We start from the raw sequence: 68,649 nt of genomic DNA on the forward strand, positions 1-68,649 counted from the left end.
TGATGACCTAGGGAGGTAAATGTGGCTCTATGGCTCCAAGCAAGAATCTGGTGCTAGTTGACAAGACAGGTAGTGTGTATATGTGTATCATGCTCAGCACTGCAGTAACACTGATGTGGTGGTGGTGTGTTAGTGTGTGCTGTGCTGATACGAGTGGATCAGACACAGCAGTGCTGCTGGAGTTTTTAAACACTGTGTCCACTCCCTGTCCACTCTATTAGACACTCCTACCTTATCAGTCTACCTTGTAGATGTAAAGTCAGAGACGATAGCTCATCTGCTGCTGCACAGTTTGTGTTGGTCATCCTCTAGTCCTTCGTCAGTAGTCATAGGACGCTGCCCACAGGACACTGTTGGATGGATATTTTTGGTTGGTGGTCTATGCTCAGTCCAGCAGTGACACTGAGGTGTTTAAAAACTCCAGCAGCACTGCTGTGTCTGCTCTACTCTTACCAGCGCAACACACACTAACACACCACCACCACCACATCAGTGTTACTGCAGTGATAAGAATGATCCACCACCCAAATAGTACCTGCTCTGGGAGGGTCCATGGGGGTCCTGACCACTAAAGAACAGGGTAAAAGGGGGCTAACAAAGTATCAGAGAAACAGATGGACTACAGTCTGTAACTGTAGAACCACAAATTGCACCTATATAGTAAGTGGAGCTAATAAAAATGGTCAGTGAGCGTAGAAACAAGGAGGGTTATGATGTTATGTTTCATTGGTGTAGCTTGTATTTTGGCTAGCGTACAGTTCGCTGGTATTAATAGGAGCATTTATTTGCTTGTGTTTGACATTTTCTGACATTCTGAATGAATTTGTGACAGTAAATATCCTCTCTGAAGAACAACATTCAGGATATGAAGATGTGGATGAGGAGCTTCTCTCAGGTAAGAGGATCAGATCATGTGAGTTTTATACTCTGTTCAACTTGAATATTAGAATTGTCATTGTAAAAATATTCAAATCATCGTATTCATTCTTTAGCCAGGACTTCCAGGCTTGTATAGATTGTTGATTTCTCTTCTGTGAGCTGATTAAATCAGACACTCTCGCATTAATGTCTTCAAAATGTTGTGCAGGCTGATGACATTCATGCACAAGATTTGAAACATGCATGTTTCCATCTCCTGAAGTTTGAACATATCACAGTTACTGCTTCAGAAATTAACTTCTGCAGGAGTGTCAGGCTGATGGAGTGACATGGAAACTAACTTTCTTTTTTCTTTTCCAGCAAAGGCTGTGAATGAGGAAAAAGCTGAATATTATGATGATGCCTCCACCCGTAGCCTGAAAAGTGGGTGCCTTTTATAGAGATCCCTTCATTCAAGACTTTATGAAAAGATTAATGAACACTTTGTGAAATATGTTTTGTGTTTGATTTAGGTGAGGCGGGAACTAGAGACACTCCAGATACCTATGATGATGTCATTTCTGCTGGACACACAACAACTAGAGAAGCAAGTGTGTTCCTGTTTTGTAATTCTTGCATCACTTGTCTGTGCTACAAAAAAGCAGCTTTGGTTTGGTTTGAGTAGAAAAAAAGAAATGTTGGTATAATGACTGATAGAGTAGGATTAATCTCTCTCTGCTAAAGAGTCACAACTAAGTGGAGACATCTGCTTAGTCACATACACAATAAAGCATTTAACACTCTTCTCCATGCATGTCCTATTATACTGTGCTAACAGTGAGTTGCAGAGGAAACTGCTCCTTCCCTTCTCTGTATGGTTGCACTCAGACTCAGAATCCATCCATCCATCCATCCATCCATCCATCCATCCATCCATCCATCCATCCATCCATCCATTATCTTCCGCTTCTCCGGGGTTCGGGTCGCGGGGGCAGCATCCTAAGCAATGAAGCCCAGACCTCCCTTTCCCCAGCCACTTCCACCAGCTCTCCAAGGGGGATTCCAAGGCGCTCCCAGGCCAGCTGGGCGATATAGTCACGCCAGCATGTCCTGGGTCTTCCCCGGGGTCTCCTCCCAGGTGGACTTGCCTGTGACACCTCCCGAGGCTGGCTCCTCTCGACGTGAAGAAGCAGCGGCTCTACTCCGAGTCCCTCCTGGATGACTGAACTTCTCACCCTATCTCTAAGGGAGAGTCCCTTGTACCATCACTCGTGAACAAGACCCCGAGATACTTGAACTCCTCCACTTGAGGCAAGAGCCTATCCCTGACCCAGAGAGGGCTCTCCACCCTTTTCCGCCTGAGAACCATGGTCTCGGATTTAGAGGTACTGATTCTCATCCCGGCCGCTTCACACTCGGATGCAAACCGATCCAGCGAAAGCTGAAGTTCGCGGCCTGATGTCCCCAATAGGACCACATCATCTGCAAACAGCAGCGATGTGACCCTGAGGTCACCAAACCAGACACTCTCCATCCCCTGACTGCGCCTAGAAATTCTATCCATAAAAATTATGAATAGAATCGGTGACAAAGGGCAGCCCTGATGGAGTCCAACTCTCACTCGGAACGAGTCTGACTTACTGCCTGCTATGCGAACCAAACTCCAGCTTTGTTTTTACAGGGCCTGAATGGCTCATAGCAAAGAGCCATGTACCCCGTACTCCCGAAGCACCTCCCACAGAATACCCCGGGGAACACAGTCGAATGCCTTCCCCAGATCCACAAAGCACATGTGGACTGGTTGGGCAAACTCCCATGAACCCTCCAGAATCCTGGAGAGGGTGAAGAGTTGGTCCAGTGTTCCACGACCAGGGCGGAACCCGCACTGCTCCTCCTGGATCCGAGGTTCGACTATAAGCCGGACTCTCTTCTCCAGTACCCCTGCATAGACCTTACCAGGGAGGCTGAGGAGTGTGATTCCCCTGTAGCTGGAACACACCCTCCGGTCCCCTCTTTTAAAAAGAGGCATCACCACCCCAGTCTGCCAATCCAGTGGCACCGCAATGTCCACGCAATGTTGAAAAGGCGTGTCAGCCAAGAGAGCCCCACAACATCCAGAGCCTTGAGGAACTCAGGGCGGATCTCATCCACCCCTGGAGCCTTGCCAACAAGGAGCTTTTTAACTACCTTAGCCACTTCGGCCTCAGTAATGGACAAGCCTATTCCCATGTCCCCAGACTCAGCCTCCTCACTGGAGAACGTGTCGGTGGGATTGAGAAGGTCCTCAAACTATTCCTTCCACCGCCCAATGACGTCTTCAGTCGAAGTCAGCAGCACACCATCTCCCCTATATACAGTGCTAGTGGCACACTGCTTTCCCCTTCTGAGTCGCCTGACGGTTTGCCAGAATCTTTTCAGAGCCGACTTAAAGTCACTTTCCAAGGCCTCACCAAACTCCTCCCATACACGGGTTTTTGCCTTGGCGACGACTGAAGCCGCAGATCGCTTGGCCTGTCGATACCTGCCAGCTGCCGCTGGTGTCCCACAGGCCAACCAGGCCTGGTAGGACTCCTTCTTCAGCTTGACGGCATCTCTCACCTGGGGTGTCCACCACCGGGTTCGAGGATTACCGCCCCGACAGGCACCAACTACCTTACGGCCACAGCTACAGTCAGCCACTTTAACAATGGAGGAACGGAACATGGCCCATTCTGAGTCAATGTCCCCCACCTCCCCCGATATCTGGTCAAAGTTCTGACGGAGTGTGAGTTGAAGATCAATCTGATAGGTTCTTCTGCCAGACTGTCCCAGCAAACCCTCACTATACGTTTGGGCTTGCCTGGTCTGACTGGTATCTTCCCCACCACCTGATCCAACTCCCCACCAGGTAGTGATCAGTTGACAGCTCAGCTCCCTCTCTTTACCCGAGTGTCCAAAACACATGGCTGCAATCCGATGACATGACTACAAAGTCAATCATTGAACTGCGGCCTAGGGTGTCCTGGTACCATGTGCACTTATGGACATCCTTGTGTTCAAACATGGTGTTCGTGATGGACAGACTGGTGGTTTGCACAGAAGTCCAAAAAACTGAACAACTACTCGGGTTCAGATCAGAGAGGCCATTCCTCCCAATCACACCCCTCCAGGTCTCACTGTCATTGCCCACGTGAGCGTTGAAGTCCCCAGTAGGACAATAGAGTCTCCAGGAGGAGCACTTTCAAGCACCCTTCCCAAGGACTCTAAGAAGGCTGGGTACTCTGAACTGCTGTTCGGTGCATAAGCACAGACAGCAGTCAGGACCCGTTCCCCAACCCGAAGGCGTAGGGAAGCTACCCTCTCGTCCACCGGAGAAAACCCCAACATACAGGCACTGAGTCGAGGGGCTATGAGAAAGCCCACACCTGCCCGCCGCCTCTCACCATGGGCAACTCCAGAAAAGAATAAAGTCCAGCCCCTCTCAAAGAGATTGGACCCAGAGCCCAAGCTGTGTGTTGAGGTGAGCCCGACTATATCTAGCCGGTATCTCTCAACCTCGCGCACCAACTCAGGCTCCTTCCCCGCCAGTGAGGTAACGTTCCAAGTTCCAAAAGCCAGTTTCAGCAACCGAGGATCAGAATGCCAAGGCCCCACGCCTTCGGACACTGCCCCGATCCACAACGCACCGAACCCCTACTACTGCCCCTCCCATTGGTGGTGGGTCGATGGGAGGGGGGACTCATGTAACTCCTTCGGGCTGGGCCCGGCCGGGCACCATGAGTAAATGCCCGGCCACCAGATGCTCGCTGGCGAGCCCCTCCCCCAGGCCTGGCTCCAGGGTGGGACCCGGTAACCCTGTTCCGGGCAGGGTAGACTCAGAATCATGTGACAGAACTATAAAAATTAAGCTTAGTGGCACTAAAACTGACATTTTTACAGAGAACAAGGTGGAGCTCTATGATGACGCCGTTCCTGCTGGAAAGAATCTACAGGTTACAGCAGGTTTGTTCCTCTAAAAATTGAAAATTCATGTGAACATGTCGTGAACCAGCATCTGTTCAATAATAAAACCATATTTATTCTTCATCGTATCATAATCTTTCCACACATGCCTGTGCAGTGTACAAACCAGAGAACTATGATGATGTCATCACTCCTGGACAGGATTTTGGAGATTCAGCAGGTGAGTCTCCTTTCTACTTTATTGAGGGGTAAACAGGTTTTTTTTCTTTCTCTCACACGTCATTGTGCAGTGCTGTTAGATAAACATGGATTTGCATCACTGTAACGTTTACATACGTGATGAACGGTGCTGCAGTGATGCATATATGGAGTGATACGCCTGTGTTTAAGATGTTTGTCACTTACTGAAGAACGTTTACTTTCAGGCTATGATGATGTGGAGGTGTCTGAGAAAGAGGCACAGATCATCTGACAGAGACCCAAATAATGCGTCTACTCAGGAAATGACATTCGAGCTTCTTAAAATCAGCCAAAGTTTGAACAACAACAAATTATTTTATATTCTACTTGAAGATGTTTGTATTCTTGTGACTGTGCTATTTTTTACTCAGGAAGAAGCAAAATGTTCTCTTTAACTAATTGCATTCTAAGCCACTTTGCTTTCTTTTCAAAAAAAAAGGAAATTTAAAAACTACAAAGAAAAACTGCTTAAATACATACATTAGCTTTAATTTCATGGCCTGTGAATGTTATTTACATTTCATTTCTTGCTCTATTCATTTGCTTTGCTGCTCTTTGTAGCTGCTCATCAGTGAGGCTACAAATTCTGTATTATGCAAATGTTTATTCAGTTCAGTCCTGATTATATAGAGTAATAAGTAAATGAACAGCTCTTCATGTTTCACTGTAAAGAGCAGAGACAGATGAAGGTGTTTTAGGTTGGAGATGCTGAATCATTTTAGCAGCACATAAGTGATAAATATCATGATGTCATCATCAATAGTGTTTTTTTTTTTCTCATTCATTAGAATTTTCTGGGGGAATGACATGATACAGCCTACATACATGATACAGTACTCCTATAACCAGCACAGCAATCACAGCTGACCTGCTGTCTCAGCAAATGAGCTGAGCACTGACCAGTCAGACTGCTGATTAGAGGAGTAAAGCAGTTTGTGTTGCAGCCGTAGTCAAACTACATGTCAACATCTAGAGAGATTATTACAATTTTAGAAAATATCCATGGGACCGGGATAATTGTTAGCTGGAAATTTAAAGATTTAATACCATATTATTTTATTGCTTATATTTTATGGGCACAGAATATTTTAAAGTGGTCTTTTTGTTGTTGTTTTTTTTTCTCCTGAAATCTGGAGGTGCTGGATCCCACTCAGCACTCCTCCTTCCCCCATCCTTGCTTCAGAGTATATTTTGCCTGATTAACATTTCAATCATTGATGTGAAATGAAAATAAAAGCTGATATTTTGCTGTAGATCATGTTTATAAGGATACATGACAATCACACGCTTTCAAGGCAGCTCATATAAACTTATATACACATTTAGAAAGGCTTATTTCAATAAGCAGTTACTGGCATTAAGGCAGCTTTTCTCAGATTCACTGTCAAATTGACATGATGCCTTTGTGAAATGACAGATGTTATGACAGCTGACTTTTTAGTAGGATTGTGTCTATTTTACAGTTTATGTCCTGTTTGTAATAGTGTCCACTTCACATGCAAAATAAAATAATACACTGGACATTTTAATCCTGTGAAAATTTCAAACCCATTTTGTTGCCAGAAATGACACAAAATGGGCCGAAACTGTTCTACATCAAGGTAGATTCTTTATTGATTATTGAATATTGTGTATGGAAAAGTAACGTCTTATAGCACCACCGTCAGGAGAGAAAGGAAAGATGTGACTCCATGAAGCTGCAGTTTAAGTGACAGAATGTTAAAAAAACTAGATCACAAACTGCTCATTTACTTAAGAGCCAAACAGGATAAAATGTACATAACTCATGCTAGATTTCCACAATTACTAATCATAACATCTTATATCAGCACAGAGAAGCTCACTCTACTTATAAAGGGCAGAGAAAATATACAGAACTCTGTCATTACAGAGCATCAGTGTCAAAACCCTCAGATATAAGCATAATAGAATAGATTTTCATTCAGTGTTCACACAGTGTCAAAGCGTCTTTGGAGCAGTGCTCACTTTTGTTTTGCAAGCAGCCTCACTTGTGAAGCGTGTAACTTACCACAAATACACTGAGCTACAAAGTCAGTTTGTTTAACATGCTGTGATTTCACCCTAGAAACCTGTTACTTTATGAGAACTGCAGCTTACTGGAATAAGATTTTATAACCGTTCACATAAGTTTATGTCAGCTGTCATAAAAGGCTTAAAATGTTAAGATATTTTTAAAAATAAATATATAATTTAATTATTGAAAATGATTTTCATTCTAAATTAATACATCATATGGTCATTGCTGAGACTGAATTGTGTTAAAAGGTTAAATTTATTATAGCTGAACAGAGTTAGTGATTTTTAATTAAACAGTAAATGTGATTCCAAACTAGAAAGTGTTCTACAAAGTAAATATGCCAGGGTGGAGTCCTCTTCTTCACCATGACTGTCACAAACAGTGGTGTAATATGCAGAACTTTATAGCAACTCTGATAATAAAGTGTGATTTTTGTCATAAATGTTTGTCTTTTTTTTATCTCTGTATAAAAAAGTTAGAAAAACTAGTTTTTAATAAATTGTTTTAAACTGGAAAAAGATGGAGACTTTGAGAGGAAATACAGCTGAAATCCTACACTGACAAGCTCTTCATATTACTGATTAAACAGTTATTGATAGCAAAGAAAGCATTTACAAATTCTTTAACTCTTTAACTGCCCCAGTGTACGTCATGCTTGACGAGTGGCCTCAGCTGCGTTACATTAGACTTGCAGCTTCAATTTTCAGGTAAGTCGGTATTCAGGAGCAAGCAGTTTGTTACAATTCATAGAGCTGGAGATGGATATAAAAAGATATCAAAGCATTTTGTCATACCAGTAGCAATTTATAAAGACCATAATCCAGAAATGGAAGAAACATTGACACATTTAAACTCCACCAGAAACTGGACGACCAAGCAAACACTCCTGCTTTGTGTTAAATAAAATGTTCAACCACATCAACCTTTTGTAGGTAAGATTGGACGCTCCACATTGAAGATGCTGTGCTTAACCATCCAAGACCCAAAACCCACTACTCTCTATTAATAGGCTGCCCCTCTCTGTGTACCCCTGCATAACAATGATCAAATGTAAAACTGCAGACTGACTGTCAATCCATCTGTAAAGAACTGGTGTTGAATCTGTCGTCTCATCACTGCCACCTGATAACAAACAGCATCTCACTGATGAAGTCATTTTGACAATTTCCACTCAGAATTCCCAAAAATCAACAACCTCCTAAAATACATCCCCCAGAGCGCATCCACTGCATCCCCAAACCACAGTAATGCCTTAAATCAGTGTTTCTCAGCTCTGGTCCTGGAGGCGTACTGGCCTGCACATTTAGTGTTTACCCTGCACCCAACACACCAGATCCAACTGATCAGCTCTTTTACAGCTCTTTATAGAATTAAAGTGGCTACGTTAAATGAGGAAAAGCATTAATATATGCAGGGCAGTGAGCCTCCAGAGCCAGATATGAGAAGCCCTGCCTTAGTTGACTCAGACATACCTATAAAACTGTGTTCTGCCCTCCACTAGAGTCTCCTTCTTCCTTTAATCTGCTTTAATGGTCCTTCTCTCTCCTCTGCATCAACAGTGTGATACACTTTACTGTAATAACATGAAGCTAAAGGCCTATATCACAGCATATTTATATCACTGTGGTAATTCTGTATGTGATGTGGTAAATATGTGATCAGCTGATAAGAATCTGTTTGGCAGCTGAAGCTGTTCATCCTTTGAAGTTCTTGGTTTAGTGGAGGAGCAGGAAGCTGTGGATCAGCAGGTGTGTGTAGAGGAGCAGGAGAGAGAGAGAGAGCTGGGGATGTGGTGAAGAGGGAGAGGGGGCTAGAGAAGAGAGTCAAGTTGAGTGGTCTGTATTTATCTTTATGTATCCTTATACACAAGTACATAAATATTAAATATACAGAAATTGAGAATTTCATAGCATATATATATCCATATATACACTGATCAGCCATAACATTATGACCACCTCCTTGTTTCTACACTCATTGTCCATTTTATCAGCTACTCTTACTATATAGGTGCACTTTGTAGTCCATTGGTTTCTCTTCATGCTTTGTTAGCCCCCTTTTACCCTGTTCTTCAGTCGTCAGGACCCCCATGGATCCTCACAGAGCAGGTGCTAATTGGGTGGTGGATCATTCTTGGCACTGCAGTAACACTGACATTGTGGTGGTGTGTTAGTGTGTGTTGCGCTGGTCTGAGTGGATCAGACACAGCAGTGCTGCTGGAGTTTTTATGTTATATTACAAATGAATGTTGCTGCTGTCTGAAGAAAACCTAATATCTCCTTTTTTACATTTTTTGGTTTTTGACATAATTTGAAAACACCTGTTACCCTTTACATTGTGTGTAAATTTCTTGATGAATGAAATAAAAGAAAAGATGCCAAATGGCTTGGGAAAATCTCTGATTCCACTGACTCACATTAAGAGTAAAGCAGATTCTTTCTTCTTCTGTAAAGTTACGATTTTGGAGATACGACGTTTTCACCCAACAACAGCGATAAACAGCAGTTTGGACTGAACTTCTTCAACTAATAATGACACTCCGCATGTACGTATGTGTGTGTGTGTGTGTGTGTGTGAGCTGGTTATCAGTGTGTGGATCAGCTCTCTGCAGGTGCAGCATTAATGCTGTATTACACTGGAGTGTAAATTAGATATTTTTTTCTTTTTATTTTAGATTTTAAAGCTGTTTGTGAGCTTATGAAAGTGTGTTAAACTGAACACAGCTTTCACAAGCTCACAAACAGATCATACCTAAAATATGAGCATTTCATATCATCACCAGGGACATAAATGTAAAAATTCTGCCTCCAAACAAAATCTTTAGTAAGTATCAGTTGAGAAATAATGAAAAAAATAGCTGCTAATAGTATTTCAATACATACTGCAAGGAATTTTAATAAAAGTGTTCCCAGCTTTCCTATTTAGAAAACCAGCAAAGCAGAAGACAATCATAGATTTGTGTTCTGCTGATTTTCCTGACAGAAATGCTGTGTTACCCAAGTGGTCTTCTGCTGAGCAATGGAATAGAGACATAAGTTAAGCAGTTAAGTTATATTTCAACTATGAAATATATGAATTATTAAAATCATACAGAGTTTTAGTTGTTACCACTTAGAACAACATAAAAGCTCACAATTTATCCTTTAACTAAATATGACACTGATTCCCATCACAGTCTTGAAACTCTCAAAATATGTGATGTGAACACTGCATATTAGAAATGAAACAAAGAGCAAAAATATGTATTTCCTCAAAATAAAAACAGCTATTTTGCCACTCATGCCTCTTGAAATTGCTGTGTGAATGAGATAATTTAGGAAAAAGATATTAAACTGTCTTAAAAAAATCTAAATCTGTGCTAAACATATCAGAACATCCTTGCTTACAGGAACTCTTAAGCTAAGTTAACTTATGAACTTAGAGAGCGTATATTCCTGTTTCCTGCTCTGGGCACAAGCATTTTAGAACCCAGATGGAAGGGCCAAAAAATATTTAAATCAATATTCATTTAATCTCTAATGTATTAGTAATATATTCCATGTAGTCATTATTGCATTTCTTATATATATATATATATATATATATATATATATATATATATATATATATATATGTAAACCAATACCAATACCAACCAAAGTAAAACCAATACCTTTGTCAAATATTTATTATCAAAATGAATTATTGAAAAGGTGCATGATCTAGTTATAATCATCTGAGGGGTTGTAATCTCCCATGAAAGTAAACGAAGACATCAGTAAATGAATGATATCCGTAATAATTGTGCATTTCATGTGCTCTTTTTTCCTGATGTTAGAAGTCAGGCTGGTTGGTGGCTCTGGTGGAGAGTGGAGGTTCTTCATGGAGAGACCTGGTCCACAGTGTGTGATGCTGACTTTGACCAGCAGGATGCAGAGGTTGTGTATCGAGAGCTGGGCTGTGGGCTTCCTGTGGAGGTGCTGGGAGGAGCTGCTTTTGGCAGAGGGGAGGGTCAGATGTGGTCAGAGGAGCTTCAGTGTAGAGGCAACGAATCTCAGATTCACTTCTGTCCAACATCATCTTCACTCAAACACAACTGCTCTCATGACAATGACGTGGGACTGGTGTGTGCTGGTAAGAAATTCAAATATACTTGTTATTTTCTTTATCCTTCCATAATTATTTAACGGTCTTTCACCGCCCTTAAATGTAATTTTAGCTCCCCCCTCCTCCACCCCTAGTAAATGTACATCACTAGTCCCTATCATCTATAGTTTACTCTCATTCACAATATTCTGTAATAGCAGGGAGAGGAGCTGCTGCTGGTGTTGCTCTAATGCAGCACTGCCTCTGCTTTACTAACAGAGATTGATAAACATCACATTCAGCCAATCATATCTGACCTCATACATTGTAAGCCAGTCATATCAGAGCTGGGGGAGGGGCTCTGTTTATGTACTACAAAGTATCCGGTAGCTGAGCTGAAGACAGGATTTTGGCTAAAAGGTCACTAAAATAGACATGATAACACTACCTTATTAAAACACTGTGAATACAACCACTTACACTATGGATTTGGTGGCAAATCATGGTCAGTACAGCTGGATATCTTTTTTCATTTGGTTGCTTAACTCTATCTAGCTAACTTTAGTTAATTTGGGTTTGCGTGAGGTAAAGAAAAGAGGCTAGGCTAACTAACATTAACTAACTTGCTGACAAGCCAACTAGTTTAACCTCATAGAGTCTCTAGTGTAACATCACTTCATAGTAAGGGTGTGAAACAGTGAGGGTGGCAAAGAGCAAAAAGAAGGTTGCTCCCTAATGCTTTCACTCCAGTCCTGCTTAGGTGGGTTATCCTTTTCAAGTCATACTGAGCAAAATTAGAAAAGCTAAGGAAGTCGTGTTTTGTTAGTTGTGATGCCAACCTAAAAGAAGTAAATGACCAGAATGCACCCAACACCTATTTTGAAATAAACATACCAAAAGGACAACAGATTCTTTCTTCAGCAGCAGAGAACTAGTACAAATAAATAGATTGTTTTGGTTATAATGAATTATGAGTAGTACAGTTGTTCAAGGTTGTGACAGAAGGATAGCAGCAAGAGTGAAAGGGAAGGTTTACAAGACAGTAGTGCGTCCTGCTATGATGTATGGTTTGGAGACTGTGGCTCTGTCTAAAAGACAGGAGGCTGAGCTGGAGGTGGCGGAGATGAAGATGCTGAGATTTTCGTTGGGAGTGACAAGGCTGGACAAGATTAGAAATGAGCAGATCAGAGGGACAGTGAAGGTGGAGCAGTTTGGAGATAAAGCCAGAGAGGCCAGGTTGAGATGGTTTGGACATGTGTTGAGGAGGAATAGTGGATATATTGGGCAAAGAATGTTGGAGATGTAGCTGCCGGGTAGAAGGAGAAGAGGTAGACCTCAGAGAAGGTTTATGGATGTAGTGAAGGTGGATATGGAGATGGTTGGTGTGAAAGTAGAGGAGGCAATGGATAGGGCAAGATGGAGGCAGATGATCCGCTGTGGCGACCTCTAAAGGGAGCAGCCGAAAGAAGAATTATCTTTACAAAAAATTAAGTTTATAGGGTAAAACATCAAATGTTGCATTTTTGTACCATTTTCGATTAACCTCTTACATGGCCTGGGCCTTCTTGTGAGCTCAAAGTTTGCACTTTACATACTTCTATAACCTAAGAATAATAAAGGCTTTAGAAATCCAAGAGCTTTCATATTAGCCAATTCCTCATCTCTGTGATGGTAAATAAGATTTGGTTTTAGTTTGTGTTCCCCAGAAAAGTTCTTGTTGTTTGATTTTTTGTGAACCTTTACATATTTACAAATATATTAGAACAAATTGAATAGGTTTGAATTTTCGTGTGAGTCTTTCTTTCCCTTTACTGGTAAAGTATTGATAGCCAGTTGTGGATGTTTAAGTTACACATACCCATTTTAGCAGTTAGAACTCACTTCCAAGCATGTTGTGTTAAAGATGCCCTTACCCTCCCAGAATGAAGCTATACGTGGATATCTAGATTGCTGCAGCAATTAGGCTACTTCTTTAATAATTTACCTTTTTTGTTACTGCTGAACAAAGACAGTTACACGTTGTCATGATTTACATTAAAATATCAAGCTTACTGACAATGATACTGACATTTATTCTACATTTTGATAGAGAACAAGGTGGAGATCTATGATGATGCCATGCCTAATGGAGAGAATTCACACCTTACAGCAGGTTTGTTTCTCTAAAAATAGGAAACGCATTGAGACACACTGTGAATCAGCATCAGTTCAAAAACAAAACCGCTGATATCAAAATTTGTCCATGTATGTTGGTGCAGTGTATACACCAGAAAACTATGATGATGTCATCAGTCCTGGACAGGATTTAGGAGAAGCAGCAAGTAAGTCTATGGAACTTTTATTTAGGTGGCGACACGTGACATTGCACAATACTGGAGGTTGATAGCTCAATGATGTTGCTTGTATTTAAGAAGATTGTCACTTAATGAACAACTGTAAATACAATGGCAGACTGAGGTCTTCAGCACCAAATATGGGGCAAAAATAGTTAAAATAGTTCTTGCATTAGATATTATTAGATGTATTTTAAATTAAAATTTATTTTATCTTCTTCTTCCACTTTTAGACTACAATGATGTGGTAGAGCTTCCTGAGGCAGAGGGATAGACCATTTGACAGAGACCCAAACAATGCATCTGCTGAAATGACTAAATCACGTTAAAACCTTTTGAAAGTCAACCAAAGATTAAACATTACCAAAATGTGTCTTTTCACATTTTTTTTATACTTTGCGTTATACACTCTCTCTCTCTCTCTCTCGATAGATAGATAGATAGATAGATAGATAGATAGATAGATAGATAGATAGATAGATAGACAGACAGACAGACAGACAGACAGACAAACAGATAGATAGATAGATAGATAGATAGATAGATAGATAGATAGATAGATAGACAGACAGACAGACAGACAGACAGACAGACAGACAGACAGACAGACAGATAGATAGATAGATAGATAGATAGATAGATAGATAGATAGATAGATAGTGTAAAGCTAATGCTGTGTTAGCTTTACACAAGATGTAACGGGACTGATGTCTTCCACAAAGTACCACCTTTGATCCGTCAGTCGGCAGAATATTATGCCAAAAGTTTTGCGGGTCATCTAGTTGTGAGACAAGACAAGCCTTTGAGTTCTTTTTGGTCAGCAGTGATTGTGTCTCACAACTCTCCCATGGATGCCATTTTTGCCCTGTGTCTTTCTTATTGTGAAATCATGTACATTGACCTCAACTGAGGCAAGTGATGACTGCAGTTCTTTAGATGTTCATCTGGGTTCTTGGGTGACCTCTTAGATGTGTCATTGATGCGCTTTTGGTGAAATTTTGGTAGGGCAGCCACTCCTTGAAAGGTTCACCACTGTTACAAATTTTCTCCATTTGTGAGTAAAAGCTCTCACTGTGGTTTGCTGGACTCCCAGAGCCAAAGCATTGTCTTTGTAAACCTTTCCAGACTGATAAATTTCAACAATGTTCCGCATCTGTATTAGAATTTCTATAGAACATGACATTGTCTGCTGTTTTTTGAGATCTTCTATCCTGCTTCACATTGTCAAATATTGCCACATTGAAGTGATGTTTAGATTCAACTGGCAGTAATCATGCCTGAGTGTGGCTAGTGAAATTGAATCTTATAGTCAATTAAATTTGGTTAACTGGTTGATTTACTAGCTAAGGTGGCAATTACTTTTTCACACAGGGCCAGGTAGGACAGCATTTTTCCTTCAATAAATGAAATATCATTTAAAAACAACATTTTATTTTTACTTATCTTTTGTCAAATATTAAAGTAAGTTTGATGATCACAGCACTGTACATTCAGTATTGCAAAATAATTATTCAGTTCAGTACTGATTGTGTAGCTCAGGGGTGCCCAATTTAGGTCCTGGAGGCCACCCTGAAGATTTTATCTCTAACCATAATGTAGCACAGTTGATCCAGTTATTGAAGGCCTTCAGGTGCATTTGACTAATAGAGCCAGTTGTGTTTGATCTGAACTATCCAAGGTGGTGAAACTCCAGGACCATAATTGGGCCTTTATACACTCACCTGCCACATTATTAGTTGCTTGTTAACATCCAGTAAGCAGCAGTTGTGTGGACGAAAATGCCTTGTTGCTGTTAGAGGTCAGAGGAGAATGGACAGACTGGTTAGAGATGATAGGCAACAGTAATTCAAATAACAACCAAAATCTCTGAGGAATGTTTCTAACACCTTGTTGAAAGTATGTCATGAAGAATTAAGGAAGTTCTGAAGGCAAAAGGGGGTCCAACCTTTTACTAGCAAGGCATACATAATAAAGTGGCCTGTGAGTATATGATATGGTGTAATAAGCAAATGAGCAGATATCCATATATCACTCTACAGAGCAGAGACACAGAATGTTTTAAGTTGGAAGTGTAGCATAAAAGAGATGATGTCATGCTAGATAGTGGTTGGTGTAGTGTAGTGGGTGACACCTCTGCCTTCTACACTGTGTGATTACTGTCATTAAAATATTGTTTCTGTTTTACTCTCTGTAGAGTTAGAATGTATTGTGTCTGTGCAACTTTGATGATCTTTGATGAACTTTTAAAGTGGAACAATATGGAAACGCTGAGAGAGAAAATACGGCTTAAATCATACATTGATGTACTCTTGACATTATATATGCAGCCATTACTGACAGCAAAGAATTTAGGATTTTTTTAATAATTTAAATTTTCCCAAGTTACATTAAAATTCATTTTAGTGTACCTACAGCATAAAAGTCAACATTTTATGCTGTAGGTACACTCTTAAAAAAGATGATTCTGTATAGAATCTGAAAAAGGTTCTGTGTAGCATCAAAAAGGGTGCTATGTAGAACCCTTTTATAAAAGAACCATTTAATCATGCAAGGGGTTCTTTTAGTTCTCATGGTTCAAGGCTATATGGAACCATTTCTTTATCAAAGAATGTTTGATGAATCACCTTTTTAAAGTGTGTATACAATCATTCAGTAAATAACCTCATCTATACTTGTATGGCCATAGAATTTTAGTAATGTTTTAACAGTATAATAAGTGTAGGATTGAATACTTTTACCACCACTGTTAATACAGTCAGTTAAATGAGTGTTACATTTATATAAGTGGAAATGTGCAATTCGATGAAATGTAGCGTGTTGTGATAATTCTTGTATTGATCGTTAGGCAGCTGATGTTAAACTGTATCGTCCTGTGAAGATTCCAGGTTTGGACAGACAGAGAAACCACACTCCAGAGCTAAACCATACTAAAGTCTCCTTTAATCACAATTCAGTTAATAAAATAATGGGAGAATAAAAGAAACTCAAACTTCAGATCCATGCTTGTCTTTATTTATTGTTTTTATTGCTTAGTCCAAAGGTTTTCATAGCTTCAGGTTTACATTCCAACACATGGTTCCACTGGTTTAATCAACTGACCTTGATCTTCAAACAACTGATCATGTGGGTTCCTGCTTTTGTTCCTGGTTAAAAAACATTAAATCACTTCAGCCTTTTGCAGATGAAATTGGACCCTCATTAAACACACTGTGCTTAGCCATCGAAGACCCATAACCTACTACTGAGACAGTTATAAATAGGCTACTCCACCCCCCTAAATTTATTATTATTTTTAATGAAGAACAGGTGTTGAATCTGTCGTCTCACCCCTGTCACCTGATAACAAATAACATCTCAGTGTTACAGTCCTTTCCAGCTAAAATCAACAACCTCCTGAAAAGCTATTCCTCAGAGCCTACCCACTGCATCCCTAAACCACAGAAATACCTTAAATGGCTGATACATCCCTACAAAACTCTGCTTTGTGCCCACTAGATTCTTCTCATACCTGTAATCCACTTTTTACAGCAGGAGAAACCAAAGTCTGTCTCTCTCCTCTGCACTGACATTAAAATGTAATTTACTATAATGACAAAGCTGATGGCTGCTTTATATCACAGCATATTTACAGTTGTGCAGTAATTCTGCATGTGATGTGGTAAATATGTGATCAGCTGATAAGAATCTGTTTGGCAGCTGAAGCTGTTCATCCTTTGAAGTTCTTGGTTTAGTGGAGGAGCAGGAAGCCACGTATCAGCAGGTGTGTGTAGAGGAACAGGGGAGAGAGAGAGAGGGCTGGGATGTGGTGAGGAGGGAGAGAGGAGAGTCTAATTGAGTGATCTTTATTTTGTCATTCCTCAACTCTTATACACTGGAACGTCTTGAGGTCCATGGTGCAACACGAACAGCAGAACATTACACATAACTACATACAGTGCAGATATACGGGAGGACAGTGAAACACCTACAGAATATACAATACATACACCAGATACATCAAACATACAGGACAATAAATACATGTGTATGTGTGTGTTTGTGAGTATCAATGTATGTGTACATCCATATTTGTGCATGAGTGGGTGAGTAGGTTATCTATGTGTGTGTGTGTGTGTGTGTGTGTGTGTATGTGTGTGAGACAGTGAGAGAGAGTAGGTTATCAGTTTGTGTGTGTGTATGTGTGCGTATGTGAGAGAGAGAGGGGGGGGGTGTGTGTGTGTGTGAAAGAGTAGGTTATCAGTGTGTATGTGTGTGTGAGAGAGGGTGTGTGTGTCTGTGTGTGTGAATGTGAGTAGGTTATTTGTTTGTGTGTGTGTGTGACAGTGAGAGAGAGTAGGTTATCAGTTTGTGTGTGTATGAGAGAGAGAGAGAGAGAGAGAGAGAGAGAGAGAAAAGTGTGTGTGTGTGAGTGAGTAGGTTATTTGTGTGTGTGTGTGTGTGTGTGTGAGAGAGAGAGAGTACGTTATGTGTGTGTGTGTGTGTGTGTGTGTGTGTGTGTGTGTGTGTGTGTGTGAGAGAGAGGTTAGTTGTGTGTGTGTGTGTGTGTGTGTGTGTGTGTGTGTGTGAGAGAGAGTAGGTTATGTGTGTGTGTGAGTGTGTGTGTGTGTGTGTGTGAGAGAGGTTAGTTGTGTGTGTGTGTGAGAGAGAGTAGGTTATGTGTGTGTGTGTGTGTGTGTGTGTGTGTGTATGCGTGTGTCTGTGTGTGTGTGTGAGAGGTTATTTGTGTGAGTGTGTGTGTGTGTGCTTGAGTGTGTGTTTAGATGTGTGTGTGTGTATTGAGTGTGTGTGTGTGTGTGTGTGTGTGTGTGTGTTTGAGTGTGTGTTTAGATGTGTGTGTGTATTGAGTGTAGTGTGTGTGTGTGTGTGTGTGTGTGTGTGTCTGAGCTGGTTATCAGTGTGTGTGTGTGTGTGTGTGTGTGTGAGCTGGTTATCAGTGTGTGGATCAGGTCTCTGCAGGTGCAGCATTAACGCTGTATTACACTGGAGTGTTTCCTCTCTCTGAAGTCAGTCTCCTGTATGTTGGTGTGTTTCTCACCGCACTGCTGCGAGCGTCTCTCCTAACACACACTCCTCTAGAGACGGAGGTGGAGTTCTGTTCATCAGCGCTGACGCTCTTTTGATAAATATGGAGAAAGAAAAAAACGCCTCCTCTGATTTGTCTCTGCAAATGTTTGATGATTTCCTCTCCTCTTTCTAATAAGGTCATAGTGAGTGTGATTGGCAGCTGTGGGGAGCCTCTCTCTCCCTCTCTCCCTCTCTCTCTCTGTCTCTCTCTTAGTTTCTTCAGTCTCTCTGGGGGAGTGGAGGTGAAGCTTGTTCTGCTGCTGAGTTCAACAGACTGTGTGCAGGTCAGAGGGAGATGGACAGCTGTGTGGCTCTCATTTTTCTGTCCATGATCCCACTCACCACAGCTGGTAAGCAATAATTGTCAACAAATGGAAAAATAGAAGCAATAAATAAAACTCTTAAATACACAGAATATTAATAAATACTACTCAGAGTAATAAGAACATCAAACAAGTAATTTTTTAGATTAGAATAATATTATTGTAAATGATTAATCAATATTTCCTCGGCAGTAAATTATCTCTGTAGTAGTACTAAGTTAGCAGCTGAGCATATGTGACCATAAACAACTTTTACTCCCTCTGGTATTTACATTTATTTATTTTTTTCTGTGTTTCTTTCATTCTCTCTCTGATAAACAGAAATAGTAAAGCTGGTTGATGGTGGCCGTCGCTGTGCTGGAAGAGTCGATATGTTTTACATAGGACAGTGGCTTACAGTGTGTGATGATTACTTGGATATAAGAGGTGCTGCAGTGGTGTGTAGAGAGCTGGGCTGTGGAGAGGTTTTAGATGTACTGAGTGATGCTCACTTTGGACCAGGACCAGAAACAATGTGGAGCTATACAAGGGCGTGTAACGGATCAGAGTCTACAGTGAACAAATGTGGAGCCAGAGATTTCGAAGAGAAAGAGCGTATCTGTGATACTACTGAAGGTGCTGGAATGATCTGTTCAGGTAAACTGCAATAATTCTCACATTGAAATTGAATTAATCTCTTTTCATTTGTCTTTTTTTTTATTACCTATCAAGCATCTGCATTATTTAAATCTTGGTAACACTACAATGTGGGTCCATACACAAACAAATCAAGAATGAATATAATAATTTTTTTAAATGAATAAAATGTTATGCTTTGTAACTAATTAAAAAATAGAAGTGATTACTTGTTCTCCCATTAGTAACAATGGAAAAAGGACAGTTTCAGAATTAGCGGTTCATGTGGAGTTGAAAATAATTCACAGGAGCATGTCATAAGATTGTGTGCTTTCCAATGTGGTGTGTTTTCCAAAAGATTCACAGCTAATTATTAATTAACTTCATCTTAGTAATGTTTGTTAATTAGCAGGTGTTTCCAAAAAAATGTTCCTAACTGAAAACTCTGTGAACTTTTTTTGTAAATGAATTACTAAGACACCTACTTGTCATCAGCGCTTTTCTCAGTCATTTTATATCACTGGGGTGGAACCTAAAGCAGCGGTAAACCAATGAGAGCACAGAAGAATAACAACTCACTCCTGTGATGGAATCAGATCACAGAGCAGGAGAAAACCTTCACTAAACACACAGCAGATGGATGAGAGAATGAACTGAAAGAAAATGAAAAAGCAAATAATTGACTTGGGATGCGTTTCCCAAAAGCTTCACTGAGCAACTACCATAGTTACATGATAGAGAGACTATAACTTTGAGCACTCTCTGTCCACTGTTACCACTATGGTTGCTCAGTGACGTGTAATTGCAATTACGTGAGGAATTTGACAGTGCTGAGGTGCAAGGACTGCCATTTTCACCATCTCTCGTGTGTATTCAGTTTCGCTTGCACAGTTTCTCAACCTCTTTCATGTATTAAACATGCATTACTCCTTGCGTTCCTCCACATATCTTTTGTCATGTTAGGCATTTCATAGATATAGAACATAATGCTAAATGTCATTCAAAGATTGGAATAATTGCAGTAGGAGACCCCAACTCACCAGTTCACCAAAAACCAATACATGAAAGCTCTTAATAAAATGAATAAGAACGTGTATCTCTTGCTCTGCACATGGGACCAAAATTAATTTAATATGCTTGTGATTACAATTTAACCATTTCCACAGAATGGTGCCATGTTGAATAACCATTCATAGTCATGCTGTGCTCCTTCATGCTTAAAACAATAAGTTTTCATAGACTTCTTTAGTGGGACAAGGCTGCTAAAATCTCAAACAGAAATTAAGTTGGCAGTCCTGCTGTTTCCAACGAGATTAGCATTAGTCTAGGTGGTTTTCTGTAGCGTGTGTTAGTTTTAATGAGTGAAGTAATCTAGTAAGTAAGTAACAAAGTAAAATTTATTTATACAGCACTTTTCACAGAGGTTACAAAGTGCTTTACAAAAACAAAAACACAGTGATAAACAAAGGACAAACACAAAAAACAAATACACATAGACCAAATACTACAGACCAAATACCTAAATGCCTGTTTAAAAAGATAAGTCTTTAGCCGTTTTTTAAAAGAATCGATAGCATCGGGAGACAAATGTGCAACAGTGATGTAATCTAGTCATCCAGTTTATGCATGTAGCTGCAATGCGGCATGGTCGAGGTAGCTGGCCCGAAGGTCTCGTAGCTGTGGCATAGTGCTGTTCATGCAACTGAACACCACCAGTCCAGGCAGCCACACAGCTGAAGTGTTGCGTCATCCAAGCAGCTGGCCCAGGCAGCCTCGTAGCCTTGACACAGCATCACTCAAGCGGCCAGTCCAGGCTGCATCCTAGTTATAATGTAGCATCACCCAAACTGCCAACCTAAGAAGCCTCTGAGCAACTGTTGGAAAACCACTCTTGGCCACTATGTCTGTGGTTATACTGGCAAGCTCCTCAGCCAGCAGGGGAACATTAAAACATACACACAAACAACACAAAACCAATGAAAAACCAATGCAAAGTGGCAGCCACATTGCTCCAGCATCCTTATAATGTAGCACACATGCACACTGTGTGAATTCTGTGTAATAGAAGTGTAGAAAGTATAGTACAAACTAAAGACAAACACTTGGGATTTGTTTCTGTGCAGTGCTTGATATGTTTCAGATTCAGTACTGTGTCCTCTATTTTGTCAGTTATGTCTCCTGCAACTGCTTTATGAATAAGAGAAGTGAGGAAAAATATATTACAGCTGCTCAGGTCGGCTAGAGTTAAGGGTACCTTAATTCCTATATTTAGCATCATCTACTACACAGACAGTGTTACTGTAGCTTTAATGAATGTTAGTCTCAGCCTCAGATGGAGGGATAGACAGGAGTCTACACAATATCTTGTGGTGTAAGTTAATGTATTGCATTTAAAGGTCTGTTATTTTTTTAAACCCACATCTAAGTCTGTGCTAAACCATTATACGTGTCATACCATTACTTGCAGTAACTATGGGGTGGAGGGGTATTGTATGGCCTAACTTTAATAAAAGAAATAACTAATCTATGAAAAAGTGTAAATTAACACATTCATATCAGTAATAAAAGAATGTTTTGTGTTCTCTGTTTGTCTCATTTTAGAAGTCAGGCTGGTTGGTGGTTCTCGTTGCTCTGGGAGAGTGGAGGTGCTTCATGGAGAGACCTGGTCCACAGTGTGTGACGCTGACTTTGACCAGCAGGATGCAGAGGTTGTGTGTCGAGAGCTGGGCTGTGGGCTTCCTGTGAAGGTGCTGGGAGCAGCTGCTTTTGGCAGAGGGGAGGGTCAGGTGTGGTCAGAGGAGCTTCAGTGTAGAGGCAACGAGTCTCAGATTCACTTCTGTCCAACATCATCTTCACTCAAACACAACTGCTCCCATGACAGCGATGTGGGTGTGGTGTGTGCTGGTGAGCACTGAATCTACTTGTGAGCTCTCAGAATCGAAACTAAAGGTCTTAATTTTATTTTTCCTCTGTGGTTAAACATTACATTTAACTCCCTGTGGCTCTGTGTGTATTTCATATTTTCTTCACTCAAAAAGATTTTTTATATCAGGTTATGATTTAATTTTTCATTAAATTTAAAATTTAATTAGAGGGAAGAAGCCCCCAGGGTAAGATGCTGCCCTCCTTATTTTCTCTTCTGAAGGGGCAAATCTGTTCTTAACCAAGCATGCCTATAATCTCATTCATTCTTTCAGAATTTCATCCGAATCCCTGCATTTATGTCATGTATTACTTTGGGTACTTTTTAGACTCAGTTAGCCCAAGTTTCACAGACTAAGTTGTTTATTATTATTATTATTATTATTATTATAAAAAACACAACCCTGTCTGGACTAAGCGGTTAATGATTAATGGTTAATGATGATGATGATGATGATGTTGATGATGATGATGATGATGATGATGATGATGACTAATTAATAAACAATTCTGACGTTTAGCTATTTTACTTTTATTCACCTTTTGTTGACAGAGGCCTAATAGAAGAATATTTGAAAAATGTGAAGACTAGAAATGGTTTGACATGACAATGAGACGGAGGCCTATAAAAGCGGATAAGGTCTTTTTTGTGCTCGATAAACACAATCAACTACTGTTCCAGACTGTGTATAGGATTGTTGTCGTCATCATACACCTTCGGCGGGGGGGGGTCCCACTATGTTTTTATACATATATATATATATAATTTAGTAGCCAAAATATTTGACATCTGATTTATTAATTGTAACATTGGATAAGCAGGACATGGAGCAGGATGCATATGTGTGTTAATCATAATCTATGGATAATACCAGAAGAAAAATGCACTGTGTAATTACTGGGTTACACACAAGACACAGGTAAGATACATGATGGTTAACAAGAAGGGAAAGCAGACAAAGACGAGCAGGGCAGGACCGGACGGTGCTCAGAGAGCAGCAGCAATGCAGCACTAGGTTCCATAGCACCACCTAGTGCCCCAGAGTAATAGGACTCATGGCTACTTCACTGGTGCTCTCTGGAGCACTGGCAGCAAGTCAGGGAACTCAGAATCTGGAAGGTCAGGAAAGACAGAACCAGGAGCGGACACTGGAACTATCTTTGGTATTTTCAGGTGCAGATGAAGCAGCGTTGTTATCCTCTGAACACTGGGGACCAATAAGAGACCCAATGCTACCTTGCTAGTACTCTCTGGAGCACTAAGCAGCACTGTGAACCAACAAGTCCAGCAAGTCAGGGAATTCGGAGTACAGCAGGTCAGAGGTCACAGAGACGAACAAGTCAGGCAAGTCTGTACAACAAGCCGAGGTGGAGCAGCGTTGTCAATAAAAATAAAACATTTCTTGTTTCCAAGCAATAGTAACATCAAGAATTAAACAGTCAATAACTATAGTGACCCTTTAAACACAAATTATTCAAAAATGCTCTGAACTATTCTCTGTTGTGTATGTATTGGTAACACAATAAAAGTACACTCTCATGCCAAAAAAAACAAACAAACAAAAAAAACAAACATAGGCCAAGCTCAAAATGGCAACATACTAATACTATGATGGTCTTAAAAATAAATCATTAAACAAACCGATAAAGTTATTTAGTATGGTGTAGCTTTTCCCTTTGATTATTTTAAAGACTGAAGGGTAACCCTGCAGACAGCCTTTTACAGACAGAAGAATCAACATTGCCCCATTCAGCATTTATTGCTTCAGACTTGAAAAACTTGGCCAAGCTGATTAATGTATGTGACTCAAAATTAGGAGAGTAAGAACTAAGCACTAATAAACAATTTATTGAAGTTTATAATAATGTATAATTAAGTAATAACTAATACATCATAACATTTTAATTAATGTTACTAAATAATTCACAAAAATAGGACAAATATTAGATTGGTCTTTAATGAATTAATTTAACTATCACTTAGCCATTAACTAAAGTCTCATGTTAACATTTAGGAATGGTTGAAATATTATTGGTGAACAAATGAAACACTTGATAAAGATATGTATAATTCAGTGTTGCCAACACTGCTCCTGGAATTTTCCTGCTCTATATGTTTAGGTGTTTAGTGTTCCAGATATTCAGGGCTGGACTGAAACTTGCACCTACTGGCAGTGTTCTTTTTTGGAGTGATACTATGGAAACCCACTCTTGGTTGTCTGGTTGTTTTGCATTCTTGCAAAGTTACTGTTAACCTGCAAAAGTAGTTTAAGCTAACGGCTCCAAAATGAAACACAGATGAACCCACTCAGATTTGTCTTTATTCTCTAAACTAATGCTTATGATGTCAGTTAGCCAGATGAACTTGCTTGATTGTGTAGGAAGTTGTTTAGACTTTCTCGCCAAGCTTGGACTAGCTTCCAGTGCTGATGTTTAGTGGTGTGGCCGCTGAGCCACCCTCTCATTAAACCACAGTGGCACTGACGCAACAGGGGAAGGAGCAAAGAGTTCCCTTTCTCTCTTCTGTCTTGCCCTTAACTGCAGTCAGCTGACACTGGTTTGTCATTGGCAGTGCGGGTTCAAACCACTTACTATGGGTGTAGTCTGCCCTTAATGCGAAATACTAGACATATACAGATCACAACATACATGAGCAACAAAGTTATTTCTTTCTATCCCTCTGTTGTACAGACAGTGTGAGGTTGGTGGATGGTGGCAGTCGCTGCGCTGGGAGAGTGGAGGTTCTTCATAGAGGACAGTGGGGAACAGTGTGTGATGATGGCTGGGATATGAGAGATGCTGCAGTGGTGTGTAGAGAGCTGCGCTGTGGAGAGGCTGTAGATGCATTGAGTGATGCTTACTTTGGATCAGGATCAGGCTTAATCTGGATGAATAATGTGGCCTGTAGTGGATCAGAGTCCACACTGAAGAACTGTAAATCAGCAGGATGGGGTAAACATAACTGTGATCATTCTAAAGATGCTGAAGTCGTCTGTTCAGGTATGCTCCTGTATTGTAATACATTTTTAATTGCGTTATAAGGTATTAATCATTTCTCATAAGCAGATAACTAATCCAACAGGGCAAAATAGTCTCTAAATGAGGTGTACTTGATAGTCAACTCAGAGATAACATTCATAACAATGATATATTGTTAATATTATATAATTAATTAATAATAGTTAATAATTAGTTAATAATTAATAATAATTGTTATCTAAAGAAAACTTGAGTTCTGTCTTAGCTGTTAGAAATTCTATAATACAACATATGAACACAAGGGTACAAAGAGTTTAAATATATAAAAATGCTTAAAAGAAAGATAGAGAAAGAGAAATGAAAGAGTGTAGAAAAAGAGAACAGTGTATACAGTGATATAAACAAGCTGAAGCAAGGTAATCTGAGAAACTGAAGAGAGATAGATCAAATCAAATATGCAGTATCATTAAGCTGCTTAAGTGAAAACCAAGAATAGGAAAAAATAACACCTTTTAAATGTAAAATCACAAACAACCTTGACAAACCTATATATCTGGAATTTACACCAAATTAAATTCTTCATAGTTTATAGCTTGAGACTTGCCATTATTCTACTATTGGAAGAGAAGTGGAGAGAAATTTATATTATCACTCAAAAATTTGTCCTTGGGTTCAGTTACTTTGGCCCGGCTGGGCCTGGCCTCCACTTTGTAATACTGGACAAAAAATCTACATTATGCCCATATCATACAACTGGTGTGTCCCACAACTTTGAAGATCATTCCAATGTCTCTGGCTTTTAAATTGAGACAAAACATGCCATGTTCTGTATAAAACTTACACACTTAAGAGAAAAGACCCCCTTTTAGAGTGCTTTTAAAGGAAGTCTGGTCTTGCCCCTAGGAAGGTTTCCATGTCCTCCTTATCCCTGGGGAAACCATGGTCACCTGGTTGTTGGGGGTCCAAGGCTGGAATCCAGACATAATCAGAAAGATGTTTTGTGGTTCCTACAGTGGTCGTACTTTTTGGAAAACACAGTATATATTTAAACAAATATTATGAATTTTTTTGTGCATTTTAATTAAAATACATCTTAATTACCACTTTCTCCATCTTGAAACTATTAATACTCTGTTCTCTCATAACATTTCAGGAGTCAGGCTGGTTGGTGGTTCTCACTGCTCTGGGAGAGTGGAAGTGCTACATGGAGGGACCTGGTCCACAGTGTGTGATGCTGATTTTGACCAGCAGGATGCAGAGGTTGTGTGTCGAGAGCTGGGCTGTGGGCTTCCTGTGGAGGTGCTGGCATCAGCTGCTTTTGGCAGAGGGGAGGGTCAGGTGTGGTCAGAGGAGCTTCAGTGTAGAGGCAACGAGTCTCAGATTCACTTCTGTCCAACATCATCTTCACTCAAACACAACTGCTCCCATGATAATGATGTGGGTCTGGTCTGTGCTGGTAAGAAATATATCTTTCATACTTGCGCTTGTATTCCTCCAATTCACCCCACATTTGAAACTGAAATTTATTTAGGGGTTTCATTTTCTGTATGCATCTCATTGATTCTGCATTAATATAGCAACTTTATGTATCTCTCTGCCTGTTTTCATATCACTCATTTTTCTTTCATGTATAGGCAGTGTGAGGTTGGTTGATGGGAGCAGTCGCTGTACTGGGAGAGTGGAGGTTCTTCATAGAGGACAGTGGGGAACAGTGTGTGATGATGGCTGGGATATGAGAGATGCTGCAGTGGTGTGTAGAGAGCTGCGCTGTGGAGAAGCTGTAGATGCACTGAGTGATGCTCACTTTGGACCAGGATCAGGACAAATTTGGATGGTTGACGTAGACTGTAGTGGGTCAGAGTCTACATTGAAAAAATGCCACGCAGCACTTTGGGGTAAACAAGCGTGTAATCACTCAAATGATGCTGGAGTTTTCTGCTCAGGTAAGAAGAATTATCATCATTTTCACACTCAGCAAGCCATTTAGTGGCCCCTAATGCCTTGTAGGCGGGAGCACCAGTCATCCTGGTGGAGACCACTGCCATCAGGATTTAAATGTTTCTTCATAGGATAAAGGTGATTAGCTTAGTATTGACTTGCAGTGACTCGTCTCTTTGTGGGGACAAGTGGATTCAAAGCATCCCTGCAAAATGCCCCCCACAGCTTTATAGAATTACCAGATCCCCTCACTTAGTGGCATGCACAGACTTTGGTGAGGGCAGGGGCTGAGCTGTTTCAAAAGGGCATTGGGGGGGAGGAGCACTTCTGGAACAATGCATATCAGGATATTTTCAGACTATGAAAATACAGTTATTGACAAAGTTATTGTAATATTGTTGTGTTCTTCATGCATATCGATTTTTAATTATGCAAACTTATATTCAAGTATACATTATATATTCATGTGCATTTTTCTTGTTGCAAGAACCAAGTAGCAAACCTAACCTGATGATTATTATTATTATTTTTACAAACAATTTTTTTGAATTCTTCAAATATGTAACTTGATGATCATAAAACACATTTGACGTTTATTAGTCACATTTGGAAAAAATTATTCAAATGGAGCCAAAAAAATTCAGTTTCTCTTCCTGATCGGCACTGTGCAAGATTCAGACTGCACGGTGACTGTAACCATTGCAACATAACTGATGATAGCAGGCTTTTTTAAACTATTTTTTATTGTGTTATTTTCTGGCTCAATTACTACTTAAGTGACCAAGCTGCCTGCTCTCCAGTAACAATTTTAAGTATTATTAAGGTTTTGCACAGTGGCAAATTAAATATTGAGAGCTTATCAAAAATGGCGCCATTAATTCTGAGGTCTGACTATTGAAGAGCAGGGTAACATGGGGCTAATAAAGTATGAAGAGAAACAGATGGACAGTCTGTAATTGTAGAACAAATGGTAATTGGTAAGTGGACTCTATAAAATAGACAGTGAATGCAGAAACAAGCAGGTGTACGTAATGAAGTGTCTGGTTGGTGTATATAAACACAACACCAAAAAGAGGACTGTAGATAAAATGTAGATAAAAACAGTGATTCTACTCTGAGCTAAAGCCCTGGAATAAAACTTACGTGTGCTGTCATCTGACAAATCTATCTTTCAATGTTGTTTTTTTTTTTTAATATTAGTACCTTAACCACCTCTAATTCACATCTCTAACCAGTGGCTCACGATTCACTGAATGGGCTTTAAGGAAGCTTAAAAAATAGTAAAATATTCTCTTAAAAATTTAGAGCAGCATCCCCAGTAACATCTAAATCCTGTCATTATAGCTGAGGTAGAGAAACAGTGTATCTGGCACAAGGTATATGCTGTATCAATCTATAAAAAACAGAAAAGAAGAATACATTGCATTCTTTACATTCTCCACATGTAAAGTTTTCACAGTAGGTGAATATAATATACTTTTCATCAACTATTAACAGTGCATGGCAGAACATATAAAATTCTCAAGAATAACTTGATAGCATGGCTCAAGGAAATGCAGCTTTGAGCCTAAACAGAAAAAGTACACAGCCACAAAGTATATCATTTTTTTATAATTGCTTAAGCACGATTTTGAAAACAGGGCTCATTTTGTCCAAACACTACACACAGTTCATACAGCCACATACACAAGCAGCAGAAGACCTCAGATCTTTTGCAAAATGAAACAATTCAAAACTGTACAATTTATAAACACAATTTTGTGACCGTATGGTGCACACATCATTCATACGATTTTATTCTATTTGGATCAGTTACACATTTCTGTGCTTAATATAAAACACCTTCTGATTTTCTAATGATAAAGTTCTTCATGTGAAAGTTTATACAGTCAGTTATACAGCGTGTGAGACTGTCAATGTCCCCCCATAAGGATCACACAGTTCCTCCTATACTGTTGTGTCAGAACAGCGTTTCAGAGCCTCTTCAGTCCCCTCAGACCCTTTCTTAACGGTGAGGGTGACAGCATTTATACACTGGCAGAAGATGAACCAGGTTGTGATCTGACCTTCCAATGGGAGGGAGGGGTGATGAATTATATGCCTTCTTGGTTTTGGCATCAAGCAGATCCAGTATTTTATTGTCTCTGGTGTGACGGGTTTCATACTGTGTGAAGTTTGTCAGAGTACGGGATCGAGAAATGTGGTTAAAGTCAGGCTTTATTTTTAATTACAAATTATGTTGCATATTTGATATCACATATTTTCAATACTCAAAATCAGTGTAAACTTAAAGACAGAGCTAGATATAATTCACTTTCTAATAATATTTGTCATATGTAATATAACTGTAGTGAGTGGGATTTGGGTGATTTTGGAGCTGGATCTCTGGCTGATGGATGGTCACAGGTGGATGAAATCACTCTGGATGGCAGAGTCTGATGAGTGATGTGATGTGTGAATCATGTCGCTTTTAGGTGATATTCCGAGTCAAACTACTCACTGACGCTGACGTCACAGCTCAATGATGTCATGCTTTTTGGTTAGGGGCGGGTCTTCTGAATGTCCTGATGTGTGGATCATGATTGTACTTTAAACCGTTCTGAAGTTATGAAGGCTAGAAGTGACATATCGTTTTGCAAATAATGGGCTCAGTCCTGAGGGTTAATTTTTAGCTTCCCCATCTTTGACTCTGTTTCTTTGACAGTCAGCTAACTTAATCAGAGCTGTCTTCATTGTCATGAGAAGAAAACTCTAAAGAGGAATCCTCTGTTTGACACCCAAAATGTGAAAGGGAGGGGTGCAGATTCTGTTTCTTTTAGTGTGGTTCAGCCACTATTTTTTCTCTTTCTAAAGCAATTCCACTTCAGCTTGGAGGACTGACAAGACGCACATTTATAATTTGAGCATTGCTTCACTGATTATGTTATATTTATAAAGAATTTTTTCAAACCCAATTTATTTAACATTTGCTTTAAGTCACATTCGAATTGGCAGTCAGACCAGTCATATGATCAAGTTATAATAATAGAATAAAAAGAAAATTAAACAAGTGAAAGATTAAATATATTGTCTTTGCACTGTTTTCAATTGAATAAAAGGATCAAAAAGGAAACATTACTTTCAGTTTTTAATTTTATGGATTTAATTTTATGTTGACACCTGCTTCAAGAGATATCCCTTGTACATTTGATGTATAACAAATAAAGATTCTGATTCTAAAGCATAAGCACAAGCATCAGAATCATTGAATCATTGCTTTTGACCACAATTTCCAACCCATTTGACTAATGTTTTTATCATAGATCTCAACGCAGATATGACTTTAGTTACTGTACCTTTTGACACACTAGTCAGTCTTTGTGAGTGAAGACCCTGCCATCCATGACTCCTTCAAATCCACCTAGATATTTTCTATAGATTTTTAATGATTAATAGATTATAGATTAATGATAAAGATCACCTCCATCTGCTAAGCAAGTTAAAATATGTGACAGAGCATAGTAGGATTTGAACTACTGGGGTGTCTCATAGCCTAGTGGTAGGAAAGGTGAACCAGCAACTAAAGGCACATGTTTAAATCCCAGGACTGACTAATATACTATATCTGGTCCTGCCCTTGGACAAGCCCTCCCTTTTTCCCAGGTAGATCATTAATAATAATAATAATAAATAACATTATTGCATTATAAAATGCATTGGACTGGAAGCATCTGCACTTGTTATGGTTTTTCCAATTTTCACTTACATTTTTCTTTCATTTTTTTTCTCTGTCTATATATTTCCCAGTATTTATTATTGTTTTGTTAGTTTATTACCCAAGACATTTAAGGTCCATTTAAAATGTTTACTAAATATATTTTTTTCTCAAAACTTTCATATTAGTCACCATTAATCATCACTGTAAAATGTTCTCTTTTCTCCCTTGAAATTATTTCAGGAGTGATGCTTGTTGGTGGTTCTCGCTGCTCTGGGAGAGTGGAGGTGCTTCATGGAGAGACCTGGTCCACAGTGTGTGATGCTGGCTTTGACCAGCAGGATGCAGAGGTTGTGTGTCGAGAGCTGGGCTGTGGGCTTCCTGTGGAGGTGCTGGGAGCAGCTGCTTTTGGCAGGGGGGAGGGTCAGGTGTGGTCAGAGGAGCTTCAGTGTAGAGGCAACGAATCCCAGATTCACTTCTGTACAACATCATCTTCACTCAAACACAACTGCACTCATGACCGTGATGTGGGACTGGTGTGTGCTGGTAAGAGAGCAAAGAGCGAATGTTGTCTTTTCTACAAAGATTTTTTTTAAGTGTATACATTTAAGTGTAGCAACGAGGAGCTGTCTTTCATTTTTTGTCTTGTATTCTCTCTCTCTGTGTTATACAGACAGTGTAAGGTTAGTGGATGGTGGCAGTCGTTGCGCTGGGAGAGTGGAGGTTCTTCATAGAGGACAGTGGGGAACAGTGTGTGGTGATTACTGGGATATGAGAGATGCTGCAGTGGTGTGTAGAGAGCTGCGCTGTGGAGAGGCTGTAGATGCACTGAGTGATGCTCATTTTGGACCAGGATCAGGACCAATCTGGATGGATAATGTTCACTGTAGTGGATCAGAGTCTACACTGAAAAACTGTTCATCATTAGAATCAAGTAAACATGATTGTGATCATTCCAAAGATGCTGGAGTCATCTGCTCAGGTAAACTGTATTCACATATTAGAAATAACTGACTATAAACTGATTTTAAATGAGCACATTCACATTTTCTACCTCTTAAACTTAAGCGATAACAAATGAGGAAATTCCACCTCTGCATTTAACCCATCCATGAAGTAAAACACCACATACACACTAGTGATTACACACACACTAGGGGGCAGTGAGCACAATTGCCCGGAGCAGTGGGCAGCCCTATCCCTGTTGGATTGGACTGTTGGCACTGGGGATCGAACCAGCAACCTTCCGGTCACAGGGCCAGTTCCCTAACCTCCAGCCCACAACTGCCCCGAAATGAATCACTTACAATTTACAGTGGGTTTTTTTTTTTTTTTTTTGCAGTACTGTTTGCAACAATGAGAGTAATGACTGATAAAGAAAGGTTAATTGGAAATGCTTCAGTCAGAGCTCCAGTAAACATACATTACTAAGCAGAATGTATACGACTACAAAAATAGTCTTTGTGGGCTTGTCTTTGATGCCTCCTTCCCTAAGAGAAACTCAGTATTTCTGCTGCTGTTACTGTGCACTGGTACTGCTGCTGTTACTGTGCACTGCCCCACCCAAACTCACACCCAGCAAACTACTAAATTGTGCCTACTCACTAGCAGCAGGTGTCATAGGCCCTCCTTTGTATAGATGGAGAAAGCGGCATCATTTGTGATGCTTCCTGGTTCTCAGTCAGAGACTCATACCATCAAGGACTCCACTTCCCAGAATCCTTTAGTCTGTTATGAGACTGTTCCACCCATCCAATCACAGTCACCTGAATGCTAATCACCACCACCTGTTTAGCTCTGTATATATTCCTGTCTGTTTGATTCTGACCTTTGTGAAGTATTCCCATTTTTCCGTCAGTGCATAACAAGCCCTTTATTTTCCTGATTGCTGTTCTGTGTTTTGACCTCGCTTTGTATTCTCCAGTTTACGATTCTCACTCCTGTTTTTGGATTTGTTGTTTGTCCAATTCTTCTGTGGTTTTGATCCCTGCCTGTTTATTGACTTCGTTTTTCGCTGATTCCTATGCATTCTATCCGGCTCTTCTGGTTATTGACTTGGTCTAGTGTTAACTCTGTTTATCTCCTTTCAAATAAACCCTTAATTTTTCCCTTCACGTCTCTGATTTGCAAACCCAGCGGTACATCATAGACTTTACTGCCACAGTCAGTAGTGAATCTTGGTTTATGGATATAAAATTGCTTCAAAGCTGTGGCACAACACACCTAAAATTGCACAGTGTTTTTAATTTGACTTGATGTCACCGGCCTCCCTTGGTATGCGGTCGAAGCTTTGCTGGATGTGGGAGTTGAAGATCTTTCTGTTAGGTTCCTCTGCCAGACGTTCCCAACAAACCCTAACAACTCGTTTGGGTCTGTCAGAACTCCAATAACAAAACACCACTCGGGTTCAGTTCGGGGAGGCCGTTCCTCCCAGTCACACTCTTCCAGGTCTCACTGTCATTGCCCAGGTGAGCGTTGAAGTCACCCAGCAAGATAATGGAGTTCCCACAGGGGGCACTTTCCAGTACCCCCTCCAGGGTCTCCAAGAAGGCTGGGTACTCCAAACTGCCATTCGGTGGATAAGCACAGACAACAGTCAGAGCCCGTTCCCCGACCCGAAGGCACAGAGAAATATCCCTCTTGTCCACCGGAGAAAACACCAACATACAGATGCTGAGCCAGGGAGCTATGAGTAAGCCCACTCCTGCCCGACGCCTCTCACCCTGGAAACTCCAGAATGGAATAAAGTCCAACCCCTCTCGAGAGAGTCTGTTCCAGAGCCCCTGCCATGTGTTAAGGTGAGCCCAACTATATCTAGTTGGTATCTCTCAGCCTCATACACTAGCTCGGGCTCTTTCCCTGCCAGAGAGGTCACATTCCATGTTCCAAGAGCCAGTTTCAGTAGCCGAGGATTTGAACACCAAGGCCCCCACCATTAGCGCCTATCCCACAGGTGGTGGGTCAATGGGAGAGTGGACCCATGTAGCTCTTTCGCGCTGAGCCCGGCCTGGACCCATGGGTAAAAGCCGGCCACCAGGTGCTCGCCGAGGAGCCCCTCCCCCAGGCCTGGCTCCAGGCTGAGGCCCCGGTAACCCTAATCTGGAGTAACCCTAATCTGAGGGAAACTGGGTCCTGGTAATTTTTTTCATATGGGGTTTTTGGATCACCCTTTGTCTGGCCCATCACCTAGGACCTGTTTGCCTTGGGAGACCCTACCAGGAGCTTTTGCCCCTGACAACATAACTTCTAGGATCATGTAGGCATGGAAACCTCTCCACCACGGTAAGGTGGTGAACCAAGGAGAGGCCATCTAGCTCAGTCTATGGAAATTTGTGCTCACTTAGTCAAAAAATAATTTGTGGATCAGGTACTGTTGTTGAACAAAAAAGCTTCACCCACAACTGATTTTTGAGATTTTTGGTACAAGTCCAGGTGTTTATGCCATTCCAGCTGATGATTAGCATTGTGCATAGTAATCTTAGTATGATGTGCAGTTGCTTAGCTATTGAAACCCATTTCATGAAGCTTCTGATGCACAGGTCTTGTGCTGATGTTGCTTCCAGAGGCATTTTAATCTCTGTAGTGATGCAATGCTCTGTAGTGAGTCCTTTGTGCCTCAACGCTCAGCATCCCCACTCTGTGAGTTTGCATCATGGTCTGCTGCTTCATGATAATAGCACTGACTGACTGACTGACTTGTAGCAAAAGATATTTTATGACAGTGCTGCATTTAAGGTCACTGATCTCTTCAGTGAAGCCTATTCTGCTGTCAATGTTTGTCTATGGAGATTGTATGGCTACATGTTTTTATGCACCTATCAGCAAGATGTTTGACCGAAGCACCTGAGCTGAATAAGGGGTGTCCCTGTCATTTTGGCTATAAATATGTCTATGTATATTTTTAACAAAAATTGCAAGATATGTACATGAGGAACACCAGAAAACCTGACACAAGGGGTGCTATTTCGATTGGCATTTCAAAACAAAAAAACAACTTTAACAACACTAAGTCTGGAAACAATGCAGGATGAGAAAAGCCAGCAAAATAATTTCTTAGTTTCTTTACTCCCTCACGACTTTACTATCAGCATCTGCTGCATCCAGCCTATGTTGACAGGACTCAGGTTTTGTAGAGCATCATGTGTATGGTGGTGGTTGGTGGTTGGTTAGTGTAGTGGTTAACACCTTTGCCTTCTACACTGTAGACTGGGGTTCAATCCCCAACCAGGGCAAGCACCCTACACTATGCCAATAAGGGTCCTTGGGCAAGACTCCTAACACCACCTTGGCCTACCTGTGTAAAACAATCAAATTGTAAGTCACTCTGGATAAGAGTGTCAGCCCAAGGCGTGAATGTAAACATAAATAGAAATGTGTGTGATCCCTTAGCATCATCCGCTTTATTAACAAGTCCTACCATTGTCAATAACATAGTAATGATGGCAAATATCAAAGGAAATGTAGCTGCAGTTCAAGGAAGATAGGTCCTTTTTTATTATTATTAAGCTACACAATGTGCAGGCTAATAAATATAGGCAATTTACCAGTGCTGAGGTCTAAGAAATACTGTATGCATTAACAAACTGAACTGGAACAGTCAACATCCTGGCTGCACAGTCGCATTATTATCAAGAAGGTATATAAGGGCTGGTAAAGTATCAGAGGAAGATCACACTATTTTGTAGAAGCGTTACCTTCATAAACTATATATATATATATACTATAAACTAAAAACTATATATATATATATATATATATATATATATATATATATATAGTTTAAATTGATGTTAAATTGTTTATAATATGGTTTATTTATAAATGTAATATATTAGACAGGACAGTGACAATGTTTTAAAAAAAGACAAAATCAATGATTATATTTCAGGAGTCAGGCTGGTTGGCGGTTCTCGCTGCTCTGGGAGAGTGGAGGTGCTTCATGGAGAGACCTGGTCCACAGTGTGTGATGCTAACTTTGACCAGCAGGATGCAGAGGTTGTGTGTCGAGAGCTGGGCTGTGGGCTTCCTGTGGAGGTGCTGGGAGCAGCTGCTTTTGGCGGAGGGGAGGGTCAGATGTGGTCAGAGGAGCTTCAGTGTAGAGGCAACGAATCTCGGATTCACTTCTGTCCAACATCATCTTCACTCAAACACAACTGCTCCCATGATAATGATGTGAGTGTGGTGTGTGCTGGTAAGTGATTGATTGATTGATTGATTGATTGATTGATTGATTGATTGATTGATTGATTTATTTATTTATTTTCAGTTAGTTAGAATGGTGTCACATTTTACCACATTAAACACATTTTGTGTTCAAAAATAGTTGTCTGGTGATTTCTGATTTGGTTTTGCCATTTGTATATTCATCTTTTCTCTCTTACTCTGTTTCTCACAGACAGTGTGAGGTTGGTGGATGGTGGCAGTCGCTGTGCTGGTAGAGTGGAGGTTCTTCATAGAGGACAGTGGGGAACAGTGTGTGGCTATATGTGGAATATAAGAGATGTTTCAGTGGTGTGTAGAGAGCTGAGCTGTGGGGATCCATTGAGCCTGGATGCTGCTGTAGGAGGATCAGGACCGATCTGGATGAGTCATGTGGACTGCAGTGGATCAGAGTCTACACTGAAACACTGTGGATCACTGGGATGGGGCAAACATAGCTGTACTCATCTTATAGATATCAAAATTCATTGTTCAGGTACGTTTAAATCATTTTTAATACCAAATCCTGCTACTTGCCGAAAAGCTACACAGATGCCCAAACAGCTAAATAACTAATAAACAAATGTTTCAGTCGTTAATGTGTCTTTATCCTTTAGTGTAGCTTCTGTTTTTTATTGCTTTCAGGTTTTCAAAGAAATATGCAGGAATTTTAATTGTTGTTCTTGTGAACACATTTAAAGTTCAGTCTTTGACTTTGTTTGCACTTTTTGCTTTCATCAATCCATATAGTCCTACTTACAAATTTAAATTAATAGTCCACACAACTTTATTCTGAATCTCAGGTGTCCAGTTTTGTTATTTTACTTCAATATGTATAATTATATGCTTATAAGTAATTAAATATTCATTATTTATATATTGTACTTTCGTTTTTGATTAAGTACATATTAATTAGTAATTAAGTACACAGTTCATTGATAGTTTGTCAGTTTGCATCTTATTTACTCTTTAACTATCTATTAACTACTACTTACTAAACTGCTAATAAACTGATAAGTGTGTTTACTCATAAATATGTAACATAAAAATGGTCAAGCACTTATATTTTAATCCCCTTTAATTATCTTTTATTATACTTTAATTACTTTTATCTTTAATTACACTTTCTTCCACTGTACAGTGTCGTATGAAGTTTTTGGGCTTTACTGGACACTTTCCTTCACTGCCACATATTCACTTAATGAAACTTTACCATTAATTACTGCTTTGTGTGTCCCTCTAGATGATCTTCACTACTACTCTACTAATTATAATACAAATTTGTGATTAAGAGCAGCCCATACAGATTTCACTGTGAATCACAGGGAAAAAAAAAGTTGTTAGGCCTAAAACACAGGCTGCTTATCCAAAGAATGTAAACAGTTGCCTTTATAAGCATAAAAATGAAATATCTGTACACTGACAGAAGCTATCACATTATTTTCTTATTATTTAGGATTTAACAGATTAAATGTTATTCCATAATATTTGTATATTTCCCACTTTACTTGAGGGGACACAAAACAAGTAGAGATAAATTAAGATATCAGTACCAAGTCTTAATCATGAGTCTATAGTATGAATTGTAGTGAGAATAATCTCTTTACTGAGACGGACACAAAGTGGTGATTAATTTATTACATTAAATCAGAAGATTAAATATCAGATAATTAACAAGATTAACACATAAGCACTTGTTAGTTCTCTTGCTACTTATTTATTTGAATAAACGTACATCAGTTCATTGCCAGTGTAGTAAGCAGTAGTTAATGCACAGTTAATAAGTAAATAAGCTCTGAACTATAACAAACTAAACTGATCGGTTAACTGTACACTCAATTACTAATTTCTAAGTACTAAATCAATAACTAATGCTTAATGAACAGTGAATTACTGTACAAATAATAAGTATGTATCTTATTTACATATAGTTATCAATTAATGTCTGACCTTTACTGTAAAGATTTACAGTGCATTTCTTTGTCATTGTGTTTGTAATGGCTTCTTAACAGCTGCACATTTTTTCAGACCCATAGTGTTAAATTGCCTTCTAACAGTGGAAGGATGAACATAAAATCTGAAGCAATGTAAGTGGAGTGGAGCTTGATTTTCTTTTATGTCTCAAACACAAAAGCTTTAAGTACTTTAAGTGAGGACATTTGGGATGTGGTAGAATGGAAGATTCACAGCATGAATGTGTAGCTGCAAAATCTTTAACAATTATGTGAAGCAATCATGTCAACGTGGACCAGAATCTCCCAGCACCTTGTTGAATATGTAGACATGCCACAGGTGAGTGTGTCTGGTGAGTGTGTGTGTGTGTGTGTGTGTGTGTGTGTGTGTATGCATATACATATATTCATAGTACAGTGCAAAGGTTTTAGGCACCTATGAAACTTAGATTTAAAAGGCTCTATATCTTGGCTTGGTTCCCCAAAAGCATGTTAGTATGTTAGATGATTCCTAAATGGAAGAGCAAACATCACAAAAACTCAACCACTTAACACTAGAAGTCCCAGAGAGGGGTCATTTAACATTTCTACCTCTGGAACCCAGAGATGGGTCGAATGACCTGAAGGATTTTAGCTAACATCCTATAATCACCGTCTTTTGTTCTGTAAATAAGGCCATTACTGGCGCCCCACAGGAGGTTGTTGTTTGCCATTGAGTTTAGCTATTTAGTTTCTAGTTAGTTCTATTCAGTTTATTGTATTTGATAATATAAAGATTATACATTTTGTATTTAGTTTAGTTTTATTTGAGCAAAAAAGCAAACAATTAATTATTTATTTTTTTAATTTTAAATAGAGAATTAGAAATTTTACAGCAAGGTACAGCTGTGAGTAATGACCAGAAGCATTTGTGTCAAGAGGACTGAAATTTCAGCGTGAAAAATTTAAGAACAACTCTTATTTGTTTCCATGCTTTTTATTTTTGTTATAAAAATAATACAAAAAATACAAGGAATACAACAATTCCACACATATTTACAATAGTCTGCAGTGGGGGGCTGCATGTGTGTGAGTGGCATTTCTTTGTGTGGCTAGCATTTCAGCACTCACTCAGCAGTCTTTCTGCACTGTCAGAACATACCTGGCACTGCCAGGGTATGTCCCTGGTACATTTGCCACACGTGTATTTGTAGCAGTCGACACATCTCACAGTTGCACAATTGTTCGTGCATCGATGGTTGACCTGACACTTCGCCCTTTTGCCAGGGCTGGGTGTGGAAGGTTGTTGCCGAAGCAGTTTCTCCTTGCGTGCCTTCTTCTCACTCACATGAGAGTCACCCAACTCTTTTGCAAGCTCAACCAGGAAGTCCACCCGTCTCTCCTGCACCCCAGTGCATGCCTGAAAAGCACATGTGCATTTAGTGCTGCCATGTCAATCATGTTGTAGAACACGGCGAATGGCCATCTCCGTGTTCCTGCACGCACGCTGTACTCCCGCATTTGGTCCATTATATCCACCCCTCACTTTGTGTTGTTGTATTGTGTGACCGTGTTTGGCTTCCTTTTGGTGGTATCCTCAGTCTCAACCACACTGTGCATGCTGCTGAGAATGTAGACGACCTTCTTCCATTTGGGTGCATACACTGTCAGTGTTGCACCAGTGGTTGAAAACACCTGAGTGGTGAATTCAGTGCGGTCCATCTGTCTAGCGGATTGAGGAATTTCCCGGCGACTCTTGTTGACTGTGCCGAGGATAGTGGTTTTCCGGCTAAGCAGTCATTGTGCAAGTGAGAGTGATGTAAAGAAATTGTCCGTGGTTACAGTTCTGCCCTTGTCCATGAATGGTTCCATCAGCCTCATCACTTACAGATGTACTTTGATTTCAAGTCGCAAGCCACCCAAAACTTAATACCAAACTTGTCTGGTTTTGTTGCACTGTATTGCAGAAAACAGCAGCGAGTCTTTGACGGGAAAAGCTGTTCATCAATAGTGATGTGTCGACCAGGGTTGTAGGATGCGATGCAGTTGGTGACAAATGATCTCCACACATCAGAGATTGCAGCAAACTTATCGGTCTCCGCTCGCTCACTGCGTGTGAACATGTCATCAAAGCGTAGGAGTTGCATGATGTCTTGGAAGCGGTTTCGGGCCATAGTTGCAATGATCCTTGGTTTTGCAAGGTTTGCTGACCAGCTGTCACGTAGTGATGGAACCTTGGTCACCCCCCTCAAGATAATGACTGAAATAAATGCCATTAGTTCTGGGAGATCAATGAACCAATCCACCTGCTCCGTGTGACATGCATGTTGTGTCGTCCATTCTTGAATGCTACGAAGCATGTCAAGAGTGATAAAACAGAGGAAGCTCTGAAGGCGACTCCGGACACTAGCTCTTGGCTCTCCATCTGTAGGGTACGGTTCTATTGGGGTGAAATGGAGACGTTTCCCCACTTGTTCTTCACGCCACACTGTGCCATCTTTTGCGGTCTCTGTCGGCTCACTCGCCAACCGAGCTCTCTTTTTTGGTAGAGGAGGAGTCTCCTCATCTGCAAGATAAATAATTAAAAATTAACATTTTGTTTTGGTTCTAAATAAAAAAGATAGTCAGAAAATGGAAATAGGTAATTTGAGAAATCTAACCTGAAGACAGCTCAGAGTCCGAATCCGGTTGAAGGACTATGTCTTCTCCATCTGAGTCACAAGGGTTGGTGTTACTCAGGATCCATTCCAATGCCTGTTGAGTGGTGAATCTTCTCTGCATTTTGTTTCTTGTGAACAAAATAGGTGAAGCAGTCACCTATTTATCCCCCACAGCACAAAAGGCTGTATGCAAATTTGCTAAGGTGTTAGCAACCTTATGCATGTCCCCTGCACAACAATGCAGCTGGGGGGTGGACAGACACTCAGGAGCAACTTACATTCTTTTGCTTACACCCTTTTGCAAGAGGTTGAGGTGGATCAACACAATTAATTTGTTTTCTTTTTCAAACTGTCATTTTGAACCCACTTCTTCCACATCTTTTTAAATAACTTTTGCATATTTCTTGAAACATTTTCAATGAAAGGATGCTAATTGGAGCCATCAGAGTCATCAGTTTGGACTAAGGGTCTTTTGACCCACTTTCAGGACTTCAGGGGGTAGGTTGAAATCTCTGGGACTTCTAGTGTTAAACTAATCTTAACATCAAGATTATTTTGGGTAATTGTGCCTTGGGCAGATTATTATTCTTTTTTTTTATTTGCTCAAAATTAAAACTTACAGTACAAAAACCACACACACATATTCACAGTAGCTGTACAATACATTATTATTTTATTTATGTTGATCTATTGGTCTATTGACGGAGAAGCGGCTTAGAAAATGGATGGATGGATGATCTGTTGGTTTAACCAGTTTAAAGTGTCTCCTCATAGAAACCCTGTAAAATTTGTAGTCATCATTCAACATCTGGCCAATCAGTGCTTCATCATGTTAAATCTGGTGCACTGCTAATAGAATGTAACAGATCCATGGAGGCACCAGACATCTGGAACTAAACGTTGTCCTTCAAACTAGCTCACAAACATGAATTTTGAAGAATTTGTACATACTCTAATGAAATATGGTGATTTTATAAGCAGAAATACAATTGTTGCCAAGACTAGCCACTTCATTAACTAAACCTCCTTATATTATGTACCACCACAGAGCAGGTACTATTAGGGTGGTGGATCATTCTCAGCACTGCAGTGACACTGACTTGGTGGTGGTGTGTTAGTGTTTGTTGCGCTAGTCTGAGTGGATCAGACACAGCAGTGTTGTTATAGATGTCCAGAAGCACTGGCAGACTACATATCATGATCTTCTCCACTATCCTGATTATGCACTGGAGTTTGGCTTGTTCTTGTGACATGGAGAAACCAAACAAGATGGTTATGGATGATGTGAGGATGTACCTAATGATTGTGGTTTAGAACTGGATCATCAGGCTCTGTGGCAGGTTGAATGTCTTCAGCTGTCTCAGGAAAAACATTCTCCTCTGTGCTGTCTTGGTTGTGGAGACTATATTCTTCTCACACTCTAGGTTCCTGGATTTTGCTGGTGTCCAGGAACTTGAGTGAATCCACATTGGAAATTACAGTTATTGATGATGAGTGTTGAGCCTGAGGTTCAGCACCATCTCTAGAGTCTTTTGCATGTTCACCAGGAGATGAAAGGTGCTGCAGGGAAATTCTTCACCAACGGCTGTGAGATGTAGATGTTTGAAGCATGTGGGAACAGACCAAAGTTCTAATTGAAGGTGTTTGTGAAGATTTGTACTAGTTGATCAGGGTGGATGAAGAGACCAAGTCTGGCCCTGGTGCTCACTTTTTGGTTTATTGAAAAGCCTGAAGATGTCCAGCTCATTGATAAGGAGATAAGCAGGATGCAAAGATGAGAGACCCAGGATCGGGGAGGGCAGGGGACAGGAAGGCTGATTATTGTTTTTTTCCCACTTTCCACATTTTTCAAATTCTAATCTACAGTACAACACGTCTTTAGAGAGCTGGCAGTCATTCAGGAAGCAAGAGTTTTTCTAACCTTGTAGTTGCTGATCCCTTGTAAGCCATTCCATATTTAATTTGTTTTGCAGCAATGTGGCCTCTCCAAGTATTTTTCCTTTGCTGCTTTAATCCCTTTCTCCAGCCTGTTTTCCTATTTTTGGCCTTTTTATTGAGAATTCTGTCCCGTTTCCTGAGTGCTATTTTCTTTTTCCCTCTGAAGCTGTTGGAGTTCAATTCATTTTTGTACCAATATGAGATTGAAAATACCATTGGATGAGCAAAGTTGCAAGACTCCAACCATATTATCACAATTGCTATCATTTGTAGCCACCAAAATAACGAATAGCCAAATGCATCCAAGCAAATAAGAAATATACTGGAATTATACTAAAAGATTATACTTATACTTGCATGAAAATGAAACATACAGCTCAGGAGCAACATGCAGGAAGCAGGACACAACAAGGTCACTGTTACAGGATCACTATTTCTGCTCTATTTGCCAAACAGATGCACTTTGTAGTTCTACAGTTACAGAATGTAGTTCATCTGTTTTGCTGTATATATATTAGCTGAAACAGATTGAGGAAAATGTGATGTGTTGCATCCCCACTCTCCTCACATCACTCTCCTCTCTTTCTGCTTTGTCCTATCTCAACCTCAGCCATATTTCATCCCTCCACTCATTCTTCATCTTGCCTCTTTCCTTCTTATGCATCCTGACCATCTTTGTTCATCCTATTCCTCCGTCTTCATCCAGGCTTTCCTCTTTTATCCTACTACTTCCCATCTTTTCATTATTCATCTCATACCCCTTCACTAATCCAACTTTTCACTGTCCATTCAAACACCCCACCACTCTTCCTTCATTCCACCCCCTTCCTGCATAATGTTCCTTTTTCATCTCTCTCCTCCTCAACTTATCCCATGCCATCTCCCCTTTATCCTACTTCATCTTATTCCAGCTGCCAGTCCTGTCAGAGTCTCAGCTTATTCACTCTCTGCACCACTCTCTGTCTGTTGCCAACAACTGACTCTTCATGCCTTCCAATTCTACTGGCCCATGTTTGCAGATCCTTTGGGGTCATGTAAACATAATTAGTGTCATTCATAGTATTTTTAATGCAAAGACTTACACAATGAACAACCATGTCAGTGTGAATGTGCAATAAACATTGCTGACTGACCAAAATATAACCTATGATTTGCATTTCATAGTTACAGTGCTATGAGAAACCTTCGTAAGACTGGCCAGCCTACCAAATTTGCCGAGGGCATCAATGACTCATACAGGAGGTGACAAAAGAACCCATATAAAGGGTCACAGTTACATCTGGTGTAAAGCCTGAATTCTATCATAAGTTTTACCAACAGTAAAGTAACAGTAAGTAGTGTGATAGTCTGGTGCTACTTTGCTTTTGCAGGACCTGGATGACTGGTCACAATTGATGGAACCTTGAATTCTGCTCTCTGTCAGAAAATCACGAAGGAGAATATCCACCCATCAGTTTGTGCCCTAAAGCTCAAGCTCAGTTGGGTTATGTAGCAGGACAATGATCCAAAGCACACAAGAAACTCCACCTCTCAATGGCTGAAAAGAAACTAAATCAAGGTTTTGGAGTGGCTTAGTCAAAGTCCTGACTTAAATCCCATCGAGATGTTGGCACTACCTTAAATGGGCAGTTCTTGGTCAAAAACCCCATCCAATATAGCCGTAATAAACAAATCTATAAAGAACAATGGCACAGCAATGTACAAGACTCAACTTATCATAAACTCTTGACTGCAGTTGTCACTGCCAAAAGTGGCACAATCAGAATTAGGGGGCAGTTATTTCATGTGGGAGATATAGTTTTTGAATAGATCTTTATCTTCAATAAAGGCAATTTAAAAGCTGCATTTTGTATTTACTTGTATTGTCTTTATTTTCTATTAAAATTAGTGGGATGATCTGAAACATTTAAATGTGAAAAATTAGTGAAAATAAAAGATGGGGCAAATACTTTTTTTCACACCAGTGTAAATAAGGACAGCGTCTATGTGATGTGTTTAATGTTTAATGTTTTGCAGAAAGTGCTTTGTCAATATTTTACCATTTACATGAATGTAGGAAACTGAAATTCGGCAAAAACAGTAACCTTCAAGCCCAATTTTGAACAGACATGGAAATAACAATTTGCCTCACTCCTGATAACTTCAAACTGACTGACAACATAAAAGCAAAACCTTGAGTTATACAAATATAAGTCACATGAGAATTACAGCACAGGACTATTAGATTTACAGTTTACTTAAAAAGATCAATCATAATTTAAAATCTTGATGTTAGTATCAAAGTTGAGCATAGAATAAAACTTTCCTTTCACCACTAGCAGAAAATAAAATCTACTGGACAAGTAGATTCATGTGGAAGGAAAACTATTTAAGCAACTATCTCCTTGTGAACTTCTCACTTTTGTTTATGTTATGCACATTTGTTATGTGGTTACATCACACACAGGTCATAGAAGGTCCAAGCTTACTGGTGGTCCTCATCGTTGCTCTGGGAGAGTGGAGGTGCTTCATGAAGAGACCTGGTCCACGGTGTGTGATGCTGACTTTGACCAGCAGGATGCAGAGGTTGTGTGTCGAGAGCTGGGCTGTGGGCTTCCTGTGGAGGTGCTGGGAGCAGCTGCTTTTGGCAGAGGGGAGGGTCAGGTGTGGTCAAAGGAACTTCAGTGTAGAGGAATTGAATCTGAGATTTCCCTTTGTCCAACATCATCTTCACTTAGACTCAACTGCACCCATGGCAGTGATGTGGGACTCATATGTTCTGGTTAAGTATAACATTTGAGCTTTTTTATATTGGATATTAATCAGGGCTGTGCAATGCAGCAATATTGTCACACATGCTAGGAAAAATTAATCCTGTGTGAAAGTAAACAAGGTAACAGTCACCCGTGTTAGACCTTTGTGTGTGTATGTCTTTGATCATTTATTTTGTTGTGTTGAAGTGCTCATGGAAATTGTAGTCATTTGCTAGGTCAGTTATTCATGAGCCATTTTAACTTTTGGATTTGATCGATATTGAGTGATCTGCTCAGTGTAGTTGCAAAAGCTTTAATGCAGGTAGGGGTTTAATGTTTGTGTTTGTTGTAGTCCATCAGGTAAATCAAACAGTAGAAAACAAATGCAGATGTTTGTAAACAAGGTGGTTGTGATGTAGAAGTAATTTAGTGTGGCATTTTAAAGTTATACTTAGTGACAATAACAATTTAAGATTTTCAGTTTGCCTGCTGAAAAAAAGGTCTCTTGAATCAAACCAAGAATTAAAAATACAAAACAAACAAACAAACTAATAAATAAGATACAAATTTTTAGAGTATGATCTGTTTATTTACAGTTAAAATGACAATTGTTTTCAATTTTTTACCATTTATACTTTATATAACATTTTATGTAGTTTTTTTTATCTCAATGAAAATTTTGTTTGAACATCAATACTTTCATAACACTGTCACATGATCAACAATTTTATGTACCTGGCCCTGTTAATGACTTACTTCATGTTGTGCTATAGTTATTACTGTACCTGCATTTCTGTTGAACTGCTGTTTCAATAAATAACTGCTGTTTCACTTTGTGTGCTCAGGTCACACTCAGGCTCGGCTGGTGAGTGGCTCTGACTCCTGTTCTGGTCGAGTGGAGCTCCAGTACCTCAGTGAGCGGGGCACAGTGTGTGATGTAAGCTGGGATATGAGAGCCGCCAGTGTCCTCTGTGGTCAGCTGAAGTGTGGGAGTGCTGTGGCTGTGTTGGGGTCAGACTGGTTTGGGGAGGGGAGTGGCCAGATCTGGGCTGATGTGTTTGATTGTCAGGGGAACGAAACACACCTGTCAAAATGTCCCATTTCATCATGGAGTCGAACTGCATGCTCTCATAAACAGGATGCTGGTGTCATCTGCAGTGGTGAGTTGTCTGAGATTTACAGGTCATAATTAAAAACATGTTTAATGTATGAATATGATATAAAAAGCAAATCATCTCATGAAGTCAACAAAATGAATTCATTTAGGTTCACTCATGGCAGTTCACGAGGGGCGAGTGCGGTTGTCTAGAGGGATGGAATGTGAGGGGGAGGTAGAGCTTTACTTCAAGCAGGACTGGAGGAGAGTTCTGCTGGACTCCTGGAGTGAGTCTGTGGCCACTGTGGTCTGCAGACAGCTGGGCTGTGGCTCCGTGTTCAGCTTCTCCAGCTCATTTACATCCAGTCCTGAACACGGCCATGTGTGTGTGACGGGTTTCAATTGTTCTGGGAGTGAAGCTCATCTGGGGAACTGCAGCAGCGGCCAAGCAGTCAACTGCAGCTCCAGAGATCAGCTCTCAGTCACCTGCTCTGGTATGTATTTTGGAATTATTTTGAAACACATTAATAAAACCAGGTGTGGAAACTTTATTACCTAGTTTACTGTATGTAATTAACATTTTTGATTATTCATATGATTATCATTTCAATAAGTTCATTTTAAAATAGCCGTAATAAATTAGCACAACCTGAAGGGAAAGTAATTGATGTGATTGATACTGCGCTATTTACCCTACTAATGCCAGCAATTCACTCTATGTAACATGTAAATACACTTATATGGCAAAAATCATACAACAGCAGTATGTAAGTTAATTATGAAGTGGACAGCTTGGGAATGCCCACACTGGTTTAAGTTGTGAGGTGTTATCTTGTGAGAGAGGATGAACACTGGCTAGCATGTTGATGGCAAGGTGACGTGAATTATGAGTTCAGACGAGGCATGACAGTGTGTGCCTGATGGATAGGAAATTCCATTTACAAAGTTGTGCAGGCATTTAACATTTCTCAATCCATAGTGTCATGTCTGTACTGGGAATACATCGTAGAAGGCATTACCATTTTATAAGGCGTTACTCAGCTCCGGAGTGGTGCAATGGTCCAAGCGTTGACCCTATCATCAGGACATTGTGTTTGATCCCTGGTGATGCCACAGCCATCAGTGGATGGGAGTCTAATAGTCCAGTACAGGTGTTTGTTAGCTAATGTAACAGCGCTGGCATTTGGAGCTTTCCTCTGAGAGCGTTTGGCTGTCCAATGACGTTGCATGAATGGCAGTTCGAAAACCCGAACCCCGGAGAAGCGGAAGATGATGGATGGATGGATGGATGGATGGATAGTTAAGCATGGACACTGTCTACATGTATAAGAACATATTGTAGCACTCACTGCCGTCAGAAGACCCAGTTTATCCACAAGTCTTTGTGCTCTATTAAAGAGCAGTTCACTCTGAGCTTAAACTGCATCCTGTTCTCTCAGTCGTCAGCCCTGAATTCACCACTGCACTCTCAGCGCTCAGCTCCAACCAACTCTGCTCTTCCAGTTTTTAAAGCATAAACACAGCCAGCTGGCCATCCCCACTCTTCAGAATAAGAGTCCTTAGCAGAATAACCAGGAAGTAACATGACATGCACAACATGCTACACTACCCTTCTTACAAAAGTCCCCACTCCTGAGGACTACAAAGTCTTTGAACCAAACTGGGAATTGCCCCACCTCCTAGGGTGCATTGGGGTGGAGGACTCCTAAGGCTGAAGAGTCATCCACACCCCTGTACTGTGTGGCTTGCTCGAGGTCCATTTGGCACCCATGATTTCTAAAAATGTCTAGACCCAGAATTCACATGCCTTGGACCTTGATGACTCATGTCCAACAGAGCAGATCATGAATCTCCTTCAATGTGACAGAAGTCTGATATGGATGTTTACAACACCATAGCCACTGTTTGTTTTCTGCCTGTGCTGTTTTTTTGTTTGTTTGTTTGTTTGTTAGTTTTTTTGGCTAGGCCAGCATTTTTAAACTGCTTACTGAGTAGATCACATCGTATATGAGCAACATTTATATTTTATGGGTAATATTTAATGTTAAAATTCAGGTTAGTTTGACAGCATTTGATGAAAAACGTATTTGGTAGTTGCACTGAAAGCTCCATTAAGTAACCTAAAGGGTGTATCCTGATGCAAAGAAGACCTTTTCTCGGAAACCTGAGTTAAGTTTTGGCTCCTGAATTTCATAGAAAATTCTCCATTATTTTCTCAATGCAGGAAATTATTACGTGGAATAAATTTATTATGAAACTGGAACAAACAAATTACTAGGACAGAATTTGAAAGTCTCCTTTCTTCATGACTTCATCACTTTTCTAAATGTGTAATTTTAGCTCACAGCTCCATCAGGCTGGTTGGTTCTGGGGGAGACTGTGCAGGAAGGCTGGAGGTTTTCCACAGTGGCTCATGGGGGACAGTATGTGATGACTTGTGGGATATTGAGGATGCGCAGGTGGTTTGTAGACAGTTGCAATGTGGAGTGGCTCTCAGTGCTCTGGTACCAGCCCATTTTGGACCTGGAACTGGACCCATATGGCTGAATGAGGTGGAGTGTGAGGGAAACGAGACGTCCCTGTTTAACTGCAGATTTCAGATGTGTGGAGAAGATGAATGTGGCCACATGGAGGACGTAGGAGTCGTATGTTCCGGTAAAGTACTGACTGACATTCTTATAGATAGTGTACAGACATGTAGCTTATCACAGCTGTGGATTACTCACAATGTGTAAACTGATGTGAAGAAAGGCAAACAATATGAATTTATTTTTCAACTTATCAATGCAAAGATTCTGTTCTGCTTAATTTATAAAAAATGTAACACAAAGTTGATTCTAAAATACCTCCAAGACTTAATAGTAAGTGTCCTTCTCCCACCAGAGTTTAAAGAGATCAGACTCACTGAGGGCTGTCAGGGGAATCTGGAAGTGTTCTACAATGAAACCTGGGGTAATGTGTGTACAAATAACATGGATGAAGAAGTAGCAAATTTGGTCTGTCAAGAGTTGAACTGTGGAAGATCAGGCAGTTTGAGCCAAACCAAAGCAAGAGTGGAATCAGCTCCTAACTGGCTGGATGATCTGAAATGTAGGAAACATGACTCCACTCTGTGGCACTGTCCATCTTCAGCCTGGGGACAGAACAGCTGTGATAATCTAAATGAAGTGGCTCACATTACCTGCTCAGGTAGGCAGTTTCTCTCTCTAGTTGATATTACCATAGTAGAATTATTTGCCTCTGACAGAAGACATAAAAACGATGGCAGATATGCGGATCTGAGATTTGTGAAATGAAATTGGTTGGTAAGCTGTATGATTTTGTGGTCTTTAACGTTATGTGTGAGAACAAAGCAGTTAATTGGTTAATAATGTTAATAGATGTTTTTTCTATTAACAGGAGAGATAAATCATTCTTTGCTGCGAAACCATCTGAAATGCTCCTCATTTCCAAACCAGAGTCAATGCTCAAGTAAGGACACTCAAACACAACAGAGTTCAGAGTTTGAAAAATGAGATGATGTGCTAAGAACAAGTGTTCCTGCATTCTAATGCTCAGTGCCGTCTGGTCTCTAATATTAGAACGTCAACAAAGTTGTTGTTATTTTAACTTTTCACTACATTGTACTGGAGTTGAAATTAGACATTTAACTTTAATTTGAGCATACTTATATTCAAGTCTAGTAAAGATGTAGGAATTACAATTTCCATACATACCCCTCAATTTTAGGGGCTAAAAAGTAAGTAAACCAAAGGCTGTTCTTCTGATCAATGTCCAGGTGAGTGATACACCACAATATGTCACATACATGTCAACAGAGAAAATATAGCGTTCACGTAAATGCAGAGGATTTACCATATGGAGTAAACCACTGGTAAACCTCAAAAAACAAAAGATCTAGTGTAGGTACAGTATAGTACCTTGTACTTCTTATGGACAGATGGGAAGAGATACATGTGGAGAAAGGAGAGAGCTGCAAATGATCTAAAGCATATTACCTTATCTGTCAAGCTTGGTGGGGGTAGTGTTATGATGTAGGCATGTATGAGCCGATGGAGTGGATTTATTTGTATTTATTGGTGATTTGACTACTAAGAAATGCAGCAGGATGCATTCTGAAGAGTCTGGCGCTATACTTTCAGCTCAGGTTCAGCCAAATGCTTCAAAACTCATTAGACAATGCTTCACAGTGTAAATGGACAATGAACAAAGCATACTGTGAAAAGCAACCCAAGACTTTTTCTAGGGAAAAAGTGGAAAGTTCTGTAATGGGCATGCAATGCTCTGCAAGTCAGCCACTTGAATTCAGTCCAGTTGAACATGCAGTTCTGGAGGCAAAACTGAATGTAAAACACTCTGAGAACATGTAGGAAGTAATGACAGCTGCAGTTAAGGACTGGCAGAGTATCCCAGGGAAGACATTCAGCACCTGGTGATGTCTATAGTTTGTGGTTTCAGACAGTCATTGACTACAAATAACTGGCAACCAAAAACAAAAAATTACCATTTCTGATTGTTTTTTTTTTCCCAAAATACTTTTGAGCCCCACAAAATCATGGCTATGTATGAGAATGGTTGTAATTCCTATGCAGTTCACCTAATGTGGATGAAATACCCTCAAATTAAAGCTGAACATCTGTCAGATTAAATATTTCATTAATTTCAACTCCAATATGCTGTGATAGAAAACTAAAAATAATGCTGATGTCCAAATATTTATAGATGTGACTGTACATTCTTAACTGTTTTTCAGCCTCATCTAAGCTTCAATTTTGCAATTGTTGACCCCAAATATTGTTTTCCCACAGTAGCAATGCATGCATACTGACGTTTTCTATAAACTATATTGTTGTGAGTTTTGAAAATGCAGTAATTATCATTGTTACTGTGTCTCTTCATATGTCATGTATGTGATATAGAGCACCTGCCTCTCAGGCTGAGTGGAGGGAATGGAAGCTGCTCTGGGAGGCTGGAGGTGTATCACAACACTGAGTGGGGCTCCGTCTGTGATAATGAGTGGGACATCAGTGATGTTCAGGTGGTCTGCAGGCAGCTGGGCTGTGGGCCGGCGCTGAGTGCTGATGGGAGTGCTGTCTTCGGTGCTGGTGTAGGGCCTATCTGGCTGAACAGAGTGAAGTGTAGAGGGAATGAGATTCACCTGTGGGACTGTCCTCATTCCCTGAAGGACCACGCTGACTGTTCCCACAGTCAGGACGCTGGAGTCACCTGTACAGGTTAGATAGAATCTGGTAACTTTTAGTATTGATAATCTTATCAACATTTTTCTACTGCATTTTATTATGAATATAAAATAATCTTCAGATAATGTTAAAAAGCCTAGAAAACAGTCTTGGGTTTGTAACTCTCTTATTCCAGTACAGCTCTTATAGGTAACTTGTATAACTTCTAAAGAGTTTGTGTTTTGTGTATCTAAAAGCTAATTTCAAACTACAACTGTAACTTTATTCATCACCATAATAGTTTTAATGTTCTTTTATGTTTGTTGTTAGTTGTCTTTGTGTTTCTTATCATGAAAAGCAGAAGTGAGGGCAATGTACGTGCTGAGTTCAGCTTAGTCTTGGTCGATTTATAGAGAGTAGGGCAGGAGATTTAGGGTCGTTTAGGTTGCAGGCCCATCCTTACCTGAGGAGGACCATCATGAAAGCAGCTCAACATGCTGCTACCCAGCTACTCAGCTGGTGCAGCGTGTCCTTCTGGTCTCAGTACTGAGCTCAGGGGGCACAGACTGAAAGGCAAAATGTGTCTCTGTCTGTGGCTGTAATGGTTTCTGGCCAGACTGGCTGAAGTGACATTCTCTCTCACACCAGACTAGTTTCCCCATAAGTGCCCACAATAGTGGCCTCGCCCATTACTCCCTCCACTTCTACTGCCACAACCCACTGAAACAAGCAGGTTTAAGGTTCTGGGTTTGTTGTTTCTGGTGTTGTGATCTGGACTAGTGCTCCTCTGATGGGTATCACTATATGTGTTTGCCTCCATGGCACCAACCTCTTATCGCAATTTAGTTTTGAAAGAAAAATATCAGATCTGTATTGGTCAATACTTTAAAGCTCTCTCTCTCTCTCTCTCAATAATAAAAAGTGAACTTTACCTTTTTTTTCTTACAGACATATTTGTATCCACCACTGTTACATCCAGATTAACTACTATTACCATCACAGGTACTGTTTTTGTACATTTCTGTGATTTTTTTTAAACATTTTCTAAGTTTAATGTTTTATAGAATTCTATTCTGTATTTTCATTTCTAGCTGGTCAGACAGAGAACGAAGCAGTTACTCCTACACAAACTTTTTCAGCAGCTGTTCCATCCATCTATCCAGTGTCTCTCCTGGTTCTGGGAGTGCTGCTCTTCCTGGCCTTAGTGCTGCTGTTTGTGCTGTTTTACCAGAACAGAGTGCTCAGGAGAGGTAGAGAGAGTCAGAGATCATCTACAATCCACTTTCTATACATTCTCTAAACATCATTAGTCCTTCAGTCTGTCATCAGTCTTCTCTTCTACTGAACTGGCTCCATGTTTCTCTCTGTCTCCTTCACAGTGCTCTCTAAGAGGAAGCATAAGACTCAGACTGAGGCAGTCTATGAAGAGATCGACCAGAGAATCATCGCTAAGAGAACGACTAAAAAGGGTAAATGATGTAAAGTATTCTAGTAGAGGCAATCCTAATGAGCTCCCCATGATTAGAGAATTTTAATGTCTCTTTAAATATGCTGGAATTTGTAATGATGAAGGTTGTGAGAATTCCTGGCTAACAGTGGTTGAGCTGGTTGCTGCAGGCTGAAGATTTTCTGTAACAGTTAGCAATCATGTTGAAGGTTAAGAGCTTCCTAAAGTCCCTAAATAGATAACATAAAGAAACATCATTGTCAGTACAATTAATTGGTAATAGGCAGTTGGAACTAATTGTTCCTGGAAAAATGTGAGATTTCCTAATGATAATTCCTTCCAGAACATGTACCAGAACATATTAGAGGAGAATTTAATCTCACTGACCAATTAAGGTGAGAAGGTGGACATTTTAACAACGACCCCAAACATACAGCCAAAATAGTGCAAAGCTGGTTTCTAATATTTGAGAGGCTAGGCTGCGTTTGTACATGGCTCATGCACTTGCTTTGCAGTCTCTCAAATTTCAGTCCATTTTTTTTCAAGTTTATGGAGAATTTTTACATTTTGAGTTTAATATAGAGGGCCTTAATAACTTTGGGGAATTAAAGCCTATTGCATAGAGAAATGGACCAAAATGCTGAAAACATTTTTGCCTCTGTTTTATTTATTGTACGTATGATTTTTGGGGACCTTATGCATACATAATTTTATTTATGAAGAAAAATACAAAGAAATATATTATGTGAGTGAACTAAAAAAAAAAATAATAATAATCTGTCTGAATATTTGTTTCCCCTCACTTTTAAACTCAGACATGAAATGTATAACTGTGATGACCTAGGGAGGTAAATGTGGCTCTATGGCTCCAAGCAAGAATCTGGTGCTAGTTGACAAGACAGGTAGTGTGTATATGTGTATCATGCTCAGCACTGCAGTAACACTGATGTGGTGGTGGTGTGTTAGTGTGTGCTGTGCTGATACGAGTGGATCAGACACAGCAGTGCTGCTGGAGTTTTTAAACACTGTGTCCACTCCCTGTCCACTCTATTAGACACTCCTACCTTATCAGTCTGCCTTGTAGATGTAAAGTCAGAGACGATAGCTCATCTGCTGCTGCACAGTTTGTGTTGGTCATCCTCTAGTCCTTCGTCAGTAGTCATAGGACGCTGCCCACAGGACACTGTTGGATGGATATTTTTGGTTGGTGGTCTATGCTCAGTCCAGCAGTGACACTGAGGTGTTTAAAAACTCCAGCAGCACTGCTGTGTCTGCTCTACTCTTACCAGCGCAACACACACTAACACACCACCACCACCACATCAGTGTTACTGCAGTGATAAGAATGATCCACCACCCAAATAGTACCTGCTCTGGGAGGGTCCATGGGGGTCCTGACCACTAAAGAACAGGGTAAAAGGGGGCTAACAAAGTATCAGAGAAACAGATGGACTACAGTCTGTAACTGTAGAACCACAAATTGCACCTATATAGTAAGTGGAGCTAATAAAAATGGTCAGTGAGCGTAGAAACAAGGAGGGTTATGATGTTATGTTTCATTGGTGTAGCTTGTATTTTGGCTAGCGTACAGTTCGCTGGTATTAATAGGAGCATTTATTTGCTTGTGTTTGACATTTTCTGACATTCTGAATGAATTTGTGACAGTAAATATCCTCTCTGAAGAACAACATTCAGGATATGAAGATGTGGATGAGGAGCTTCTCTCAGGTAAGAGGATCAGATCATGTGAGTTTTATACTCTGTTCAACTTGAATATTAGAATTGTCATTGTAAAAATATTCAAATCATCGTATTCATTCTTTAGCCAGGACTTCCAGGCTTGTATAGATTGTTGATTTCTCTTCTGTGAGCTGATTAAATCAGACACTCTCGCATTAATGTCTTCAAAATGTTGTGCAGGCTGATGACATTCATGCACAAGATTTGAAACATGCATGTTTCCATCTCCTGAAGTTTGAACATATCACAGTTACTGCTTCAGAAATTAACTTCTGCAGGAGTGTCAGGCTGATGGAGTGACATGGAAACTAACTTTCTTTTTTCTTTTCCAGCAAAGGCTGTGAATGAGGAAAAAGCTGAATATTATGATGATGCCTCCACCCGTAGCCTGAAAAGTGGGTGCCTTTTATAGAGATCCCTTCATTCAAGACTTTATGAAAAGATTAATCAACATTTTGTGGAACATGTTTTGTGTTTGATTTAGGTGAAGTGGGAACTAGAGACACTCCAGATACCTATGATGATGTCATTTCTGCTGGACACACAACAACTAGAGAAGCAAGTGTGTTCCTGTTTTGTAATTCTTGCATCACTTGTCTGTGCTACAAAAAAGCAGCTTTGGTTTGGTTTGAGTAGAAAAAAAGAAATGTTGGTATAACGACTGATAGAGTAGGATTAATCTCTCTCTGCTAAAGAGTCACAACCAAGTGGAGACATCTGCTTAGTCACATACACAATAAAGCATTTAACACTCTTCTCCATGCATGTCCTATTATACTGTGCTAACAGTGAGTTGCAGAGGAAACTGCTCCTTCCCTTCTCTGTATGGTTGCACTCAGACTCAGAATCCATCCATCCATCCATCCATCCATCCATCCATCCATCCATCCATCCATTATCTTCCGCTTCTCCGGGGTTCGGGTCGCGGGGGCAGCATCCTAAGCAATGAAGCCCAGACCTCCCTTTCCCCAGCCACTTCCACCAGCTCTCCAAGGGGGATTCCAAGGCGCTCCCAGGCCAGCTGGGCGATATAGTCACGCCAGCATGTCCTGGGTCTTCCCCGGGGTCTCCTCCCAGGTGGACTTGCCTGTGACACCTCCCGAGGCTGGCTCCTCTCGACGTGAAGAAGCAGCGGCTCTACTCCGAGTCCCTCCTGGATGACTGAACTTCTCACCCTATCTCTAAGGGAGAGTCCCTTGTACCATCACTCGTGAACAAGACCCCGAGATACTTGAACTCCTCCACTTGAGGCAAGAGCCTATCCCCGACCCAGAGAGGGCTCTCCACCCTTTTCCGCCTGAGAACCATGGTCTCGGATTTAGAGGTACTGATTCTCATCCCGGCCGCTTCACACTCGGATGCAAACCGATCCAGCGAAAGCTGAAGTTCGCGGCCTGATGTCCCCAATAGGACCACATCATCTGCAAACAGCAGCGATGTGACCCTGAGGTCACCAAACCAGACACTCTCCATCCCCTGACTGCGCCTAGAAATTCTATCCATAAAAATTATGAATAGAATCGGTGACAAAGGGCAGCCCTGACGGAGTCCAACTCTCACTCGGAACCAGTCTGACTTACTGCCTGCTATGCGAACCAAACTCCAGCTTTGTTTTTACAGGGCCTGAATGGCTCATAGCAAAGAGCCATGTACCCCGTACTCCCGAAGCACCTCCCACAGAATACCCCGGGGAACACAGTCGAATGCCTTCCCCAGATCCACAAAGCACATGTGGACTGGTTGGGCAAACTCCCATGAACCCTCCAGAATCCTGGAGAGGGTGAAGAGTTGGTCCAGTGTTCCACGACCAGGGCGGAACCCGCACTGCTCCTCCTGGATCCGAGGTTCGACTATAAGCCGGACTCTCTTCTCCAGTACCCCTGCATAGACCTTACCAGGGAGGCTGAGGAGTGTGATTCCCCTGTAGCTGGAACACACCCTCCGGTCCCCTCTTTTAAAAAGAGGCATCACCACCCCAGTCTGCCAATCCAGTGGCACCGCAATGTCCACACAATGTTGAAAAGGCGTGTCAGCCAAGAGAGCCCCACAACATCCAGAGCCTTGAGGAACTCAGGGCGGATCTCATCCACCCCTGGAGCCTTGCCAACAAGGAGCTTTTTAACTACCTTAGCCACTTCGGCCTCAGTAATGGACAAGCCTATTCCCATGTCCCCAGACTCAGCCTCCTCACTGGAGAACGTGTCGGTGGGATTGAGAAGGTCCTCAAACTATTCCTTCCACCGCCCAATGACGTCTTCAGTCGAAGTCAGCAGCACACCATCTCCCCTATATACAGTGCTAGTGGCACACTGCTTTCCCCTTCTGAGTCGCCTGACGGTTTGCCAGAATCTTTTCAGAGCCGACTTAAAGTCACTTTCCAAGGCCTCACCAAACTCCTCCCATACACGGGTTTTTGCCTTGGCGACGACTGAAGCCGCAGATCGCTTGGCATGTCGATACCTGCCAGCTGCCGCTGGTGTCCCACAGGCCAACCAGGCCCGGTAGGACTCCTTCTTCAGCTTGACGGCATCTCTCACCTGGGGTGTCCACCACCGGGTTCGAGGATTACCGCCCCGACAGGCACCAACTACCTTACGGCCACAGCTACAGTCAGCCACTTCAACAATGGAGGAACGGAACATGGCCCATTCTGAGTCAATGTCCCCCACCTCCCCCGATATCTGGTCAAAGTTCTGACGGAGGTGTGAGTTGAAGATCAATCTGACAGGTTCTTCTGCCAGACGTTCCCAGCAAACCCTCACTATACGTTTGGGCTTGCCTGGTCTGACTGGTATCTTCCCCCACCACCTGATCCAACTCCCCACCAGGTAGTGATCAGTTGACAGCTCAGCTCCTCTCTTTACCCGAGTGTCCAAAACACATGGCTGCAAATCCGATGACATGACTACAAAGTCAATCATTGAACTGCGGCCTAGGGTGTCCTGGTACCATGTGCACTTATGGACATCCTTGTGTTCAAACATGGTGTTCGTGATGGACAGACTGTGGTTTGCACAGAAGTCCAAAAACTGAACACTACTCGGGTTCAGATCAGAGAGGCCATTCCTCCCAATCACACCCCTCCAGGTCTCACTGTCATTGCCCACGTGAGTGTTGAAGTCCCCCAGTAGGACAATAGAGTCTCCAGGAGGAGCACTTTCAAGCACCCTTCCCAAGGACTCTAAGAAGGCTGGGTACTCTGAACTGCTGTTCGGTGCATAAGCACAGACAGCAGTCAGGACCCGTTCCCCAACCCGAAGGCGTAGGGAAGCTACCCTCTCGTCCACCGGAGAAAACCCCAACATACAGGCACTGAGTCGAGGGGCTATGAGAAAGCCCACACCTGCCCGCCGCCTCTCACCATGGGCAACTCCAGAAAAGAATAAAGTCCAGCCCCTCTCAAAGAGATTGGACCCAGAGCCCAAGCTGTGTGTTGAGGTGAGCCCGACTATATCTAGCCGGTATCTCTCAACCTCGCGCACCAACTCAGGCTCCTTCCCCGCCAGTGAGGTAACGTTCCAAGTTCCAAAAGCCAGTTTCAGCAACCGAGGATCAGAATGCCAAGGCCCACGCCTTCGGACACTGCCCGATCCACAACGCACCGAACCCCTACTACTGCCCCTCCCATTGGTGGTGGGTCGATGGGAGGGGGGACTCATGTAACTCCTTCGGGCTGGGCCCGGCCGGGCACCATGAGTAAATGCCCGGCCACCAGACGCTCGCTGGCGAGCCCCTCCCCCAGGCCTGGCTCCAGGGTGGGACCCCGGTAACCCTGTTCCGGGCAGGGTAGACTCAGAATCATGTGACAGAACTATAAAAATTAAGCTTAGTGGCACTAAAACTGACATTTTTACAGAGAACAAGGTGGAGCTCTATGATGACGCCGTTCCTGCTGGAAAGAATCTACAGGTTACAGCAGGTTTGTTCCTCTAAAAATTGAAAATTCATGTGAACATGTCGTGAACCAGCATCTGTTCAATAATAAAACCATATTTATTCTTCATCGTATCATAATCTTTCCACATATGCCTGTGCAGTGTACAAACCAGAGAACTATGATGATGTCATCACTCCTGGACAGGATTTTGGAGATTCAGCAGGTGAGTCTCCTTTCTACTTTATTGAGGGGTAAACAGGTTTTTTTCTTTCTCTCACACGTCATTGTGCAGTGCTGTTAGATAAACATGGATTTGCATCACTGTAACGTTACATACGTGATGAACGGTGCTGCAGTGATGCATATATGGAGTGATACGCCTGTGTTTAAGATGTTTGTCACTTACTGAAGAACGTTTACTTTCAGGCTATGATGATGTGGAGGTGTCTGAGAAAGAGGCACAAATCATCTGACAGAGACCCAAATAATGCGTCTACTCAGGAAATGACATTCGAGCTTCTTAAAATCAGCCAAAGTTTGAACAACAACAAATTATTTTATATTCTTCTTGAAGATGTTTGTATTCTTGTGACTGTGCTATTTTTTACTCAGGAAGAGCAAAATGTTCTCTTTAACTAATTGCATTCTAAGCCACTTTGCTTTCTTTCAAAAAAAAAGGAAATTTAAAAACTACAAAGAAAAACTGCTTAAATACACACATTAGCTTTAATTTCATGGCCTGTGAATGTTATTTACATTTCATTTCTTGCTCTATTCATTTGCTTTGCTGCTCTTTGTAGCTGCTCATCAGTGAGGCTACAAATTCTGTATTATGCAAATGTTTATTCAGTTCAGTCCTGATTATATAGAGTAATAAGTAAATGAACAGCTCTTCATGTTTCACTGTAAAGAGCAGAGACAGATGAAGGTGTTTTAGGTTGGAGATGCTGATCATTTTAGCAGCACATAAGTGATAAATATCATGATGTCATCATCAATAGTGTTTTTTTTTTCTCATTCATTAGAATTTTCTGGGGGAATGACATGATACAGCCTACATACATGATACAGTACTCCTATAACCAGCACAGCAATCACAGCTGACCTGCTGTCTCAGCAAATGAGCTGAGCACTGACCAGTCAGACTGCTGATTAGAGGAGTAAAGCAGTTTGTGTTGCAGCCGTAGTCAAACTACATGTCAACATCTAGAGAGATTATTACAATTTTAGAAAAAATCCATGGGAGTGGGATAATTGTTAGCTGGAAATTTAAAGATTTAATACCATATTATTTTATTGCTTATATTTTATGGGCACAGAATATTTTAAAGTGGTCTTTTGTTGTTGTTTTTTTTTTTTCCTGAAATCTGGAGGTGCTGGATCCCACTCAGCACTCCTCCTTCCCCCATCCTTGCTTCAGAGTATATTTTGCCTGATTAACATTTCAATCATTGATGTGAAATGAAAATAAAAGCTGATATTTTGCTGTAGATCATGTTTATAAGGATACATGACAATCACACGCTTTTCAAGGCAGCTCATATAAACTTATATACACATTTAGAAAGGCTTATTTCAATAAGCAGTTACTGGCATTAAGGCAGCTTTTCTCAGATTCACTGTCAAATTGACATGATGCCTTTGTGAAATGACAGATGTTATGACAGCTGACTTTTTAGTAGGATTGTTTCTATTTTACAGTTTATGTCCTGTTTGTAATAGTGTCCACTTCACATGCAAAATAAAATAATACACTGGACATTTTAATCCTGTGAAAATTTCAAACCCATTTTGTTGCCAGAAATGACACAAAATGGGCCGAAACTGTTCTACATCAAGGTAGATTCTTTATTGATTATTGAATATTGTGTATGGAAAAGTAACGTCTTATAGCACCACCATCAGGAGAGAAAGGAAAGATGTGACTCCATGAAGCTGCAGTTTAAGTGACAGAATGTTAAAAAAACTAGATCACAAACTGCTCATTTACTTAAGAGCCAAACAGGATAAAATGTACATAACTCATGCTAGATTTCCACAATTACTAATCATAACATCTTATATCAGCACAGAGAAGCTCACTTTACTTATAAAGGGCAGAGAAAATATACAGAACTCTGTCATTACAGAGCATCAGTGTCAAAACCCTCAGATATAAGCATAATAGAATAGATTTTCATTCAGTGTTCACACAGTGTCAAAGCGTCTTTGGAGCAGTGCTCACTTTTGTTTTGCAAGCAGCCTCACTTGTGAAGCGTGTAACTTACCACAAATACACTGAGGTACAAAGTCAGTTTGGTTAACATGCTGTGATTTCACCCTAGAAACCTGTTACTTTATGAGAACTGCAGCTTACTGGAATAAGATTTTATAACCGTTCACATAGGTTTATGTCAGCTGTCATAAAAGGCTTAAAATGTTAAGATATTTTTAAAAATAAATATATAATTTAATTATTTAAAATGATTTTCATTCTAAATTAATACATCATATGGTCATTGCTGAGACTGAATTGTGTTAAAAGGTTAAATTTATTATAGCTGAACAGAGTTAGTGATTTTTAATTAAACAGTAAATGTGATTCCAAACTAGAAAGTGTTCTACAAAGTAAATATGCCAGGGTGGAGTCCTCTTCTTCACCATGACTGTCACAAACAGTGGTGTAATATGCAGAACTTTATAGCAACTCTGATAATAAAGTGTGATTTTTGTCATAAATGTTTGTCTTTTTTTTTATCTCTGTATAAAAAAGTTAGAAAAACTAGTTTTTAATAAATTGTTTTAAACTGGAAAAAGATGGAGGCTTTGAGAGGAAATACAGCTGAAATTCTACACTGACAAGCTCTTCATATTACTGATTAAACAGTTATTGATAGCAAAGAAAGCATTTACAAATTCTTTAACTCTTTAACTGCCCCAGTGTACGTCATGCTTGACGAGTGGCCTCAGCTGCGTTACATTAGACTTGCAGCTTCAATTTTCAGGTAAGTCGGTATTCAGGAGCAAGCAGTTTGTTACAATTCATAGAGCTGGAGATGGATATAAAAAGATATCAAAGCATTTTGTCATACCAGTAGCAATTTATAAAGACCATAATCCAGAAATGGAAGAAACATTGACACATTTAAACTCCACCAGAAACTGGACGACCAAGCAAACACTCCTGCTTTGTCTTAAATAAAATGTTCAACCACATCAACCTTTTGCAGGTAAGATTGGACGCTCCACATTGAAGATACTGTGCTTAACCATCCAAGACCCAAAACCCACTACTCTCTATTAATAGGCTGCCCCTCTCTGTGTACCCCTGCATAACAATGATCAAATGTAAAACTCCAGACTGACTGTCAATCCATCTGTAAAGAACTGGTGTTGAATCTGTCGTCTCATCACTGCCACCTGATAACAAACAGCATCTCACTGATGAAGTCATTTTGACAATTTCCACTCAGAATTCCCAAAAATCAACAACCTCCTAAAATACATCCCCCAGAGCGCATCCACTGCATCCCCAAACCACAGTAATGCCTTAAATCAGTGTTTCTCAGCTCTGGTCCTGGAGGCGTACTGGCCTGCACATTTAGTGTTTACCCTGCACCCAACACACCAGATCCAACTGATCAGCTCTTTTACAGCTCTTTATAGAATTAAAGTGGCTACGTTAAATGAGGAAAAGCACTAATATATGCAGGGCAGTGAGCCTCCAGAGCCAGATATGAGAAGCCCTGCCTTAGTTGACTCAGACATACCTATAAAACTGTGTTCTGCCCTCCACTAGAGTCTCCTTCTTCCTTTAGTCTGCTTTAATGGTCCTTCTCTCTCCTCTGCATCAACAGTGTGATACACTTTACTGTAATAACATGAAGCTAAAGGCCTATATAACAGCATATTTATATCACTGTGGTAATTCTGTATGTGATGTGGTAAATATGTGATCAGCTGATAAGAATCTGTTTGGCAGCTGAAGCTGTTCATCCTTTGAAGTTCTTGGTTTAGTGGAGGAGCAGGAAGCTGTGGATCAGCAGGTGTGTGTAGAGGAGCAGGAGAGAGAGAGAGAGCTGGGGATGTGGTGAAGAGGGAGAGGGGGCTAGAGAAGAGAGTCAAGTTGAGTGGTCTGTATTTATCTTTATGTATCCTTATACACAAGTACATAAATATTAAATATACAGAAATTGAGAATTTCATAGCATATATATATCCATATATACACTGATCAGCCATAACATTATGACCACCTCCTTGTTTCTACACTCATTGTCCATTTTATCAGCTACTCTTACTATATAGGTGCACTTTGTAGTCCATTGGTTTCTCTTCATGCTTTGTTAGCCCCCTTTTACCCTGTTCTTCAGTCGTCAGGACCCCCATGGATCCTCACAGAGCAGGTGCTAATTGGGTGGTGGATCATTCTTGGCACTGCAGTAACACTGACATTGTGGTGGTGTGTTAGTGTGTGTTGCGCTGGTCTGAGTGGATCAGACACAGCAGTGCTGCTGGAGTTTTTATGTTATATTACAAATGAATGTTGCTGCTGTCTGAAGAAAACCTAATATCTCCTTTTTTACATTTTTTGGTTTTTGACATAATTTGAAAACACCTGTTACCCTTTACATTGTGTGTAAATTTCTTGATGAATGAAATAAAAGAAAAGATGCCAAATGGCTTGGGAAAATCTTTGATTCCACTGACTCACATTAAGAGTAAAGCAGATTCTTTCTTCTTCTGTAAAGTTACGATTTTGGAGATACGACGTTTTCACCCAACAACAGCGATAAACAGCAGTTTGGACTGAACTTCTTCAACTAATAATGACACTCCGCATGTACGTATGTGTGTGTGTGTGTGTGTGTGTGAGCTGGTTATCAGTGTGTGGATCAGCTCTCTGCAGGTGCAGCATTAATGCTGTATTACACTGGAGTGTAAATTAGATATTTTTTTCTTTTTATTTTAGATTTTAAAGCTGTTTGTGAGCTTATGAAAGTGTGTTAAACTGAACACAGCTTTCACAAGCTCACAAACAGATCATACCTAAAATATGAGCATTTCATATCATCACCAGGGACATAAATGTAAAAATTCTGCCTCGAAACAAAATCGTTAGTAAGTATCAGTTGAGAAATAATGAAAAAAATAGCTGCTAATAGTATTTCAATACATACTGCAAGGAATTTTAATAAAAGTGTTCCCAGCTTTCCTATTTAGAAAACCAGCAAAGCAGAAGACAATCATAGATTTGTGTTCTGCTGATTTTCCTGACAGAAATGCTGTGTTACCCAAGTGGTCTTCTGCTGAGCAATGGAATAGAGACATAAGTTAAGCAGTTATAGACCCTAACCCTAACCTATAAACCCAGGTGTATTCAATGATTTCAACTATAAAATATATGAATTATTAAATTCATACAGAGTTTTACTTGTTACCACTTAGAACAACATAAAAGCTCACAATTTATCCTTTATCTAAATATGACACTGATTCCCATCACAGTCTTGAAACTCTCAAAATATGTGATGTGAACACTGCATATTAGAAATGAAACAAAGAGCAAAAATATGTATTTCCTCAAAATAAAAACAGCTATTTTGCCACTCATGCATCTTGAAATTGCTGTGTGAATGAGATAATTTAGGAAAAAGATATTACACTGTCTTAAAAAAAACAAATCTGTGCTAAACATATCAGAACATCCTTGCTTACAGGAACTCTTAAGCTAAGTTAACTTATGAACTTAGAGAGCGTATATTCCTGTTTCCTGCTCTGGGCACAAGCATTTTAGAACCCAGATGGAAGGGCCAAAAAAATATTTAAATCAATATTCATTTAATCTCTAATCTATTAGTAATATATTCCATGTAGTCATTATTGCATTTCTTATATATATATATATATATATATATATATATATATATATATATATATATATATATATATATATATATATACATATATATATATATATATATATATGTAAACCAATACCAATACCAACCAAAGTAAAACCAATACCTTTGTCAAATATTTATTATCAAAATGAATTATTGAAAAGGTGCATGATCTAGTTATAATCATCTGAGGGGTTGTAATCTCCCATGAAAGTAAACGAAGACATCAGTAAATGAATGATATCCGTAATAATTGTGCATTTCATGTTCTCTTTTTTCCTGATGTTAGAAGTCAGGCTGGTTGGTGGCTCTGGTGGAGAGTGGAGGTTCTTCATGGAGAGACCTGGTCCACAGTGTGTGATGCTGACTTTGACCAGCAGGATGCAGAGGTTGTGTATCGAGAGCTGGGCTGTGGGCTTCCTGTGGAGGTGCTGGGAGGACCTGCTTTTGGCAGAGGGGAGGGTCAGATGTGGTCAGAGGAGCTTCAGTGTAGAGGCAACGAATCTCAGATTCACTTCTGTCCAACATCATCTTCACTCAAACACAACTGCTCTCATGACAATGATGTGGGACTGGTGTGTGCTGGTAAGAATTTCAAATATACTTGTTATTTTCTTTATCCTTCCATAATTATTTAACGGTCTTTCACCTCCCCTAAATGTAATTTTAGCTCCCCCCTCCTCCTCCCCTAGTAAATGTACATCACTAGTCCCTATCATCTATAGTTTACTCTCATTCACAATATTCTGTAATAGCAGGGAGAGGAGCTGCTGCTGGTGTTGCTCTAATGCAGCACTGCCTCTGCTTTACTAACAGAGATTGATAAACATCACATTCAGCCAATCATTTCTGACCTCATACATTGTAAGCCAGTCATATCAGAGCTGGGGGAGGGGCTCTGTTTATGTACTACAAAGTATCCGGTAGCTGAGCTGAAGACAGGATTTTGGCTAAAAGGTCACTAAAATAGACATGATAACACTACCTTATTAAAACACTGTGAATACAACCACTTACACTATGGATTTGGTGGCAAATCATGGTCAGTACAGCTGGATATCTTTTTTCATTTGGTTGCTTAACTCTATCTAGCTAACTTTAGTTAATTTGGGTTTGCATGAGGTAAAGAAAAGAGGCTAGGCTAACTAACATTAACTAACTTGCTGACAAGCCAACTAGTTTAACCTCATAGAGTCTCTAGTGTAACATCACTTCATAGTAAGGGTGTGAAACAGTGAGGGTGGCAAAGAGCAAAAAGAAGGTTGCTCCCTAATGCTTTCACTCCAGTCCTGCTTAGGTGGGTTATCCTTTTCAAGTCATACTGAGCAAAATTAGAAAAGCTAAGGAAGTCGTGTTTTGTTAGTTGTGATGCCAACCTAAAAGAAGTAAATGACCAGAATGCACCCAACACCTATTTTGAAATAAACATACCAAAAGGACAACAGATTCTTTCTTCAGCAGCAGAGAACTAGTACAAATAAATAGATTGTTTTGGTTTTAATGAATTATGAGTAGTACAGTTGTTCAAGGTTGTGACAGAAGGATAGCAGCAAGAGTGAAAGGGAAGGTTTACAAGACAGTAGTGCGTCCTGCTATGATGTATGGTTTGGAGACTGTGGCTCTGTCTAAAAGACAGGAGGCTGAGCTGGAGGTGGCGGAGATGAAGATGCTGAGATTTTCGTTGGGAGTGACAAGGCTGGACAAGATTAGAAATGAGCAGATCAGAGGGACAGTGAAGGTGGAGCAGTTTGGAGATAAAGCCAGAGAGGCCAGGTTGAGATGGTTTGGACATGTGTTGAGGAGGAATAGTGGATATATTGGGCAAAGAATGTTGGAGATGGAGCTGCCGGGTAGAAGGAGAAGAGGTAGACCTCAGAGAAGGTTTATGGATGTAGTGAAGGTGGATATGGAGATGGTTGGTGTGAAAGTAGAGGAGGCAATGGATAGGGCAAGATGGAGGGAGATGATCCGCTGTGGCGACCTCTAAAGGGAGCAGCCGAAAGAAGAATTATATTTACAAAAAATTAAGTTTATAGGGTAAAACATCAAATGTTGCATTTTTGTACCATTTTCGATTAACCTCTTACATTGCCTGGGCCTTCTTGTGAGCTCAAAGTTTGCACTTTACATACTTCTATAACCTAAGAATAATAAAGGCTTTAGAAAGCCAAGAGCTTTGATATTAGCCAATTCCTCATCTCTGTGATGGTAAATAAGATTTGGTTTTAGTTTGTGTTCCCCAGAAAAGTTCTTGTTGTTTGATTTTTTGTAAACCTTTACATATTTACAAATATATTAGAACAAATTGAATAGGTTTGAATTTTCGTGTGAGTCTTTCTTTCCCTTTACTGGTAAAGTAATGATAGCCAGTTGTGGATGTTTAAGTTACACATACCCATTTTAGCAGTTAGAACTCACTTCCAAGCATGTTGTGTTAAAGATGCCCTTACCCTCCCAGAATGAAGCTATACGTGGATATCTAGATTGCTGCAGCAATTAGGCTACTTCTTTAATAATTTACCTTTTTTGTTACTGCTGAACAAAGACAGTTCCACGTTGTCATGATTTACATTAAAATATCAAGCTTACTGACAATGATACTGACATTTATTTCTACATTTTGATAGAGAACAAGGTGGAGATCTATGATGATGCCATGCCTAATGGAGAGAATTCACACCTTACAGCAGGTTTGTTTCTCTAAAAATAGGAAACGCATGGAGACACACTGTGAATCAGCATCAGTTCAAAAACAAAACCGCTGATATCAAAATTTGTCCATGTATGTTGGTGCCGTGTATACACCAGAAAACTATGATGATGTCATCAGTCCTGGACAGGATTTAGGAGAAGCAGCAAGTAAGTCTATGGAACTTTTATTTAGGTGGCGACATGTGACATTGCACAATACTGGAGTTTGATAGCTCAATGATGTTGCTTGTATTTAAGAAGATTGTCACTTAATGAACAACTGTAAATACAATGGCAGACTGAGGTCTTCAGCACCAAATATGGGGCAAAAATAGTTACTAATGCATTAGATATTATGAGGTATATTTTAAATTAAAATTTATTTTATCTTCTTCTTCAACTTTTAGACTACGATGATGTGGTAGAGCTTCCTGAGGCAGAGGGATAGACCATTTGACAGAGACCCAAACAAAGCATCTGCTGAAATTACTAAATCACGTTAAAACCTTTTGAAAGTCAACCAAAGATTAAACATTACCAAAATGTGTCTTTTCACATTTCTTTTTATACTTTGCGTTATACACTCTCTCTCTCTCTCTCCCTCTCTCTTTCTTGATAGATAGATAGATAGATAGATAGATAGATAGATAGATAGATAGATAGATAGATAGATAGATAGATAGATAGATAGATAGATAGATAGATAGATAGATAGATAGAGTAAAGCTAATGCTGTGTTAGCTTTACACAAGATGTAACGGGACTGATGTCTTCCACAAAGTACCACCTTTGATCCGTCAGTCGGCAGAATATTATCCCAAAAGTTTTGGGGGTCATCTAGTTGTGAGACAAGACAAGCCTTTGAGTTCTTTTTGGTCAGCAGTGATTGTGTCTCACAACTCTCCCATGGATGCCATTTTTGCCCTGTGTCTTTCTTATTGTGAAATCATGTACATTGACCTCAACTGAGGCAAGTGATGACTGCAGTTCTTTAGATGTTCATCTGGGTTCTTTGGTGACCTCTTAGATGCGTCATTGATGCGCTTTTGGTGAAATTTTGGTAGGGCAGCCACTCCTTGAAAGGTTCACCACTGTTACAAATTTTCTCCATTTGTGAGTAAAAGCTCTCACTGTGGTTTGCTGGACTCCCAGAGCCAAAGCATTGTCTTTGTAAACCTTTCCAGACTGATAAATTTCAACAATGTTCCGCATCTGTATTAGAATTTCTATAGAACATGACATTGTCTGCTGTTTTTTGAGATCTT

General features: G+C 40.3%; 3 protein-coding genes across 3 annotated transcripts in view; all 3 read left to right on the forward strand.

The window, feature by feature from the left end:
• LOC119263740 (scavenger receptor cysteine-rich type 1 protein M130-like) overlaps positions 1–5,391 on the forward strand; it is a 14,141-nt gene extending 8,750 nt beyond the window's left edge. Inside the window, exons 11-16 of the mRNA XM_037540251.1 lie at positions 833–895; positions 1,240–1,302; positions 1,392–1,469; positions 4,777–4,839; positions 4,958–5,020; positions 5,226–5,391. Of these exons, the coding sequence (XP_037396148.1) occupies positions 833–895; positions 1,240–1,302; positions 1,392–1,469; positions 4,777–4,839; positions 4,958–5,020; positions 5,226–5,272 (377 nt within the window). The 3' untranslated portion in view covers positions 5,273–5,391. The remainder of the gene's footprint in view (positions 1–832; positions 896–1,239; positions 1,303–1,391; positions 1,470–4,776; positions 4,840–4,957; positions 5,021–5,225) is intronic.
• Positions 5,392–18,771: 13,380 nt separating this feature from the next.
• Positions 18,772–22,213, forward strand: LOC119263781 (soluble scavenger receptor cysteine-rich domain-containing protein SSC5D-like; the record flags this gene model as incomplete). The annotated part of the gene is made up of 3 exons (XM_037540280.1): positions 18,772–18,890; positions 19,185–19,499; positions 22,080–22,213. Coding segments are annotated over exons 1-3 (504 nt in total), but the record flags the coding sequence as incomplete, so codon positions are not given.
• Positions 22,214–26,715: 4,502 nt separating this feature from the next.
• On the forward strand, positions 26,716–59,409 carry LOC108415164 (scavenger receptor cysteine-rich type 1 protein M130-like). Its single transcript, XM_037538083.1, has 20 exons — positions 26,716–26,835; positions 27,014–27,322; positions 35,900–36,202; positions 36,407–36,706; positions 45,186–45,500; positions 46,317–46,631; positions 46,738–47,061; positions 48,908–49,222; positions 49,451–49,756; positions 49,967–50,038; positions 51,487–51,801; positions 52,696–52,749; positions 52,839–52,997; positions 53,127–53,216; positions 54,860–54,922; positions 55,267–55,329; positions 55,419–55,496; positions 58,791–58,853; positions 58,972–59,034; positions 59,238–59,409. The coding sequence occupies exons 2-20, from the start codon at positions 27,112–27,114 to the stop codon at positions 59,282–59,284; spliced, it is 3,456 nt and encodes a 1,151-aa protein (XP_037393980.1). The 5' UTR covers positions 26,716–26,835; positions 27,014–27,111; the 3' UTR covers positions 59,285–59,409.
• The last annotated feature ends 9,240 nt before the right edge of the window (positions 59,410–68,649 follow it).

Source organism: Pygocentrus nattereri, chromosome 1 (genome assembly GCF_015220715.1).
Source record: "Pygocentrus nattereri isolate fPygNat1 chromosome 1, fPygNat1.pri, whole genome shotgun sequence".
Lineage (NCBI taxonomy): Eukaryota > Metazoa > Chordata > Actinopteri > Characiformes > Serrasalmidae > Pygocentrus > Pygocentrus nattereri.

What these genes read in the sequence shown, in the direction of transcription:
- LOC108415164 (XM_037538083.1), top strand. Translation starts at nt 27,112, where the DNA reads ATGAGAGATGCTGCAGTGGTGTGTAGAGAGCTGCGCTGTGGAGAAGCT. An exon ending in TATCAAAATTCATTGTTCAG is followed by an intron (nt 36,707 to 45,185) that starts GTACGTTTAAAT and finishes CATCACACACAG; the next exon opens with GTCATAGAAGGTCCAAGCTT. An exon ending in GCTCTCAGTCACCTGCTCTG is followed by an intron (nt 47,062 to 48,907) that starts GTATGTATTTTG and finishes GTGTAATTTTAG; the next exon opens with CTCACAGCTCCATCAGGCTG.